Consider the following 60,948-nt stretch of genomic DNA (forward strand, 5'->3'; position numbering starts at 1 on the left):
GTGGCTGTGTCTCAGAGCCAACCTTCAGCTGTCACATCAATACCTTTCTCTGCCAGTAGCAACACTTGATTGTACCCAAGCAAGTTCTCTAAGCACATAACGTGAACCACTGCAAGCATGCTATGCTGTTGGCATTTGCAGCTCAGCTCGCTGCTGGCTTCAACATAAACTCTGTGTGCAAAGCAAAAACGCCGGTCTAGGATTTGCTAAGTTGTTCGTGCTTAATTCTCATGCAGAAGCACAGTCCCAGCTGGGAAATGTCCTCTGTGATCAGGTGTTAAGTCCTTTTGTTTCCAGCGAGGTGGACCTTGCCCAGAACTGAGTTGAGGTGATGTGTGTCCTTCTGGAGCCTGGTAACGGGATTTGAAGGAGCCACGTGAGAGCCTGCAGGATGTAAATGGTGCTTGTGGAGCTGGCTGGGAGCGCTCTTCAATTTGTTAGTGGTTCTTTAGGTATCCTGCTGCATTAGCATGCCAGACATGAATATGGCTGTCTTATTAGCCTTTGAAAGTGACAAAGTTAGAGAAGCTGTCCGTTAGATTTGCCTTCATTTGAAAATCGTTTTTAAAAGCTCTTTTTTCCTCTTAAAAACAGGCTGTACATGTTTGAGGATGTCCTTACAAGTGAGGGAAACGCTGAAAATCAATCAAGTGCAGGGTTTTATCTTTAATAATGCCCATAGGTATGCACGAAGGGAAGAGAAACAGCTCTCAAAGCAGATCCTGGTGCTTCTCACTTACAGCTCTCGTTAGATTCTTAATTTGTGACACTCATTAGAGCTTTGTTAAACACTTCATTCCGTCCCCTGAAACGTAAGTGAATTTGGGGGCTGTGGCCAGCTTTTAAGATGCCTAAAGCTGCTCAGGCTTCCAAAGAATGGCTCCTTTGAAGGTGCTGCAGTGGTGCTTTGGAAGTGCAGTTACTCGTTGTTTTGTAGGTGGAGCACTGTAGTTGTACAGTACAGGTGGTGGAGATGGTGGCTTAGTGAACCTTGATGCGCTGAGGTCTCATTGTTTGAGTCAAAACCTCACAGTGAAATCTGATGGAGCTGTAGGTGTCCCTGTTCACTACAGGCAGTTGGGCTGGGTGGCCTTCAGAGGTCCCATCCAACTGGAAAACAACTCTATGACTCCTCTGCGAAGTGTATCCCAGTGAGGCATCATCTCCTGTTCTACGATCACCTGAAATGTGCTCCTTTCTGCTAGCCTGCTGTGCCACATTATCACTGTGAGAGAAGGCACGGTGACGGCACGATTTGTTTTCTGAAGGCGTTAGCTGGGTGGAATGCTTCCCTTATTACAGAAACGCATTAACCAAACCCGCACGCGTATTTTGAGCATCAATATTATGTTTTCATATCCTGCAGTAGATTAAAACGTCAATCACGCTATCCATATTTCATAGCCCTCCGAAGCCTCGGGGAAGGTGCACATGTCTGGTGCTGCTCGTGCCCCACCAATAGAACAGCTCTCAAGAAGGAGATCTGCGCTGGCCATATAGCAAGATGTCAAATTAATTGTGCCAAAATAATGAGTTAGCACCAAATGCTAATTAAATATTGATGGAAGTCATACTTTCAATTATGTTCATTATGGTGCAGTGTGTTATGTAGACACAAAGTGCTTGGGATGTGGGCATATTTTCTAATTAGTCTTGTCACATAAAAGCACTTGGAGTTATTTCTCTTCTGTAAAATCCATTTTTAATGCTCTGGAGGAATGTGTGTGCTATCCCGTTGTTATAGAGGAACTCCTTTCAGTTCTTCCGATGCTCCAAGGAGGTAGAGATTGACCTCACCTTCCTGACAGGGGATTTTAGAGCTGTAGAGCGGCAGAGCAGAAAGAAATCCCAAAGCAGGAGCATGGCAGCAGAGAGGAACTGGTCAGCGTGTCGTCAGCCAGAAGCGTAGGATTGCATAGGGGATGGGGTGCTGGGGGTGGGAGGGAAGCTCAGAGCTGGGAGCAGGAACGCTCTGAAAGCATAGGAGAAGAGGCAGGTGGGCAGGGTACAATTAGAAAGGAGCGTGTGGAGCTTTTTCTTCTCAAAGGAGCAGCCTTAGTGGCACTATCCCAGAGTAAATTGTTCCTAAGAAGGAACTCTGTTATTATTCACTGCGGAATATACATGAGCCCAGTGAGAGGCATGTGAAAATTGCCAGCATTGGAGAGCAAAAGGAGTGAGTAGTTCAGCTGAAGAATGGATAACGCCCAGTGGAGCAGAACTGTGGCACCAGCTGCTGAGAGGGTAATTCGCTGCTCACAGTGATTTCCAGCTTCACCCTAGAACTATCACTTGGGAAGTATTCCTCATCTGAAGTACAAAACTTCCCCAGACCATCAGAATAGAATCTTTCTGTGTCCCGAACGTGTGAAATTAATGACTGAATATTATGCTGAGAGCCATTTAATTAAAAGGGCTTCCATTAATAATGCGGTTGGAGAGTGTATGTGTGTTATGTAATTAAAGATGGAACATCAGTAAATGATACTATGCAAAACCAATTCAAAAAATTCAAATGAGGCAGCGTTAACGTAAGGAACTTAAATCAAGTGGGAATAGAAGTCAGTGTGAAATAAGCTCTGTTTTCCCTGGGAGCTGCAATTAATTTGCTTCTGGCAACACCACTCAACACTGGTGTTTTAAGGAGGGGGCTCTGCTTGTTTTCAAGGTAACTGGTGTGATGCATCCAAATACCTTCCTCTCTCCATTCCTTTGGCCAAATAATAAGACAGTTGCTACACAGGTCTGGGCACAGAGCCTGAACTGCACTGTGTGCAGTCAGGTGATGCTAGGTCTGCTGTTTGCACCTATGTGAAAGCCATGGGCAGGAGGTGGAAGAGGGAAGGCAGTCAGCAGAGCTCAGGTGAGTGTTGTTTCCTTTGCTTCCCCGGAGTGCTTGGACTAATCCAAATCTTCAGTGATGGGAGTCAGAAACGCCACAGTTAAATACATCTGACATAAGACTACTTAATTTCAACCCACCTCTCAAGTATGGTCTGATACTAAATAGGTTCGCTAATCATCCTAAATGTGGCATCTTGAAATAATTTTTAATCCCTTGGTTTCCCTCCTTGGAAATCTGTGTTAAATATCCCACACCAAGATGCGAGCATAAGCCTGCTCGGCATCACCTGGTGCTGTGCTTTAGGAACACCATTTGTACTGTTAACAGATGTATAGTTAACAGAATGAGCAGTTCAAATGGTACGGTAGTCAGGATGTATAATGAGAAATAAGGGAATAATCAAAAAGGGCTGGAATGCACACTGGTGTCCCAGGCTTGCAGTGTAAACTCCAAAGGAGAGATCTCTGGAAAGAGAGCTTTCCCCAGTGGTGGTCAGCCCCTAAATGGGGATTAGGAGAGGTGGTGGAGCCAGACTCCACCCGTTCAGGTCACACAGGTGCCTTGCCTTCACCTGTGCTCCCGTGGCTGACTCAGTGCCCACCTCAGGTGATCCATCAGTGGTTCAGGCTGTGATTCAGCATTTGAGCTAAAATCAGCCTGATGTGTTTTGAAAACCTGAACTGATCTTTTAAAGAGCAAACTAAAGGAAAATAGCATGAATTGTTATGTGGTGACTGCAGTAACAGTGCTGCTGTATGGCAGCATCACTGTTACCTATAGGATCCCTGCACTAAAAAGATCCCAAGTCTTGGGTCTTGGGAAGTGGTGTTGGCTGTAGAGGATGATACAAATCTGACAGTACTAGGAGATAACTGGTAACTTTGGTTTTTTTCCCCCATTTTTACCTTAAGGGCTAATGCAAATAACCACTGCTTTGCATTTCGCCGTTCCCTTTCTTGCCAATTTGGACCCAATTATAACGTATCACCTTTCAGGAAGCTCACCCGCTTATTTGGAGCTGTTATGATAAGGTAGCCAGAACTTAATTGGCTGCATAATGACAGAAGGGCCACATAGAGTCTGGGAATGAGACAGAACAGTGAAGCTGGATTTGCATTTGAGGTGGCTAAAATGTACAGCAGCCAAGGGCAGGCATACAGAGTGATAGCTGAGACGTAAGGTGATGATCTGCGATCAGTGGTAACAGAACCGTGCTGCTTCCCAGTGAGAGCAAAGCGAGAGCTGCAAGGGGAGCAGTGGGACACAGCAAGTTTTTGAGAAGCAGGTTTTGGATAGCTGAAAAGGTGAGCATGGCACTCTGACTCCCGTATGGCTTTCATAAGTCAGATTTGGCTGTTGGTGTGGCCTGATGTCGAGCTGAAGCTCCGGCGTGATGACCGCCTGAAGGATCCACTGCACTGCCCCCGTGTCCCAGCACCCCGCTGGGTTTCTGCTGAGTTGCATCTTAGGAAAAGCATTCCTTGTGAATTTTTGCCTACTGAATTCAAGAAGGAAACTGTTTCTGGTGGATCTGTGTTCACAAAGCACAGATGGGTATGGCAGGACGTAGCTTTTTCAGGTGAGACAGCCCTACAGCTGAAAGTGTACTTGAGTGACGTGCGTTTCATTGAGCTGCTTCGTTTGCGACTTGTTATTGTCGTTTCCACTGTGCATATTTGAATAGGAACAGTGATAATGACAAATCATTATTATACTATAAATAAAACATTATCCAGATTGCGCTGGTCAACAGAGCATAAAACAAACAGCACATTCTAATGTCCTTGAATTACACGTGATTGACGGGGGAGAAAGGGCGGCACGGGATGCTGATTTGCACCCAACACCTTTGCCTCGTTGCTGTGAGTGTGTTTCCAGCTGCATCAGGATTGCTCAGGGGTTTCCACGTTCGTTGAAATGATTAGAAATGAAATACCGACTGCCCGTGGTTCCTGCATTTATGTACGATGTACTGCCTGAAGGAAAGAGCTGCCTGATACCGGTGCGCATCATCTCTTGCCTTTCGCTGCTCGCTTTATCCATGTATATCCAAGTGATGGGGAGAACACGAACAGGCCTTCTTAGTAAGGACTCTATATCGATGCAAATAAGGATTTAAATACATGCAAATCTACGCTGGGTTCATCGGCGCACGTTGTACTGAACCTGCTAGGTTGGAGCAGTTTCTTTTTCCCCTGGTTTTGACTGCAATCAGATCTCAAGTCTTTTCTTGCAGTCAGACTCAGAATTGATCTGGAAAAGTGTACCGTGATGCTTTTAAGCTGATTTTTAAAGCATCGACTGGAGAAAAAAAAGTAAAAATGCGGTGGTTCACAATGAGTTTTCTGGCGTAGCTGTCAGGCTGTCATCTTGCCCCAAAGCTTGGGGGGGAGGTGGTCAGAGCATCATGCACGCCACCTGGAAAGCACTGAGATGCTGCTGCTGAGGGCCAGAGCTCCGTGTGGGGCAGTCTCCTCCTCAGGAGATGCTTGGGCTGCTGTAATGCAGGCCCTGAGGCTGGAGCCCAGCCCTTCTACGTTCAGTGGCCTGCTTTGGGGTGCTCGTATTAAACGGTTCGTGACTGTGTTCTTTCCTTGACCCTCATGAATGCTACTGACCCTATTCTGCCCATTGCAGTGCAGATTTAAATATCTCACAGAAAGACAAATAGCACTTAGTAAAAATACTCAGTGCTTTGTCGCTTATTTTTGCCCCATAAAGGCACCAAGTAAAGCTGGAGGGGAAAAAAAAACCACCAAAAACAAAAACAACCAAATATGCTGCCAGTGAGTGACAGATATAGCAAACTTTCTTTATTTACATACAAATACATGTACACATATATTCTGTATATGTACACATATTCAAGTGTATATACATACATGGTTTCCACATACTCTGCAATGACTAGCATGTAGGGTTTCCTTTTAATTGCCTACAGTGCTGAGTAAAAATACATGGCAATAAAATCATGGCTTACAGCTAAGTTACAAAAGCACCAGACACTGAACTCATAGCAATAAATCCAAGCTTATATACAGCGAGAACAAGGACACGCTATACAGAATACAAAGTAGAACACCTTGTAGGAGTCAACAGTAGAAGACAAACCGAAAAGCATTATTTAGAGCAGGAGAGACTGTGTCTGAAAAGAAGGAAAGCAGTTAGATTCTTGGCAAAACGAAACCACGCGTTTGAATGGGTCACCTGAAAAAGAAACAACTCAATCGTTACGTTTGTGTTTTAACAGTAAAGTTTTTTTCTATGACATTTTACCATGGAAATCAGAATTGAGCTCATGAGTGAGTCCTTCTGAGCTGTTGGGGTGCAAGCACCACTCAAACTTAACAGTGCTTCCTTTAAGCCATGCGTAACTTCTTGGTCCCTGCGTGTTAGTTTGATTACAGGTAATAGAAGTGCTCCCTCAGCTGGCTTTTTGCACAGGACCTGTGATATCAAACTGTGATAGCAGTGGTAAATCAATACCTAAAGAAAGGGCAAGAAGTCTGTGCTTGAAGATGCACTGCTGGAGCTCACTGTTATACCAGAGCAAAACCACAGCCAGACCCTCTGCTCCCACACCTGACTGTGATGGAGCAATGCTGTTCTGTACGGGTGCCAGTCCCGATGACTACTTTGTACCCACAGCGAGTGTTTGAAATCTGCTCTAGGTGAAGGTGCATAGATCTGTGTTGTCCTCTTTGTTTTTTGTTGCTTAATGTATTGATCTTAAAAATGCAGTGCTAAGGAAGACAGCTGGGTGCCATTAAGCAGAAAACTCGTGAGTCCTCCTTCTGATGGATTCTCCTTGCCACAACATGGTGCTGGGGCCTGGGAAGCAAGACAGCCACTTCCCCCCAGTGGAAGCTGGTACCGTTTTTGGGCTTAAATGGAGATGATCTTTTTCTGGGGTACGTGTGCTCTCAGTTACTGTGAAACTGGTAGTGGTGCACATGTGAATGCTTGAGAATGATCAAAACCACCGGTGACGATGGAAGGAAGGAATATACACCAAACCTGTGCACCTGGTGGGTCTAACAAGCTAAAGCTCATCGATATCTAATTACATTGTTGCATATTCATGGGCAAGAAGTCTGAAGGAAGAACTACTGTCTTCACTTCAGTGAATACATACAACTACTGCAGCACGTAGAAATGTACTTTCCTTCTTTTTTTTTTCTCCTCTTAGAAATAATGCTTAATATTTATATTTGGACTTGATTCTCTATGAAATTAGTGGGAGATTGGTTCGTTTGGATTTTGTATGGAAGCAGCTGAGAGTCATCTTTGTAACTTGCCCTTTTTTTTGTGGTCATCTCCTAAGGTTCCCAATGAGAAAGAGGATCATTTCCTGCTAAGCGTTGTCCAGTTCAAGTGAAAAATAACCTCACTGCTTTGGTGTGTGCTTTAAAGAACTGATTTTCAAGATCGATGCTTGTTACAGACATAATTTGCTTTGATTTATTTATTTTATTTAATCACATCTGCCTGGTGGTTCCCTTGTGAACGAGGAGAATACTCAAACGCAATGGTCTCAAACAAAAATGATCATTACGGAAACAGTTGGATTAGTTACAGTACAGCACAAACACAGTTACAGTTTTTAAAGACTTTTGAACCTGATAGGAAAAACATACTCCTCTCCAGAAGGTCAATGGAGGTGCTTATTTTCATGACTGATGCTGGATCTCTTACAGTTAGTCACGACTTTGTCAGCCAGAGGACAAGTACGGAGTCTCACTGTGGTAGTTATAATCGGGACAGACCTTTTGCACCAGTTTGTAATCTACGCTGTAAAAAGCGATGTAAATGCAGATCACTTTGAATGGTTTTGAGCACAACCAGGAGACATGGCTTTGGGTCTGCTCTTGGTAGCAGATCTTTGAGGGGTCGAAGTTGCACAAGGCAGTTTTTTTAGCGCGATCTGTTTTTTCGTACTCGATGCGGCAGTTGAAGGACTTGGATTCCTTGGTCTCCAGAGTTGACTGTGGAGATGACTCAAATTCAACCACCTTGGAGGGCGGCACCAGGCTCACAGAAACATTTCCGAGACCTGTGGAGTTATGTCGGAAATAAACACTGAAGGTGCCGTTGCCGTGATCGACGATTTTCCCTGTGATCAGGAGATTCAGTTTAACAGTTTTGATGTTAGAGTGGAAGTCGCCCCATCCAAACATCTTCTTGAATTTCCCAGTTTTTACTATAGGTCTGCGTTTAGTTCGTGCGAGAGATTCCTGAACCTCCGTGATGTTGGACAACCAATCCCAAAAGTTTTCTATGCTGTCTGAGTAGGACATCTGGCCATGTTTCAGTACTGGGGATGGCTTAACAAACAGGCGTAGTGGGTTGATGATCCTGGAGTGGACCACATTGTCCACCAAAGTCTCTGCAGCGTCCTTGTCTTCCCAGTCCAGCACATCTGTAGCTTGTACGACTTGATTACCTTCACAAAATACCTGTTCCAAAACAGAAAAAGAACTGTATGAAGTGTGAAAAGAAAAATGTCAAGCTACAAAAGGAGCCATTAATTTTTACTTTTGTACCACTCCAGTGCACTGTAGTAATGAGTAACTTCTGCAGCCCCGTGAAATCTCAAAGATTTTATTCAGTAGCTTGCAGGAGATGCAAAAAGCTCACTAGGAGCCATCTGATGGAACAAATGCATAAATCTCTGGACAGGTTGAGGGCCATCATGCAACAAGCAAGGCAAGCATGTTTTTCTCACAGTTGTGTTAGATAAAAACGTGCCTAAGGACACAAGAAATCCGCAAACAGTCAAGTTGCACCTCTGTTAAAAGACAGAGTGAAAGAGAAAAGCAGAACTTTTCCATTCTGCTTTGTTATTCTCCTTACTTAACGTAACAAATGCTTTAGGCTTAGAACTCTGTTATCTGTGTGTACTAAAATTGCTTACTATACGTTTGTATTTTTGTTCTTGCCCAAGTTTATGTCAGGCTCTGAAAGTAATCATGGTTTTTGGTGTGTTGGAGGCAAGAGCTAAGCTTCCTGAATATGGCAAGGCCAGGTCTTAAGGAGGGCTGAGCAATTCTCCTTGAAGAGCACATCTTACCTTTTCTCGGAAACGTGACTAGGCCAAGCTAAGTCTATTGCAAAAGAGTTTGCAATCAGAAAGCATGTTACAACATCCAGTGTCAACAGAAAGATGTTAGCTTACAAAAAGGTGTGTCTTAGTAAGTACCAGATGCCCAATTTAATGCACAGGCATATTGCCTGTGTACAGTCTTCCTGTTCTCTCTTGAGTGTGGAGCTCTGTGGAAAATACAGAACTCGAGCATGTGCTGAAGAAGTCAGAAGTAGGATCCGTGTTTCTACAGCCTGGAAATGAACATCTACCTTTCTTCTACCATCCTTGAAGTCTTCAACGCGAGTTTTGTAACGTGTGTTTGTATGTTATTTCTGATCGTTCCCTTTAAGCTTATACCAGAATCTTCACATACAAAGAAAAGATTTTCAGCTGCTTTATTCATGGTTAACCAGCACGTTACCACAGGCACGAGTAACAGGGAAAGATTTAACAGGGAAAGAGCAGTGTTGTACCAGCTGCAGCCCCCCCAGTGAAATACTCCCTCCTCTTCCTCCTGGCAAAATGCTGCTGGGATTACACCTCTGATCCTGCAGGGCCAGGGTCTTCATGGTGGACTCCAATAATGCTAGTAGATGAAGTTTTCACTAATCAGTAGGCAACCACAGTGCTAATTCTGAGATGGAATGTTGCTTAGAGTAGCCAAAACAGGGAGTAAATGCCATCCCACGCTATCACTGAATAAATCTGTGGCTGGATCCATACTTTGGGGTCAGGTATGGCTCACGTAAGTAAATTACTTTCCTCTTCTGATAAGAGAGGGAGAAAAAAGGCACCAATGATCACTCTCAGCCTGAGACCTTGTATGTCAAGTTTCTGCCACCTCACAATGTTTTTTATGGCTGAGCTATGAACTCGGGAAAATAGGAGATCCTAATGGAAGCAATGACAGATGCTTATCTGCACCAGCACAAATAGCTGTCATAACGATGCCGAGGGAAGCTGTCACGGTGATGGAAAGTTCTCAGTGAAGCAATGTCATGTTTATGCATGGCTCTTCAGCCACTTCTAAGCCAGTCCACATGCTCAGAATCAGCTGGGTGAAGCTGCAGCAGCCGGCCAGGGAGTGCTCCCAGCTGCAGCCAGGGCTGGGTTCAGATGAGGCACACGCTCACCCGTCCTTCACCCCGACCCAACCAGAGGCGTCTCAGAGCTCCAAGAGAAGCAGTGCTGCTGCACATCCAGATTCCAGTGGAGACAGAGCCCTGGTAGTGCTGAAATACCCAAAATGTTCTTCAGTGTCTGCATGAGTAAACGGGTTCTGCATGAAATGCTCAAGGCCACGTGAAGATGCGGGCTCCTGTAGTTGGTATCACTGCTAGTAGCTGAGTTGGGAGCAGCAGGAGCTGTTCAGCACACAGGAGGTTCTAACTTTGCTCGTGTCTGCACTGCTCGTGCCTGTCCTTTGGCAAGGGCACAGGAACTTGTCCTTCTGGGCTACTTTTTGTAGTGCTTACTGAAAGCCACGCTATGGCTCCTTGGCTTTTCTCTCCTTCCTTTTACAAAGAGCCCTACAGGGCACTGAGTGATGTGCTACTGGCAATGCTCAATGTATGTCTCTTCTGGGGGCTCTCACTCCAAATGAGATAGCAGAGCATTGCTTTCTCAAGTGCTTTTTGCAGCAGGCTCTGATATAAAAAGAAGAAAAATGTAGTATGAGGTTCTGAGCGGCTGCAGGATGGGAAGCCAGTGGAGCACGCTCAGACAAGTTGTGTTTGTCACATCAGTGAGGTACTGGTGGAAATTACTTCAAATGGTGGGACTGCAGAGTGGTATCATGCTAAACCACTGCCACCGCTTTTAATTACGTGTGTGTTACAGTGAACGAGCAGCTGGCATGCTCACAGCAAACAAGCTGCTTCAGCTGAGGTGACATGGTGGCAATTAAACAGCTTTACAACACACGATCGATGCGATATTTAAGGCACCAATAGCACCGAATCAGCACGGCTACAATTTGTGTCTTACTCATTTTTCCTCCTTTCTCCAACAGATCGCAGAATGTAGGACTCCAGTCTTGTGCAGCCTTCCCTCTCGACTCTGCCCTGCTGCTGCCTTGTTTCACTTGCTGGGTTGTAGGAACGGGGCTGAGTTGTCAGCACAATCAGTAGCAGGAAAGGTGGACTTTGCAAGCCCTGAACAGCAAATGTGTGCTTTTGCAAATGTTCAGCAAGCTAACAAAGAAGAGCCTGCTTCTGCTCAGTGCCTAACGCTGGAGCAGGAACGCATTGTTCAGAAATGTGCATGATATTTTCTGAACGTAAAACCTTTTTTTTTTTTCTGTTCTGTGTGCGTGCAGGACTTTTTCTATTTTAAATAAAGCTTCCTGCAATGAGAGAATTGAACGCTTAACACATCATTTTCTTCTACGCATCGCAAAGGCCCTCCACTCGCTGACAGCTTTTTGCTGTTAGCAAGGTTGGGCCAATGCCCACTTTATTCACTTTGGTTAGCAATTTCCGGGAAATAAAAAAAATCTGTATTAAAAGAATGCAGCGCATGCTGGAAAAAATGGCTTCCTCAGCATCTTCCCATTTCACAATAATGCTTCTCTATAGTGGAAAATATTGCTAGTAGGGTATTTGAAAAAAAATACTAGCTTAGGGAAGTGAGTATATACATTTAAATAGATGGCTGTTGCTGTAGTTCTCTTCTGCTGCACCTGCACTTTCCCTTTCCCACCAAACCATCAATTTCCAAGCAGAGGAAATAATCTAATCTATTTTCAGTATTATGGAGGCTGTAAAATGTCACCAAGCTACCCCCAAATTTCTGTCAGATGATGGATATTTTCCAGTGAGGGCTTTATCTTGGACCCAAGGAGATGTACGGACACACCTTGCTCTTACATTTTGGTACATTAAACACAAGAACAGTTCAAGCCAAAGCACAACATGGTGAGTATCTGTGTGTTTTCAAACTTCAAACCACTGGGTCTTTCTGTGTACTTCGTGACTGCTCTTCAAAAACCTTGCTTGTCCAAGAATGATTCCGATCATGGTAGAGAGGCACAGGATTTAATAAGGTTCCCCGTGAGCCATTTCTATGAAACCAGCCTGTGTTGATGCGATGCTGGTGTTAGCAAAGGCTGGGTTTTTGTGTTTGCACAGTTAAACTCATGCTCCTTCATCTGGAATTTGCTCCCATGCCTTTCTCTGTGGGCAAGACGCTAAATGAAAACATGAGTAGCCATGCAAGAGTTAATGGTTTCGATGCCTTGGGGATTTTTTCCAGGTTAGTCATCAGTCACCAGAAATCATTAATATGGCTTCACCCCTGCCAGGGATCATTTAAAAACTGTCAGCAATTAGCTGAAATAAATAAGTTTGTTGAGATAAAGCAGAGCTGAAGTCCCTGCTCGGCCACTGGCTGGTGATGCAGTGAGTGTTTATCCTGCAGAGGAAGAGGAAGGGGTGGTAGGAGGGAGCTGGAACACACCGATCTTCACCTGCCCGCGTTTTTGCCAGTGAGGAAAACTCATCCTGGGGAGCTTCCAGCAGACAGTGACTCTCTGCTGACTCTGCACTGCAAGAGTTCCTACTCACGCCACTGCCGTAGCTGCATAGGATGCTGACCACTTTGGCTTCCCCCTGCTAATTTCTGCATCTTGCTGCAACAGTAACACAGAATCACCGAGCAGCTTCACAAAAACCTCACTTGGAATGGGGGGGAGAGAAGGAAGAGAAATAGCTCTGCTTTATCTGTTTGAAAATTCAATGATTTCAACACATTTATCATATTTTAAATAATTTATGTCTTGACAGGCCTTATCAATTTTGCAAAGCACGCACATTAACCAGATACAATGATCTCATATTAGCTTTTTCAGCATCTTACACCAGAGCCCAGAAAGATTAATAAAAACTCAGACTGTCATCAATTAAATGGAAAAAAAACATAAAATTGTGTTCCATTATGGCCTTTTTTTTTTTTTTTTTTGCAAGAAAATGATGACGGGTTCTAATAATTCATCACAACAAGCTGAGTTTGAACTTTACTGATTATTAAACACGTTTTTCCCAAAGGCAGAGGCCGTGATGGGTTTTATGGCAGCAGATGTGACTACTGTCAGGAATGCTTCAAGGAATTTAGGAATTAAGCAGTGTCTCCTTTTTGCAGGACTACATGAAAGAGACGTGTTTGTTCTGTCTCATCACAGCCTTATTTTGCAGGATGTTGTAAGCATATGCACTGCAACTGTGGTTTGACTCTTTTACCGCTGCAGCTTCTGCTAGGAATGAAAGCTTTGACTTGACATCCTGGCTTGTCACACAGAAAAATCCCTCAGGATAACCAGATCTTCAGCAGCCCAAACTCATACTCAGGTTTTTGCTTGGAAAACCTTGATCATTTATCCCTTTTCTCCAAAAAAATCTGTGGGGAAATTTAATATTTCCCTTGAGAATACAAGAGATGGTGCAGGTCAGCCTGTGCTGGGAAACAAGGAGTTGCTTGCACTGAATTGAAGTCACTTTGCTTCTGGTCAGGTGTAAGATTTTGCTCTGATTTCTCCTTGTCCCAAATTTGCACTAGGGCCTGACAGCAGGAGATGTGGCTCCCGTACTGGGAAAATAAAGCTCCAAAGAAATGCAACTGCCTTCTGTATTTTACTTTGGTTGTAAGGAAAGCACAAGAACAACTTCATTCGAGATGAAGGAAAGCTAACACAAAGCCCCATATCTGGCTGCACCTGGGGTTTCTTCACCAAATTCTGCACCTGGGAAAGGGCAGCCCTTGGCTGTATGTACAGAGTAGGACATGAAACTATTAGAGAGTGTCCAGAGGGGGGCTGAGAAGATGGGGACTAGAGGGGAAGGTGTGTGTGGACCAATGCAGCACTGTGCCAGTGTGATGCGATGTGATGTCCCCAAAGCCATACCTCGAGTGCCTTGGGATAAGTGTCAGAGAGAAAGGAGGAATGGGAGAATCAAACCATATATCCATGTTTTAATTGAGAATATTTGCATTTTCTGGCATATCGTTATCTGGAAGTCAACTGATGCCAATAAATACTTAAACACCTGCAGGCAACACAGCAGTAATGGTAAGCCTGATGCTTTCCTTAACTTCTTAGCTATTTGCCTTTCAGGAGGCTGTCACAGAAGGTAAGGCAGGAAATAGACGCTGGAAACATAAAAGCAAATGTGCAGACTCAGTGCTACCTCTCCCCAAGTAGCAGCAAGTTCCTCTTTCATTCTAGCTGCAGAAATACAGGGATTGAATGAAGCAGGTTCACTGAGCACTACCCAAAAGTGCTTTGCTGTTTTTCTTCCTGAGATCCGAGAGAGAAAATCTCTGTCTACATCCATGTACACCTGAAGGCTGGAGAAGTTATCAGGTAGGTTAGCAAAGCGCAAAATAATATTTCACTTAAAACAGCACTTCGGTAAGGAAACAAATTTACAAGGAGGAAGAAGCAGAAGCAAAGACAGAAAATTTGAAGCCCACAGTTTGAAGCCTACAATTAATTCCTTTTCCTAAAAGTGATTCGGGGAAAGTATTTGCCATTTTTCCCTCAAAAGCCCTATTAGTAGTTCTAGCTTAAGTGTTAGGGCGTGGAACACCTCCCTTATGAGGAAAGGCTGAGACACCTGGGTCCATTCAGCCTTGGAAAAAGAAGACTCAGAGGGGATCTGATCCACGTCTGTAAATATTTAAGGAGTGGGAGGCAAAGGAACAACGCTGGACTCTTCTCAGCAGTGTGTGGTGATAGGACAAGGGGAAATGGCCACAAACTGCAGCATAGGAAGTTCTGCACCCATGCGAGTAGGAACTTCTTCACAGTGCAGTGATGGAGCACTGGCACAGGCTGCGCAGAGAGGTGGTGGAGTCTCCTTCTCTGGAGATGTTCAAGACCTGCCTGGACGCCTACCTGTGCAACCTGGGCTGGGAGCTGCTTTGGCAGAGAGTTGGACTCGATGATCTCTAGAGGTCCCTTCCAACCTACAATTCTGTGATTCTGCGTTCCCTCCAGCCTCAATTGGACAAATGGCACAGGTGGCTTTTAAATGATGTGTGTGCCTCACATTGATCTACCTTTCTGCTGAACCAATGGAAAACTTGCTCTGAGAATTGCTTCTTTTCAAAACTACGAGCACAAATTCTGCTGCTGAAGACTTCACATTGTTCTATTTGGGTTTTTTTTCTTCCTAAGTTTAAAATAGAGATTTTTGAGATAAAAAATAGTTACCTTGTTTGTCTGCAGAAGAAAAAAGCTCATCATTGTGACTGATGTTGATTAGATACAGATATTGGTATTTCTATGTAGTTTTTGCTGTTTGAGAGGCATCCAGCTCTTTTTGAAGAGTGAGGAACCAATAGAACATTAAATGAACCATCCGAAAAGCGGTGTTGTACCACAGTACATAATCCAGTTTCAGTAAGATACAGAAATCTGAGTTGAGAGATATGCATACGTAGGGAGGTGAAACGGTTAAGAAGAACATGTAGCTGATCCCAGGACAGAAAAGGAAATGTTGTGGTGTGGCTCTGAGCCATACCTGACCTACTTGGCAGTGGCTTCAACTGTGTTAGACATGAACTGTCCTTCAGCAAAAGAAGCAAAAAGGTCATCAAGTCTCTGAAATACTAATGGGATAATCTATCCAGATGGGGCTTCTGAGGAACTTCTGAAGTTAGGTGGCTAAAAGCTGAAAATTTGAGTTTAAAAATCAAAGAGAGCTTTTTTCAAGAACAGTCTCTAATCCCGGTGAGGGGAAGGGAGAAGATGAAAGGTGACCTGGGCCTGCAGGTTTCATCTTCAGCAGCTGTGTTCTGGCCATTCCCACGTGTGCCAGGGATGTTTCTTCAGGCAGGCATTTTCCAGCAGCTGTTGCCAGCCTCTTGCCCCTACACAGCCTGCTCTCTGAACTGGCTTGGCCATGTGCCTGATGCAAACTGTACTAAGGGACCAGGCCAGCGTTAAGAAGAGAACACCATTAGTGCTGGAGAGGACCAGTTGCTTAAAATCCCAGCTGTACTCTTGCAATCTATTCTGCACTGAGCTTCTCTGGTGCTATGGATACATGTATCAGCTTAGGGGACCAAAACTTGTGCTTTAGGATGAATCTAGCATCCCAGACAATATGGAGTTGTTTTTAGAAGATATCTCCTCCACCTGGTGAGCCTGTGAGGTGTCCCAGGTGCTTCCAGTCTCCACCACCACACCTGCAGGTACTGCTCGACAGCTCATAGGACTAAAACCCACAAAGCTTTCTCTTACACTGAATTAAAACAGGAATGCTCCAGCAGTTCCTTTGCCAAGGCAGCACCTGCTGACTGTTCATCTGTTGAACTTCACAGTTAATAATTCTTCCTCCTGCTGATTTCTTCAGTGCCTGGGAGATTTCTCTTTACCTTTGTTGAGACTGGATCATTAAGATACTGATTTCAAACTGTAATTATCTGTTGGCGAGCACTGCTTGTTGAACCAGCAGTAGTGCTGGCATGCTCTTGGCTGCAGGATAGCCCACGGATGCTCCAGTCCCTTGAAGCAGGAGGCACCGAGGCACCTGGATAGAGGTGGGTGTGTAAGGATGTCTGGGGGGAGGTGTTTCAAGAGTCATAGTCACCCATTAAGACTATTTTATGTGGCAGGGAAAGTGCATAAATGGAAAAGTGCTGTGCCTGTTAGAAAGCAACCTGATTTTACTCGAGTTGTCATCTAGGTTTTGTATGCCTTATAAATTTTGAATTAAAAATCAATTACAGAACAGCCCTTAATCTCCTCTTTGGAGTTGATTTATTTTTGGATGAGAACTCTGAAACCCGATTGACCTCCTCCGTGCTGAGCATGACACAGAAAACAGTGATTTTCTATCTCACCGCTCACGTGCCAGATTTGAATTTTTTACTGCGTTGTGAGGAAGAGTTTTAATAATCCAGACAGATTAAAGGAATAAAAGGATGCTCCCGACAACTTCGAAACAGGGGGAAGCTGATTTCTACCAGATCTCAAACTCTGTATTATAACAGCATGTGAGAGATGATTAACAAAGAAAAATATTACAGTTATCTACTCCCTTTGAGAGCCTAACTAATGAACCTCCAACAGCTGCTGTTGAAAAATCAGTAACACTATCACTATCAATTTCAAGACAAAGCGCAGCTGACAGATGTTTGAAGTGATAAATCAGGCTGCACAAGGATTAAAATAACAAGCCCCAAATGGCCTTTAAAAGACAAAGGTGCTGCAGCAAACTATTTTCAACCACTGTGGATACTGTCAAAAGTTAGATCGCTGATACAATTATCTCACAAAACAGTAATGGCCAAAGTAATACGTTATGAAAAACCTAACAATGGCAATACCAGAGCCAAGTTTTTGAAAAGAACAGGTTTTATATTCATTTGCGCTTTTAATGGCAGGGCTGAGAACGCTGTGCTGCCATGAATATTACTTCTGGGAATGAGTTATGAAAAGCGTGTGCTAGGCTGAAGCATAAAATGTAACTGAATTGCATTCTTGTACATTTTAATTAATCCTATTTTAAAGCAAGAAGTTACATTTTAATGGGCAATGAACACCATTATTTAAATAAGGCATACAATTTTTCTGTTGCTTCACTGCGGGCTGGATTTCCTAACAAGCTGTCACTGAAGTGATGGAGATAATGAAAAAGGTCCATCACAGAATAGCTTGGGTTGGAAGGGACCTTAAAGATGATTTGTTTTCACCCCATCCCGTGGGCTTGCTGCCCCCACCAGCTCAGGCTGCCCAAAGCCCATCCAACCTGGCCTTGAGCACCTCCAGGGATGGGGCACCACAAAGCTCTAGGCAGCAGTGCCGGGGCCTCACCGCCCTCTGAGTAAAGAATTCTTCCTAACACCTAACCTAAATCTCTTGTCTTTTTGTTTGAAGTAATTCGCCCTTGTCCCGTTGCTATCAGTGTACTAAGTTGGTCCTTCTCCTGCTTGTAAGCTCCATCAAGGTATCGTCTGCTTGCAAACTTTTCTGCCTTTCATGGAGACAACTATAGCGAGGGGAAAGCTCCAAAATCAGTTTCTGAACTTGATTTCAGCTTTCACTGCTGTGTGCCTCTTGTAACTCTCTGACAAGTAATGGAGGAAATATCCTGTCCAGAAGATGCAAGCTAGATGTCTTCCTGATGCTAGGCTCTGACTTTCCACAGCAAGATGGGGCTGCCTGGATGCCACGAGGCTCCAAGCTGTGCTGGGCAGCAGATCCTCCGCTGTCCTCGGGCTGCAGGGTCCCCTGGTCAGAGCTCCTGGCTGTGGGCACAGCCCCAGTGTGTGAGAGACCACAGGGGTTCTGTAAATTAAATTAAAATCTTTTTTCCCTTTTGAAACCACTTAGCATGAGGTAGCACACAGAGGCACTTCCAGATGTTTTATTGCTGCCTACACACAGGCATGCATGCTGCTTTCCTAAATGAGTTACTCCCTTAAAGATGAGGAAATCATGGACTGACGCCGCCTCTTTTATTAAGTTTGAAGGTGGAACAACGTTGCCCTTTGGCCACCAGCAGTCAGCCCTGCCTGCAGCCACTGTGCTCAGCGCAGTGGGACAGAAGCATTGACTTACACTGTAAGGTCCCATTTAAACCCAACGTTAACCCCTTTTCATTTAGTCAACCATCTTTTGTGCCCCTAAGAAAAGGAAAAACAGAATTCCTTTCAGCCTGAAATTATTTGTCCTTTGAAGATTTGGGAAACAGTTGGGGATTAGTTGATCAAATCCTTTCTAAATGGAAGTGATTTTTAGTAGGGTTTAATTAGAAGTGCTTTTGTCATCTGACCTGTGCCCAGAGGTAACCAATTCATGACGTGCTCAAAGAACAGAAAAGGGCTGAGTTTGATACCTGGGTTGACTGGAAGAATGTCTCAGTGCGTGCCTGGCTTGCTCCTGCTCACTGATTTACAGAGGAGCTTAACGTCTAGGATCTCTGTGCAGAACAGAAAAAGGATCTGAAGAAAGAACGGCTTCCATCAGTCACAATGTTAGTTCTACTACAATAGGCCTTAATACAAATTGCTGCAATTTGCATATAAAAATACCATTTCAAGCCTAGTTACTCCACGTATATCTGTATCAAACAGAAAGGGAATACGTTCAGGGCATCTTCACAGCTTTCAACCTTTCTTTTACCATAAATTACCATGCACATAACCCCAAATATTAATTTAGCCTCATCACAGGATGAAATCGAAGTATTTCAATTAGCATACACAGAATAACATTTCCAGGTTGAATAAAAGAACAACGCTGGCAGGGTGCTTGCAGTTGGTGAAACAAGTAGTAAAGGCAGATGAATCCCCCACTGGCAGTCTAGGACTGGCAGAGATAGGTCTCTAGCACTGTGCTTTCAAGGCACACACATCTAAAATGTATAGCCTAGAAAATGTACAAGCCAGCAGGAAGCATTCTGTTCATATGCATACTAAAGGTGTTTTGAGGAAAGGCTATAAAAACGCATAACCTTAAAAAGTTTTCCCTGTGTTACCATGAATAATGCAAATAAGAATGCATATTTCAGTGGATATCTGTGTTCTAAAAGTCAATGTTTCTATATGCGCTGTTTCCCAAACCTTTGACTGCAGAACCTCAGCAGGGCTGAATATGAATTCAGTTTGGATAAACATTCAATGAGCAATTTCGGCTTTGTTGACTTTGTTGACTTCACTCAGCAGAATTTTGTTTCCAAAAAGTTGAGATGATGTCTGCATTATCCACAATTCTCAGTTGAAACTCCTGCCCTTCTCTTCACCGATCCTGGTTTTGACCACGCGCAGTACTGAAGTGCCTCTTCTGTAGATCGGTGTTTATTTAAATTTCTTTGGTGATTTTTTTTTTTCAGTTGGTCGTAGTCTTGATCTCTTGGGCAGGGAATGAATTTGCTTCCAATCTGCAGTCCAGAATCCATAATAATAAACAAGCCTTACAGGTCACTGCTTATTTCAGGTCCTGTGTAAAAGGGTTTATCGTGAAATAAAGCCTTTCTCATTAAGTACCACATTCTGAATCTGTATAGAAAGCCTTACCAAAATTTATGAATGGGTTTGGGACCGAGGTTATTCACGCTGCTTGTTAACACTCAAAAACTGAATAAACCAGGGCTGAGAAGCACAGAGGATGTGAGATGTGATCTGATGAGCATGAGATACAAGAGCTGACAATGTGTAAGAAGTCAGGCTTACAAAGGCACGTGTTCCTTCTTGTTTTTAATGCATCTTTTCATACAGATTATGGAGATCAAAGAAGGAAAGGAATCTAACTCTAACTGCTGCCTAGACTAAGGCTGGTAACAAGCGTAAGACAGCCAAAAAAGCAACTCTTTAAATGTTTTAAACAGCCTCCACTGCATAGAAAAGGTGGTTCTACAGGGACTGCAAGTAATCCCTTGTATTAAAATTGAATGCGCTGCCTTAGTTGATCAATTACAAAGATTTTTTAAAGTCTATAAATATGTATGTGCATGACTGAACCAGTAATAAAAACGTGACTTTACAAATCTCCAAGTCTCTGCGCTCAGGTCAATAAACTGTGCCACATCAAATAACATTACAAGTCCTGATCTCTGTGAAGTGTCGGCTGGCGGTGATGAACCCTTTCAGGAATGCCTGCAGAGGGAAGGACAAATGGGCTTTGGATCAGAGATTTGTAAATTAATCTGTTTTTGCCGTTCCTCTTGGTTGAGGTGGAGGCAGAGAACCTCCCAGCTGTCCTGTACTGAGAGAATGTGACCGCTGGATCACAGGTTGCTGTCACTTGCGTTCAGGGAACAAGTGCTCAAATACATTGATTTTTCACTGAACTGAAACTTCTTATTTCCAAACTGTGCTCCAGAAAAGAAAATCTTGGCAGATGGCCTTCCAGACAGCAACGGGCTGTACCCATAAGTGTAGATAAGGACATTGGCTGAATTTCAGCCAAAATTCTGGTAGCTGAATTTGGACAGAAATATCTGAACAATTTGGATATGCACTTCATCGATGCCCAATACTTGGAAGGGGATGTTTTCCCTGAGGTGCCAATGTCATGCTTGACTTTGTTGCTTTATCTTCTCTTTTCCTCATGCCTACTACACATGGCAAACCCAGTCCAGATGGGAGGCAGGAGGAGAGCTCACCAATGTTCTCTCTAGATGAGGCCACAGCTTTCCTGGCCATTCCTGGAGGGGTTCATCACTGCCAGGCAGCACTTCACAGACTTGTAATGTTATTTGACGTAGCACAGTTTATTGACTTGAGCGTGGAGACTTGGAGATTTGTAAAGTCGTGTTTTTAATACAGGAATTCCCTCACTGCACATAGTGAAAAGGGTGTTCAGCCATGTACACACAACACAGAGAAAGTGATTAGTTTGGAAGAACGCAGGCACTGAAGAGTTAAAGTTTGAAGTTCTACATTTAGAGATGTATTTGATTTCTTGTATGTTAAAGCCCAAATCTAAATGTACTACGGCTGGGTCACTTCTGTACTAATGATCTTGCATTTTAAGGCTGCATGAGGAAAACATTCCTTCTAAGATGCCAAGACCGATACAGCCAATGAAAATATTCAGCCAGGAGCATCTCAAAAGCACGTGGTGAGTACACATGAGTGCAGATCTGAGTTGTCATGTCTGGTAGCCACAGGACTCATGCAAACAACTGACAGGTGTGATCATTTCAAGAGCAAACTATAACATCAGGTAGCACTGAGATATTCTGTTGCAGAATGCCAAGAATGCCTTTGCTTTTAATTATTTATATTTTTTTACATTATATGATAAATAACCGAACAAGAAATATGTGCTTTTTTTTGCTACACACATGGCTTCAACTGAACAGCTCTTAATTTTTATTTTTATTTTTTACTGTATGGCTGATATTGTAATTAAACCTTGGTGTACACTTTGGGAATTTTTAAAAAGTCTTCTGAGCTGTGCTGCGCAAAATACTTCGTACAGAACCATTCCTTTTCTCATTCCCTTCATGTGTACATTATTCATATGGCAGACAGGGGGAATCAAATCGCACAGCCTACAAAAAGAGTGAAAAACAGAGCCTTGCTTGCTCCCAGTAGAAAAGAAATGTAGCGTCAAGACTTGAAACTCATTTCCAATTTGCTGTCTTCGTAACACATTCTCTAAACAGCGCATTATCTCACACACCAGATGTGCAGCAGTATCTAGGTACAACGGGGCGCGATAAATGTGGAATTTCAGCCTTATTTCTTCTTTTATGCTTCAAGTCAAATCCTTGCTCTGATTGTAATTTAGGTTTCTGTCTTGTTTTAGTGTGGGGTTTTTTTTGTTTTTTTTTTTTGGGGGGGGGGTGGGAGAGCAATGGGGAATTTGGCATTCAATTACAGAAATGGAAAAAGAAGAATCACTGGGGACTGAGAGTATCTTAAGTTAAAAACACAAGAGAAATCCACATCCAAACGTCTAATTTTATTTAAATTGGTGTAAAACTAGGGCTTAGAAACAACTTACGCTGATGTGATTAATTCCACTTAAGGGGAATTTGGCCTCAAGACAACAGTCTCTTGGCTGACACGACAAACTGCATTTGGAACTAAAATAGAGCGGAGGATCCCGAAAGTTACTTGAATCGCTGTCAAATGATATTCTGCAAGTACTGTTTGGATATTAAGTAATTGGAACATAAATAACTCATTCATTTTTGTGTTACTAAGAGGTGCATCGATAACAAAAACAATTACTGCTCTCGCAGCTGAGCCGTGGTAACCTCATAAAGCAATCATAGGGTGTTGTGAGAGCATGTTTCTCATGTGTGAGTAGTCACCCTCACAAGAGAGGAAATGAAACTTAGCACCGGGCTGAATATAAAAGCTTAGATGCTGCATGCTAATTTTCTGGTATGTTAATAGCATTTGGGAGTTGGAAAGTGGGAGTTTCAGCTCAAGGGAAAAGAGAGACCACAGTGGGGGAAAGCCAGCTTTATTCTTCAAGGCACATTTTGTCCTGCTGTTTCTCCAGGAAGGTTCCTTTATCTGCACGAAGTCATCGAGTGCTTTCTGAGTTCAAAGGAAACTTCTTGCTGGTTTCTGTGGGCTTTGACAGGGGCTCAGAATCTGAACATCAGTGTGGTGCTGAGCAGCCCCGTAAAACACGAAGGAGGCTTCTGTGAGTGTTAAAAAGGTTCAGCTCCTTGCAGGATCAAATGACTGCACACCTTTAAAGAAGCTGAGCATGCTATGCAGTGCTTCCAGTCATCCACAGATGAATGAGCTAATTATTATTATTATTATTTTTTGCCCTAGTACACTGTATAGGCCAATTAAGTTGCTATGCCAATCACACTGAAATGAATCAACCATATTGTTACATAATCCTCTTTAATAAACAGAGATATCATTATATGAAGTAGGTTCTAAGGGTGCCAGATGTTCCTGAACAGGGAGTCTAATTTATATCATTGACTTCAAGAAGCAGCCCATTCATGTGTGATAGCTGTTATCTCTGTTTAAAGTATCTCATACATAAATGAGAACACAGATGAGCTAAATATGGACCTTATTTAATTCTCCATCACACAATCACACAGAACTGATGTCCAAAACACCGAATAAATGGCTTTGCTGAGATTGCTGTCTTTAAGGCAATTAATAGGATTGCAACAGAAAAGAGGGGCAAAAATGCCCTCTCAGAATTATAGTACCCGAAGTGAAGAAAAAAATACTTGACTTTCAGAAAGAATTGCTTTGCTGAAGAAAAGATATGCTGGAAGGTTACCCTTCTGCAATGGGAAGGGGATGAGCTGGGTTCACTGCCTCGCTCCCAGCCTGACGTGCTCCCAGGGCTGAGCACTCTGGGGGCTTAGTGGCAGAGCAGGAAAGTAAAACAAGATGATGTGCTTTAGTTTTGATTAAGGTTTCGAGGATATTACTAGAGGAGATGGGTAGTGGAGATGATCCCTTCAAATACTGTCAGTGACGTAGGTTCCCTCTAACCCTAAAAGATGAACACCAGCAGAACAACGTTTGGAGGAAAGAAATGGTGGTTTTTGCTGTTCCCATGCCTACCACCAAAGTTTGTTCCTGATTATTCTGGACCTCAACAAAACAGCTTTAGCTGTATATGTTTACTTGAGCAGGGATGATTGAGAGCTACTTCTCCGGAAAAAAAGCTGAAGGAAAAACCCCTGTGGTTTCCATTTGGACATTAGAGTGTTGATGTGTTTTGCTGTCACATTCTATTTTTAAATGCATGACACTGCACAGGTGTTCAGATTCCAAATCCTTCGCTAAATCTGTCATCTCTCAGCAGCCTGTCACTGTATCAGCTAACAAACTAAGGGAAGAATGAAGTTCCCGTATGGTAGAAAACTTCACAGTGGTTAACCATAATTTCTTTCCATCAGCGTCACTACACTTGATCAATTTTCAGGTGTTATAATTGCTTTGAGGTTCATTTGTCTATCTAGAATGGCTCAATTTAATAATTTATCTACAAGCCCTTAATATGTAGGACACTAACGTGATTAAAAATGCAAATCATTTTTGCCGGAGCAGAAGTTGTTAGTCTGACTCAAAGCATCAGCTGGCAATTTTACCTCTGAGCTTGCTATCCATAACACACCAGCTGATTTCTGAAAGACAAGATTTATGGAGAACCACAAATCATCTTCCAGTGTCTACTTTAAGCAGACATATCTACACATGCGGGTATAGTTACAAGTAATATAGCTAAAAATATAATAATCAGTGCTTTAGGCAAGGTGGTCATAAGTTTCTACTCCAAAAGGTGTCTAACCTACATGAATGTTTTTCAATTTTTTATTGCACTATTGTTGATGAAGACTTTAGGGAAAGATACATCATGTTAAAACTATTCAGGGACAGAGGAAAAAAAAAATGGAGGACTGAAGCAGTTCTTATAGGATTGGTGCTCCAGAGTCATCAAGAGTGCTGTTCCTCCCTGGAACATCCTCCTCCTAAAGTAGTATTTCCAATGCTCAGAAGTACATCTGCTTCTAACTCTGCATGCCTATCCACTGCTGCAACATTGGAAGGCTGAATTTGCGTCCTGGAAGTCTTAGGTCTCCCTAGAGAAACTTGAAGCGGCATCATCATGTTCTTCTAGCTCAACTGGAGAAAAGAAATATGAACACCAACTATTCCTTTGCAGCAGATTCTTTAAATTTTGGCTCAATGGTCATTTAGTATCCACCACTAAGCAAGAACAGTGCTGCCAGTTCCAATGATAAATAATGAATATAGAGTGATATAGTGTAGACTGAAGTAGATTAATTCGAATCTTGAATTACTTGCACTTAGATTTACAGGTCTCCCGAAACGCTGACTCTATTCCCTACACAATTGTTACTATCAGTAGAAGAGAACAGAGCTAGAGATCCCCTAAGCAATCTCAACATGCATAGTCTGTGAGGTTGGATGGCTGAGCTCATGCTGAGCAAGCTGGCTGATGTTCCTACAAGGCTGTTCTCTATCAAGTTTGAAAGGTTTTGGAGACTGAGAGAGGTCCCCTGACGCAGAGAAAAGCAAATGTAGTTACTGCTTTCAAAAAAGGCTAAGGGCAATATGGGGGATTACCAGCTGCTAAGACTCCACTCAGCCCCTGGAGAAATCAGGGAGCAAATCCTCTCTAAAGTCATATCTGGGCACATGAAGGGGAAGATGATGACTGGGAATAGCCAGTTAGATTTACCATGGATTTACTAAATTTACTATGGTTGACTAAACTGATTGTCAAACGCTTATCGGAAGACTAGATCTGTGGGTGTGGGGGGAGCAGAAGAGTGCCCTCTACTTTGAGTAGCAAGGGATATCACAGCTTAGGGGAGCAGACTGCCCCTTGGATGAAAGAGTGTCAGTACTTGGGCTCAGAAGTAGTGACTAGTAGGTCTTACTTGCCCTGGCAGTCAGCAACAAATGAAGTCCCAGTCTCCTGTAAGACTGGGCACAGTATTCACAGAGGGATTTTGTAGGTTTAAGCTTTCCAAGTTGTTACTGATACGGAAAAGTTTTGAGATAGTTTCTCATAAAGCACAATATAAACAAAAAAATCAGAATTACCGAATAAGATAAACAGTGTTGTTTGCTTCAACTTTCTTTATGAAGTTATTCTCAAACTACAGTGATTGAAGTTGCTGTCAAAATTGAATAATCTGAAGGAGGGATTTATTATTTATTCTATAGTCATGAAAGTTTAACTTGAAGTCTGACAGACACTGATGGATGCTGAGTATGTATGTTAACCTCTCCCTCTTCATACTGATAGTGTCCACATCCATGCCAGTGACACAATAAAATTGGAAGGGTGGGCTTCCTTCAGCAGGTTAGGCGTGGCCAACAGAAGAGGTACTGTCACCTTTTTCTCCCACTCAGACTTCATGAGAGAAATGCTTGTGCCAGAATGCTGGATACAGCCCAGTGAAAAAACACATTTTCCTAGCAGCTTTATTTTTTAAACGTGGTGACTCACAGTTGATTTTCTCAGTTATAGGCTTAGAATGGCAGTATATAAATGAATTTACATATCCTTTGAAACAAATAACGATAAGGACTATGTGATAGACTTAAAGGATAGTTTTCATCTGCTGACATCCAAGGACACTGCCTCGGACAAGGACACTTGTGTACACACGCACACATGCACACTTTGTGCCATAGGATGAGATGTTTGTCCTTGCTCCATAATATAACTAGGCACAGACTGTTCCATATTTAAGTCGTCTGGAAGGAAATGCACTTCTTGAATATATGGCTAAGGCCAGTGCGCAAAAGCATTTTGAAGAGAACAAAGGTTTTTGGTTTTTCCTTTTCTTTTTTGGTCAGATGGATTTCAAAATCTCCCAGTACAGACATGATCAACATCATGTGAGAGAAGAATTTGTCTTAAAAGCTAACTTTCGAGAACTGCATTTATATTTCACTAGGCTGGAAAAGGATTCATTTTGATCTACCATCTTCATCTATCATCCTGCCCAGCAGTGCAGCACTGCAGACCCCATCCCTTCCAGCACTGTGACATGCTGCAAAGACTACCCAACCAGTTGGTCCTAAGGTTGGGATCACAATCAGATTGGAAGAATAGAAACATGTATGTGCTTCACAGACTCACATCAATGAGTTGCACTAATTTATACTGCTTTAAAGAACAGTAGCAAGTGCCTGAATTTTAATATATATTTATAGTAGCGTAATTTAGCTACTATACAATACAGCTAAAAGCTGTAGTGCATTAACTACTAAGCCTTCTCTGAGAGGAAAGAGACTTAAAATACTAAAATGCCTTGCAGACACTGCTTAAAATTGACAAAGTGTAGCCTAGAAAGGTTATTCTGTGTCTTATCCTCCAGGGTCAATAATTCTATACTTGGAGCCTTCTCTGAACTGATTTGTGTTTCCATACAGTCTATATTTCAGATAGGCATGCACCTTGATGTTCTAACAAAATTGATGAATTTCTCCCACGCATTTATTGTTCTTATTTCTGACTACTGCAAGAAAAAATAGCACCTTGTCTAGCTCCTAATAGAAAGTTTATCTATTAAAGATGATCCCTTGTATGAGAAACAGATTGCAGAGTCGGGTAAGAGAGCTATTTTACAGATGCATTTCTTTCAGGAAGAGGAAATCTGAAGTATTATCAGGTGTATATCAACAAAACACCTGATGAATTTTTGCAGCATCTTTCAGGAGAGGCTTTTTTTATGTATTGACAGCTATGAGAATTGGCACTGCTTGCAAAGAAACGTGTCCCGTAGGAGCTGGTGGCATATTTCTTTAACCAGAAATTAAGAGACTGAGCAAAATATTTAGGTATGCAATCTGTTGATGTATAATTCCTGCTGTTACTCTTCTTTTCAGCCACCACAGTATTTTCTCTGAGCACTGATGTGTGTTCAATCTCGTCCATGAAGCAGAAGGCACTCCTGAAGAGCTTGTGATGGAAGTAACGTTAGGGAGATTCTGGCTGGAAACGAGAACATTCTCTCTGAGCTCTAAGCTGATCAAAGTGACTGTACTCATCTTGCCTTTTGCTACTGTGCTGTTCACTTGCACACAGTGCTAACACAGTCATGTAGCTCACATCTCCAGAACAGACACACACTGTACAGTGTCCCATTCTTACAGGCTCATTGCTGATGTCCGCAGTAATACGGCCTAGACGCAGTGTCTGGAGATGGATGAGAATATGTGGAAGTGAAAGCATCACTGTCTGAAGCAGAAAAAATATATATATTCTATCAGTAGAACAGGAAAGATGACAGTGGGATAAAAGCATGAGTTATTTAATTTCACCATTTTCAGACTGTTTTTATTCAAAAGAAAAGTTGGTCAAGAGAAGTCAGAAAATGTCTTCCTCCTGAATCTGAGTTTGCAGAATTGCCAGATTCTCTAACGACTCCTCGCGCTTAGATGGCATCTTTTAACACCAACAAGCTGCCTTAACACAGACTGGGTCAGCACGGCAGATATCTGTACATTAAGACGTCCTGTGAAAGCCAACAGAGAAGAAGGAAGGAAAAAAAAAATAAAGACATAATTCACTTCAAACCTGCATGATTGGTAAACAAAAGATCAACAGGGAGGGAAAACTTGGTGTGACTCACAGTGTAGATCTTTGAGGAAAAGATCCCTAGGAACAGGCAAATAACACAGCCTAAAGCAAAATACGTCAGTAGTGATAGAAAACAGCTAAGCAGAATAGGAAAGAATTAAGAAAACTTTGTGCATAACGTTAGGAAAAACTTACTAAACAATACAGTGCCATCAGCTGTGAAGATTTCTAGGGACTGTTACAAGACCTTTTAACACAAATGGAGGAAGAATACTAGGAAGCATATCACAGAAGCAATCCTGCATCACAGGAAGATATGGGGATACCTTCTGTCTGTCTTCCAAAGTAAATGGGAGAGCTTGAGGCAGCAAAAAAAGTTTTTCAAAGGTCCATAACAGATGCCTAAGTCCTAAACCTGTCACTTTTAAAATCACCCTGGAAGAGCAAGGACTCACTGGAGGATCCAGTCCACACTGTGGTTTTCACACACCTTTGACTAAGATCAAAGAAGGGGAAAAAACAACTCTTGCAATGATTCTGCTACCACATTGTGCCCTGTACAGCTCCTGATAGGTGTGAGAATCACCTGTTTATTCACTGGTCCTTACAAGCTGTTGCTTGTGAAGCTGAGCAACTTAGTGTAACAAGGCTGCTGGACTAGAGTGAAATGAAACATTCCTTGAAGCCTAAAGGAGGGCTTCCAAGCTTCTAATAGGGGCACCCCCTTCTTGGGGTGTTTCATCAGGTGTGATACTGCCTTCTGAAATCCCATCTCAGGCACCATATTCAAACTGCAGGTGCTTAACTCAAAGCTGAGATACAGATAATCTCTGTGCTATCTTTATGCTACCTGGAATTTTCCAGAAGTGTAGAAAAATGCCTGATCACTTAGTTAATTCTCAAATGAGAAAGTGAGCAAAAAATCCTTTATTTGTTTAGGCTTTCTTGCCCCACTAAAATTGATTACTTCTTTTGCAGTGGAGCATTTTGAAGAGGAACCTGAACCAGATGAATTATGCAGTAGCCCATGTTTTCATCAAAGCTGAGGAAAGATTAAAATGTCTTGTAGCCTCCACAGTAACAACCAAAACTCCAAAGTGCAGCTAACCCACAAAGTCCAAAGCAGGTTCGCTTTGGCTTTTAGGCTCATTTCTGTTTTGAATGTTATTTTAGCCCATTTCCTATGGAAATCAAGCTTCCTGTGATGCTGTTGCCTGTCAGCTATATGTCAGTCTCTCTCTAATAACTGCTCATCCATTCTGTGCACTTCAGCTGGATCTAAAACACTTGCTGACCTCAAAGATAATTAGATTTCTATTTAATAGCTGTAGTGGATAAGACAAATCTGGACATAGCACACATTCTTTGTAGAGGAGGTTTATTAATACCTGCTCACAGACCAGTTTATCTCAACACTAACATCCTTCAGGGCATTTAGGGAGTATCACTGGTACAAGACAAGCCAGTTTAAGTGACTCCTGGTTTGTATTTTCAGGACTACAGTTCTACTACTTAAATAGAACAGAGCTAAATTTCCTTTGCATTTATCAGCTTACTGGCATCAGTGAGAAAATTCTAGTTGCTTGGAACTGGACTAGACAATCCAGCCCATCAAAACCAAAGATACAAGAACTGTTATATAGATTTTGCCATGTTAATCTTGCTATTCAACCAGAAAAAGAATTTGTTGTTTAGAACCAGAAGGCAGATTTCTGCAGAAAGGTATTCCTGGTCACCATAAATATATACAAATATAATCCAGGATTCAAACTGATAATGACTTTGGATTGTCTTCTGCCCGAGAGTTTGGACTGCTCTCAGCAAGGTGTGAACTAATGGGCCCCCTAATAGATCCTGGAAAGGTGTCTGTATCTACTTAATTTCCTGTTTTCTGTACAAATAAGGTATGTTTTACTTTAAAATAATAAAAACGAAGTGCACCTGGGTGGTAGAAAGCAAGGCAGGTTTCTACCTAGTCCTGCTGCTGTATTTTGGATCGGATGGGCATCTCCAGGAGAAAAAGAGAGCCCAGCTGGACTGTATGATCTTGAAGGTCTTTTCTAACCTAAATGATCCTACGATTTTTACACAGGAGACAGAAGTGTAAGAAGTGTGGTTCAAAACTTAATCAAAAATTGATGTTTCCAGGAATGGAATATGACTACTGTAAGCTACAGAAGGGTTCAGCAGTGGGATGAACCAGGGTCTCGCATGCAACTCCAGAGGTACCACAGCATCTATCTCAGCCCAACAAGTGTATCATCAGTCTTTATTATGCTTTGAGCGGTCATAATATTGGGAGTAGCCAATGGCAAAAAATCCATCAGTTTAAAAGAAAGTAAGATGCAGTTTAATTAGTGATTACTGTATATAACAGTTTCGATCATCTAAATTAAAGAGGACCTGCCTAACGCACCAGATAACACTTCAGTGGCTACAAAGGTAACATTATCTACTATGAATCTACCCACAAAGCTGATTAGCATTTTGTTAGCTTAATGAGTGGAAAACAACACAGGCTTTAGTCTTCTCCCTGGCACACAGTTTGCTCAAGAAACCAAAGAACTGGGTTTTGCTCCTCCCTTGCTTCACATCATATCCCCCACAGATGTCCCCATCAGCTTGTATGGGAATTGTTGAATCATGACCTGAACCACTGATTGATCACCTGAGGCAAGTACTGATTCAGCCACAGGAGCACAGGTGAAGGCAATGTACCTGTGTGATTGGAAGGGGTGGAGTCTGGCTCCACCTCTCCCAGACCCCATTTAAGGGCTGACCACCACCAGGGAAGGATCTTTTCTTGGAGATCCCTCCTGTGTGGTGCCAACGGTGAGCCTCAACCATCATAAAAGGTGAGCCACTCTCTTCTTGCTAGTTGTCTCTATACTATCTACATAAGCCTACCAAAAATATACCATCTTCTGTATTATTTTTCTTGAGTGCCATTCTTGGGGTTATTTGCCCTACACCATCTCTAGCCAATCAAGTCAGATCCAGCAGCTCTTTTTTAGCTGCTATGCTACTTTCTCCTTTAAAAATAAACAAAAGGAAAGAGAAACAAAAAGAAAAAGACAGCTTTTTCTTGCACGCAGAACTAACTTTCTGATATAGGAGAAAAGCCAGAACAGGTCTACGTGGCCTACAACCAGGAGTTACATGCTTTTTTTCTCCTGAGATTCTGTCTGTAAGCTGCTTTGACATATTTATGCACAAACCACAGTGAACTTCTCTCTCAGCAAGACACCATAGCAGTGGTTTCTGCCTTGTGTGGTTAAGGCTGGTAGTGGTGGATCAACGCACTCAGTAGTAACAGCAACAACTGGAGGCTTGAGGGACATCATTGGCTTTAGAAAAACAGAAGCATTCAGTAGATGCTTGCAAGCAGGAAAGAAGCCAAGCAATCAGGTTTTGGAGGAAAAAAAAATGCAGGGTCCCATATTTTTTGCTAAGCTTTGTGGTTCCCATTCTTTTTTCAGGAGATAAAAGCAGTGACAGCACACACCGCTGCTGGTGGAAAACAGCGGGTTCTCACAGGTATGCAGTCAAAGACACATACCAAGGCAGACAGCTCAAGCCTTCCTTTCCTGCTTGCCCCCTGCTGAAGGGCTGCTGGCAGCAACCCACTTCCACAGCTTCTCCAGTGGAAGAACAGTAGCAGAATCGCAGTATCACCACTTTCACTGCACAGAGTTTTGTGCCTGTCTCTCCCTCATATCCTGCAGTAATTGCTCCTGTTGTCTTCCTCTCTCATATTCATCTCCACAGCTAAGTCCCAGTGCTCCTTTTCTCCAGAACAGCCAGCTCTTTTGCAATCAAATCCATAAAAAGTCCTCACAGCTCTGCAATAATAACACAAATACAGCAGGATTTCTACGCGTTGTTTTATTTTCTTAGACTCTGGCTACAAAAGGATGAAATTGAGTATAAACTGGTGATTCGTGGTTTTGAAAATACCTGGTCATCACCAAAAAAAAAAGTATTGAAAAGCCAGGAAATTCTCAGATGATTGTCACAAACTTAAACTATTAACATGCTACATCTGGAGAAGCACAATTAGAGCGCTCTAAATAACCTTACCTCTGCATTATAATGTCACAATAACCATAATCAGTCCCAATATACTTGCTTTTAGAGACATGAGATTTTCAGTTTTATTATTACTTCTCCCTGTCCTTACCTTTTCACTTTCCTGCTATTAGTAACTTGTATTATATCAGTCATTTGTAACAAAGAGAAAGCCTCGAGAATTACAGCTTGTAAAGCTCTTTAAAAATGACTAAAATGTAGAGTAGAATTAAGTTATGCAAATTCTGTATTTACAGTAAGTTTTGCCATGCAGGTGAGAAGAGAGTTCTGTACCAGCACTGAAACCTCTACCACACAGACAAAACCTCCTTGTCTTAACTACGGATCCACGTTCACAGCTCTTTATTTCCTCTTCCAGTGCTTACTTGCTCCCTTGCCCTTCCACTTTCTGAAGTATGAACAACAGATGAACTTAAAGAGTACCAGAGAAAAGCTATATGAGAAATATTAACTTGTGGAAAAGGGCTTCTAATAGGGTGAAATGTATCCTTCGTGGGTTTACTCAGCACTAGTGATGCTCTGCTGGAAGCAGAACATCACATATTTAAGGTTTGAGGCAAAGGCTGTTCTGGTGAAAGGGCCAAAAGAGGATGTTTGGAGATCAAGGTCAGGATGGATGCACAGTAATCACGTAAACGGGAACTTTCCTTGTGGTCTAGTGAAAAATTCAAGGCCAGCATTTCTGCTTTGTATATCGAAGCAGTGAATTAGGAACAGGCAGGCAAAAGCCAGAACTAGAGACAATAAGAGAGCAAATACACTGCCCTGTGAAGTACACTTGCTTTCAGATAGTCACTTATCACAGCATTTCTGTGATAAAGGCAACAGACCCTTCCTCTCTCCTTGCTGCATTTGGTTTTGCATGCGGCTATCTGCCCCGAGCACCAGAGCAGCTTGCTCGGTTTCTGCCAAAGCAGAAATCAAATAGCACAGATCCTTTCCTTATCACAACTATTTCCCTGAAGTGCCCAAGAATGACCACATCTCATTCAGCACTTCTCCAGCTGTCTCCAGCTCCAAACTTAGATTCTTCCACTCCCTTCCTTACATTTTTCTATTGCCTAGTTACAGAAGAATAAGATGCAGGTGTGCAGCGCCTTCAGCACCGAGGGAAACACCAAAATGCACCAAAGGAAACATGGGGCCAAATGGATTTCTGGACATTAAGAGGGATGGAATTCCATCTGTGTGCTTTAAGATGACAAGAGGGAAGCATTCAGCTTTCTGAAACTGAGTTTGGACTTTTATGCAGTGGCTATTTCTGATTTTCACTGCAAGGGTACGTAATACGCAGCCAGTTCACAAGGCGATGGGGGCAAAAATTAAGTAGCCAGGAGGAAGACACCTCTGTTCCTACACTGCACATCACAGATGTATTTTAGATGGAGATGCTGATTTATCTCACTTTCCAAGCTATTTCTGCTTGTGAAGCATCGTTCGATACTACAGCACAGTACAAATGTTCTCTTCTACTAAGTTGTTGAGGGCTTTTAACTGCTAAATACTCCATAAAATGTTTGGCTTTCTTGTGAAACAAAATGATTTTCATCATATGTAAAAATTTCATCCTTTTCAAAGTCCAAAGCTTCGTTAAATTTCACATAAAGTTGAAGCTGCACTTCATTCTCGAGTGGAGAAGAATCTTAAAATGATCTACTTTTGTTGTTGTCATCAACACAAACACAGCGTTTGTAAAATAACTACCTTCCTAGGTTTATAATGTGGGGACAGCTCTGCTCACTGACAGACACAAGAGGGTACTTGCTCAGACTGCTGATACACCTTCAGCAGTAGGCACTGGAACACACTGCTGTAATGCTTTGTTACTTTGAGGCTGCACAGCTGCAGGAATAAATAATCAGTGGGGGTGTCTGATTACCCCAGAGAAGCACAGCTCCTGATGTGCTTGTGCCTTACGGAGACAGCTATCTGGAGGTGCAGCAGACTGGATGCCAAACCTGCATACAGCCCCTCTTATGTCCACCCCTACACACACCTTTCTCTCTTTCTTGAAGGGAGAAGTCTCATGCATCTTAAAGACCCCATATAAACTGTGTTATGAAACATGATCCTATGAGTGTGAAAATTAATCAAACAGGAAGGAAATAACCAAGCACTAACAGCCTATTCTTAAGAACTCTTTAAAATGAATTACCTAATACCTCAGTCTTTTCAAGTATGTAGGACTCCTTCATTTATACAGAGATAATTAACAGAGCGTTGAGCAATTATGGCCAAATGAAAAGTTTGATGACAATTAATGACAAAGTACCTACTGGTGACAATACAATATAACAGTCTTTCATCTTCTTATCAATAATGCATGCACTGACTGAGCACTTCAAATTATTGTCAGCCAGCACAAGGTAAACCTAAGTTAAACTGAATGCATTTGTACAGTTGGCACCTCCAACTGACACCACAACGTGCACCCCCACTTCTTAATGTACCCCAGTATGAAAAGTAGCTAGAATACATATACATGTGTGTTATATATGTGTTCATATGTGTACTGACACACCATCTATTAGTGAAAAAGCGACTCAGAAAAGCATTACGAAAACATACCCATCCTCTGTTAAGAGTACCAAATGTCAACTTGTGCTTGAATGATACTGGTTACTGTGTGTATGCAGACACACAACTCTGCGCTCTGAGTCACAGTGAGATTAACTGACATCACCTATAGCATCTCCTCGACTCTGTGGAGTTGTATTCCAGAGCTGTGCATCTTTAGAATACGTAGATAATGCCCTTTCGTGTTTGAAAGCCAAGCAAGTGTGAAGTTCAATTAAAAAAAATAAAACAAAGTGCTTCTGGCATCATTAATACGTAGAGTATGGGCACAAAAATATTTTGCATTGTAGTATCCCTGCATTTAAAGAAAAAGACTGTGAATCAGTGAGTGACGGCAGCAGTTCTAGGTTACTGTAGTGCTGCTGTCTTACAACATGGAAAGCCGTGTTTGTTTTCTCCATTGGCTGTTACACGGGTCTTTTTTGCATTGTTATTAATATTAAGCATGTTCTCAGGTTAAAAACCAGTGTCAGGGATGAGCATCACCAGTGCCTGCCTGCTGCATGTGCTGAACAGCCCCCTGGAGCCACCAGCACCCCGAGTGCTGTGCAGAGAACAAAGAGCAGCACTGAGACCCGTGTTCTGTGCATCACACTCGCACCAAGGTTTGCCCTCAGTTTATAAGGAGCTATGTCTTTAACCAGATGCTCATCTATAAGGAGCTGTAGCTTTAACCAGAGGTTGCCCAGATGTTCTGGTAACAGTGTGCTGCAATGTATTCCCACCAGTTTTTAATAGCCGATGACCATTAAAAAGCAGACCTCAAACACCTCGCAAAAGCAGAACGAGGATGAGATCCTGATATTTCAGCCACGCAGGCAGCAAAAACTAACTGCCTCGGAAACTTTGCAGCTGAGGAATGCAGAGAAGGAACGCTCGGTGCCACATCCACCTGGAGCTGCCTGCGTGCCATCTCTGTTGAGACAGCAACTTCTGCACCGCGCTCATCCTTCACTTCTCGACACCGCGGCGATACCGCCGCTACGGGTTGTCATGAATCCCTCGGATAGACGGTTAAGAAACAGAAAGCGGTGTGCGGGAGCTCGCCGTGTCCGAGTCCCCGCTGTGCTCAGCCCCTCCGCGCTGCGCTCGCAGCTCCGTCCCGCCGCACCGAACCGGAGCTGCGCTTCAAAGCGGCTCCTCCGGATCCGAGCCCCGGGGCCGTCCAGGAGGGAGTTTAATCCATCCCTTCGGGGTCGATTAACACGCGGCCACAAAACTTTGCGAGCTCCTGAAAATAAACGACTCCGAAACGACGTTACGCCTTCTGCAAAGACCGCCGGCTCTCGCCAACACGACCATTCCGTTCGTGACCTCGAGAACGGCTCCGAGCAGCTCCTTCTCCCCCCCGCCCCGCATCCCACACGGCGCCGTTGAGCCTAAAACACACCGAACCCCTCCGGTGCGCACCGACACACGGCCACAGCCGCTCCCATCCCCCCCTCCATCCCCCAAAAGTTGGGCTCGGGGCACTTACGATCCGCAGGACGCCCTGGAGCACGACGAGCGGCAGCGGCTGCAGGTGCACCATGCTGGCTGCCGTCTACCGGGCGAATCCCTTCGCGCCGGCCTCGCGCATCTCCGCTCCGGGGAGAAGGAGGGGGAGGAGGGAAAGGGGGGGGGGGGGGGAGGACGGAGCCGCGGGGACGCGCTGTCCCCTCACAGGGCGCGGGGAGAGCCCCCGGCACTGCCCCGCCGCTCCACACCGCTCCGATCCGCTCCGCGGGCGGCCATGGCGGGCGGGGAAGGGGGGAGGGAGGAGGCGGGAAGGAGGCGGCCGCACCGCTGATACCGCGGGGGTCCCCTCAGCCCCCGGGCAGCTGGCTGGGGTCGGGCGCTGCGGTGGCCCCGCGGCCCTTTTCGCCGGCAAGTTTGATGCCGGTGGTGGAGAGGCACTGGGAGCCGGGGGAGAGGTTTCAGCTTTCAAAGCCCTCTGTGTCCCACCGGTTCCTGCCCTGGAACTGCTGCTGGGTGTCTCGTGAAACACGGCACGCGAATGGGCCACAAGACTGAGTTCCTAAAAGCGTAGAAACGCAGAATCGTGAAGGCTGGAAAGGACCTCTCAGATCCCCAGGTCCAACCCCAGCCCACCCCACCGTGCCCGCTCAGTGCCACACCTCCTCCCTGAACCCCTCGAGGGACAGTGACTCCCCCATCTGCCTGGGCAGCCTGCGCCAGTGCATCTCCATTCCTTCTGAGTTGATTTTTTTTTCCTAATTCCTCTATTTAACTTGAGAAAATATGCTCAGTTGCAGCAAAGGAACCTACATCTCAACTGCACGGCTATGAAATGGAAACTAAATTTGAACAGAAGCACTCAAACACACATTAATGCACACCAGGCTTAGGGGATTCAGAGAAATACCCAAACCGGTGATGCTCACCGAGTCAATGCATGAAACTAATGCCTCCTATTTTATAATGTTGTCCCATGAGGCAGATGGTGGGGGTACCACAGTAGATGATGAACTTTCTCACCAATATTCCATGATATTTTCTTGCTGTGTCACAGATGGCAGCACAGAGGGGCAGTCAGACGGAATGGTGTCTGACATGGAAGTGTGTATGGAGCAGAAGTGTGTCACTGTCTTCTTCCCAGTGCAGTGACAGAGCACTGGCACAGGCTGCGCAGTAAGGTGGTGGAGTCTCTTTCTCCGGAGAAGGTCAAGACCCACATGGACTCCTACCTGCGCAACCTGGGCTAGGGAGCTGCTTTAGCAGGGGGTTGGACTCGATGACACCCCTAGAGGTCCCTTCCAGCCCCTACAATTCTGTGATTCTGTGATCCTCATATCTTCCACGTGGAAAAATCGAACCCACTGACATTCAACTAACACTCACTGAATGCTTATGGAGACCAAACAGTGGGTGTGTGTACGGTGAGGTGTGGGCAGTGTGTTTCAGCAATAGCAACAGTGGCAGTGGGTCACCTCCACTGGAGCAAGTTGTTAGGAGCGTGGCATGCAGGCTCTCGTTCATCTCTGGCAAAAGTGCATAGGGGTGACTATGTTGCAAAGCAGTGTTCTGTAGCTGCAAATTTGCTCTATGAAATAGTGTTATTGTGCTCTTTGCGTCTGGAGTAGATGGAAATAAATCAGGAGGCCCTATTTGGGAGCAACTTGCACGCTACAACGTAACCCACACGGTTCCTTTTCTAACATAGAATAATCGGCAGAAGCTACGTTAGGATTTACACCTCAGATGCTAAGCCCCAAACTCGCTTCCTACCGGGCCTGAAGAAGTGATGTTCCCTATGGCACCCCGTGTGAGTGGAAGGATCCCAGGCAGCACGCTCAGCTCGCCCTGCATCCTGCGCCCGTCCTCGGCTGCCCGCAGCCCATGCAAACTCCTCGGGCGCTCTCTGCTGCTCGCAGTGCCTCACTGCCCGCAGAGCCGCTGCGAGGGCTTCGTTTCCTCGTGACGAATTGCATTATGCAGCGGGGTGAAAAGAGTGTTATGCAATTAGATAGACTTACGGAGACTGAAGTCGGATGAAGTATTTAGATAGATTCTTTTTTTAAATGAAAAGCCGGGCTCTATAAATTCGAGGAAAGCTGAATTTCTGTAATTGGCTTTTAATGGAACAATAGCGTTTAAACTAAAGTACTGTAGTTCTATCCTATTAAGTACAAACAGACTCGATTTAAATGACATTAACTTTGTCACACAAGCTATCAGAAGCTGGCTCTAAATCATACTTCTTCCAGATTAACCCGCTGCAAATGTTTGTATAGCTCTTTGAAGATGAAAAGTACCATGCGCAGTAAGTGATAAGTAGTACTGTTATTTGTACTACTTCCCAGAAAAGTCACAGCAGTGTTGGTTAAGAAGAGGATGTAAGGCTGAGCTCTGCATTCCCTGCCTGGCTTTGGCTTCAAACATCATTTGAATTGGGGAAGTGAAAATTTTCTGGTCTAATTTTAAGGCACAGTAACAAAATAGTTGCTTAATCTCAAGAAATAATAGTTGCAGGAAGTAATCCTGCTCTTCCATAAATGAACTGATGATACAGCTGGAAAAAGTGAAGGAGGAGCCTGTGGTCTGTTTTGAGACAGTGAAAAATACTCGCTTAACACACATCCTCTAGCTCAAAGTCAATAGTGATTTTTGTTCCTTTGTCAAGCCGTTTATAAGCACAAACAAGTTCAACCTGTAGTTAACATTGGACTCATCTGTCATTCAACCCTAACTCAATTCCCATGTCCTCCTCGCTGATTTAAAGCACCGGCTTTGACCATTGCTCCTGGTTCTCAACTATATAAGGTATGTGCTGACTATGTCATTTATTTGACTGTAGTGCATCTCCTTTGCTTTGCTGTAAAGAGTAACTTCAACTTTCCACTAGAATTCTTCTTGTGGTCCCTGGTGTGTGTGACTAGGTATGCTGTGGGATTCTCTCTTCTTCCTTTCTTCTGTTTCAATTGCTCCAATAATGTTGTTCAGATCCTCCACGCTGCTGACAGTTCTGTGTCACCAACACGTTTCAGTGGCTGGTTTTTAGTTTTATCCTGATGAACTTTATTAGTTATTTGCACCAAAAATAAATAAATAAATAAATAAATAAATCCACAACCCAACACATTTATCCCATTTGCTATTCACCTACATTTTCAGGCCTTTCTTTTTTTTTTTTTTTTTTTTTTGCTCCTTCCAGCTTCCATTTCTGAAGCTCATGTTTGCTGATACTGTGTTTCTCATCCTGGGGGAGAAGAACTGAATTTTCTCCTACATATACACCATTCCTGACTGTAAAGATCTATTACAAATCTTTCCTGCCTGACTTGCAGTTTTCCATGTTGGTTATTTCTGAACTCTGGGCAGAAGGTGTGACTGCTTCTGTGTTTACACTTCTCTGAACACAACTTCCATTTCCATTTTCCTTTTTTTTTTCCCCTGCCCTTTGTATGATCTGGATTTGCATAATATCCAGAATCTTCATATATATATATAAAACTGATGTGGAAGACTTATTTTAGGGCACAACTCAGTTCTTTCTTCATCCTAAAGAAATAGTGCCTAGCATTTTTTTTTCTTTCCATATACTCCTTTATGAGGCTGAAGAACGTTGGCTACTTTTCCATTTGAATTTTTATGATTCTCACTTTATTACACTTCCTGACCTCTAATAAACACATTGGCTTTCATTATCAATCCTTTTTGTCATTTTTGTGGCCTGTGCTTATCTTTTATTTTTTATCTGGCTAGGCCTAGAACTCCTGACACTGTGACATTAAGAACCCCAGTTGCCAGCCTCTCTTTTTATGTTTCTATTCATTGAATTTGGTCAATATAAAGTTCTTGCTTTATTTTTAAAATCATTGTGAGTTGTTTAAATGTCTTAGCTATGCAGTAAGAAAATCAGCCTGTGTAAAATCATTTTTTTTCTGTATGCAGTGTATATGTAGTGTCCTTCATACGGTTTCTAAATCTTAATTTCACCACTTTTTCTCTATAGCTGCATTAACAGCAGCATTTCCTCTTCCTTTTCCATCCATCCGTTTACCTCCTGATTTTTCTTCATTTGTGGTTCCCTCATTTATCTGAGGTGCTCAGCTGTCTTTACGTAGAGCTGTAAGCTTTGCTTGAAACAGAGATTGCCTTTCCACTGGAATTTTGTATCCCATCAGTTAACTCCTTTTCTCACTGCAACTAGCGGACTAGGTCTCTCTGTCACAAGCAGTCTAAATAGAGAATAATAGTCTGCTACTGCTATTTACTGCTGCTGCTCTAACTCAGTTAATGGATCCGTGCAGAACCACTGACAAATTCTAGTTCAGCAGCTCAAAGGAGTTTATTACACATTTAGATTTAAAGCTTGGTTTCAGAGGGCTCCAAGTGATCACAGTATTGAGCTGTTGTTCCTCTGTACACTCTGATTTTTGATCTTGAAAGTGTCATCAGTACCCACTGACTCCTTCTGAACTCCTATAGTATCCACATAGCCAAAGAAGTTTAAAAATGAAGCCAGTATCACACAGCTCACCAATGAACACATCTGTGTGCAAATGAAAAAGCACACCAGGTCAAATTCTATGGACCAATGGCATCTTTTCAGTAGACATGCTAGTAGTACTAAGGAAGAAAACGAGTGAGAGCAGATCGCCAATTAAAACCAATTAAAGAGAGGCAGGTGGTAATGCAAATCAGTACATTGCAAACCTTTTTATGAACGTGCATGAAAAAAAAAAAAGGAAATCTGGGAAATTAGCAATAGTTGATTAAAATATGATGACAGACAAAATAGTTGAGCAAATATTAAAGGAATTGATACAAAGGGATCTAGAAGACAAATCGGTAGAAGAGTTAAGTTTCCACAATTTATACACTATGGCTTGACACAAAAGCAGATCACAGAAAATATTTTATGAGATGTAATAATGAGAAAAAGTCCCGCTGAACATTTTGTTTTAGGGGCAAGTGACTTGTCTGCTACTGGTTCAAAAGAGCTACTCAATAAAACTGGCTTTAGAAGTTGTATTAGCTAGAGTTATTGAAATGCTAAACGTACGCATAGAGCAACCAAAGCATTTGAGGGCATGGTGTCCCTGCATTAATACTCTCAGACTTCTTTTCACCTTCAATCTCGTTAATGTGATCATCAGGAATGAATATATTCTTTCACTGGTTAAGTTTCTTGCAAAGGAATATTTTGTAATTTAGAAAGGACCCTCATGTGAGATTCATTTATGTTGCAGCTGTCCAACTTTGGTTAGTTCTAAAATTTCTTTATGTGTGAAGGTTTCCTCGGGAGAGTTTTATTTTTTTTAACTATTTATTTCCCCCAGAGAATATGAATAAATAGCATTGTCACAACCGTACCAACTTGCTTATGCTTGAACCATGAGGCAAAATATGCATACCTGCATTATGACAAAAATACACACAGTGTAATTCTGCTAAAAAAACTCCTGCTTAACATTATGAAAAAACCTCAGAGAGTCTTGCTAAAATGAGGACTGTGACTGGAGATTAGAATTTGCTATTGCATTCATCTGGCATTGAAAATATAATGTGATCTTTGGTTCAGTGAACGCTTCCAAATCCACTTCACTTTCACCTTTATTACAGTTCTAAGTCATAATCTCTTATATAAAAAGAAGCAATTTTTTTTCACTGTCAACTTTCATATGGGGAGCGATTATAGCAATCTGCATGGGACACGTGTGATTGCTAAGGATCAAGGTGAACTCTGGGTAGTTCTGTAAAACAACTCCAATATTTAAACGTTTTTAGAGTTTTTGCTAGTCAGAAATACAGGAATACGATAACATGCCCAAGCAAACTTTTTCAACGGTAGAGTAAAACATATGTTTTTAATATATTTATAAAGATTTAATATAGTTAACATATTTATATGCATACACAAATATATTTATATTTAATATATTTATAAAGATTTATAAAACATATGTTTTCTTCACTGTTTTCCACAGTGCTGAAGCAATTATTCACTAGCTGGCTGTTTATACCTGAAGGAAACCTGGAATCTGTCATGCTTTCCCGGTGTCAGTGCCAACTGCTGATGGCAGTACCCTGTGGCAGGGTTTATGCCTCCCAGTCCCTGGCTCTAAGCTTGTCATTACACGGCCCAAATGAAGAGTGAACACAATACACACTACTGATTTCCTATCGTCAGTGCCACAGAGATGAGATCAAAGAATTGGAGCCTGTAATGCACGCCCTGCTGCTGTACAATTTCTTCTAGGTGGTGCAGAACGTTGCAGCTTCAAGTTAGTTACTCATTCATCTGTCAGCTGAAACTTCTAAATGTGCTGTTTTTTCTGCTTCAGAACTCCAAATTTCCTTTTTTTTTTTTTTTTGACATGCAACATAATATATTGAAGTTTAAATGATGAGGAAAACTAAAATGAAACAAAATGAAAAGTCCACCAGCATTCAACATCCCTAGCTTTTAACAAGGACATAATTTTTCAGTGTAAAGGTGATTGTACTCTTTGGCATTTTGATTTAGGCAATGATGACTGCCTCTCCCTTTGTCTTCCTCCCTACTAATCTTTCACTCTCTCATGGTCCCTTTCCCACGTTTTACATATCAATTCCTTTTTTTTTTCTCTCTTCTCTCTCAGTTTTGTGGTTGTTGGCCCTTTCACCAGGTGCACCTGGTGCAAACATCAGCCTGCTGCAATCACTTAAATTGTGACCCAGGTGGATGAGGGAGGGACGAGTTATTTCACCAAAGTGGTTGAGGATGGTGGAAGTCAGTGCAAATTTGTTATTTTTGTTTAGAATCCAGACCTGAAGTACTGAAGAGATTAAGGTGGAGCTGCACTTTGGTTCTCCAGGGATACAGCTTTGCTCTGTGGATGTTGAGAGGCAGACTTTGGCTTCTGGGACAGCGATCTGTGAGCTCTGGTGCACCCTGCTGTGAGGCTGCTTGATTTATCCTGAATAGGAAGAGCTGTGGAATAGTGGATCAAGAGGGCCCTCCTGAAACAAGGTAGGCAGTGTTTCTTTTTATCTCTTAATTTTGTTGTTGTTGGGATCTGGTTTTGTTCTTTCTCATTTCGCGTTTGCTGGGGCTTTGTTTGAGAAATCTGTGAGCTCTGGAGACCTGGTGCTTGGAATTTGAGCAAACGTGGGAGTGAAGGAACCTGGAAAAGGGAAATTGTGTGTTGCTTTAAAAAGAAGCCTGATGGGTTTGTAAATAAGTTTGTAAATGCGTTTGCCGCGTATTGCAGTCAGTGCTGTTCAGCTTTGCCCTCTGCTGTGGGAAAGTTGTCTCAACAAGGGCAAGCTGCCTAGCGATGTGTTGAGACATTTGTTATGTGAGTTTGTACTGCAGGTTCTTTTGTGTTTAGCTCATCTTTTACTCCACTATAAAGCCTGGGGGTGTAAAAGTGTGTACAACGATTGAAATTAAGCAATGATGCCGCGCCTCTTGGAGAGTTCTGGAACAGACTGAGGTTCCCATGTTTTAGGAAGTATGGTGGCAATTAGTCTTCAATGGCTTCAAGGTTACAGGAGTTGAGCATTGTTCTGGGTCCGATACTGCTGGCCTGCCTGGGAGACAAAGCCATAAACCTGAGGTGACTGGGTGCTTAGGAAGAGAGTGTTCTGGCTGGCATCTCTGAAGAGGTTTTCTTCCCCTTATGGTGGAAAGAGGCATATATATGTCTTGTTGCGTTCATTTTGATATACCAAGTCTTTGCAAAATCTGTCACAGTCATTTTTTCTTGCTTGCAGAGTTCTGTCAGTTTCTGTATTTGTAAGTCTAAGCTTGAAAGACCCAAGGAAGCCTCTTCCATCTTTAAAACACTAGGAATTAGAGAAGGAAAGAATTGACAGATTTATAAACTATTATTTTTCATTCTGAGGGTGCAATTGAGAGAGAGGTAGAAAAACAAGGGTTTGCCCGTGTGGATTAGGAAAGTTTGGAGGAGTATCTACTGATTCAAGAAGCCTAAGTGTTATATAAAATTAAAATAAAGAAGACTTCTTTGATCTGATGATTAGTGGAAGCAAGTACTACTGTAACTTTTCAATCAGCAAATATCATCAATAAAGTAATGAACCAGGGGACGTATGCTTTGTAGGATTAAATAAATCATAAAAGACAGCCTGGGATTTTGTGCAGTCACGCAGTTCTGTCCTCATTAATCAGATCACAGAAGGCACATTGCAGCCTGGCTGTGTGTGGAAGTGTTGCAAGTAGAAACCTTCCTCAGAGAAACAGAAGTGCTCAATGATTGAAGACCTACACGTCAAAATTCATTTTAGTGGTCAAAACCTTTGCTGTGAGTAGATAGTGCTCCACGTTCTGCCATCAGTAGTGACCCTTCCAGCCGCTGCAAAGCAACAGTAGACATAAATAATAAGTAATAATTAACAAAAAAATGAGAAACGTGATGTAGATGGACTCCCTCAAAGCTGCCTTATAAAACAGACCAGAAAATTTTGTTCAGTATTTGCAGTTTCCGCAGTTCTACAACACCTGTAATAATTTTCTAGAGATATCGCTATTAATTTTCTAGGGCAGCTGATATTCAAGATGAAATCTGTTGACACTAGTGCTTAACATAAACGTATGTGGCAACGTAACTCCTGCAAGGAGTGGAAAGATGTTAGGATGTTCGGAGTAGAAAAAAGCACTGTAGTGAGGTGGCTTATTTTTGTGTGCCTTTTCCTCTTAACAGCAGTTGGAAGGACTTTGGGGGGGAAAAAAAACACCTGTGGCTTTTGACCTGTTGCTTATGTCAGTTTTAGTGATTCTTTAAGGGAAATACTGGGGAGGAAAAAAACCAACCACATACTAATTCCTGTGCAGATGCATTCCCGGAGCATGCAGGCTCTTATCCACGAGGGCTGATGGTTTATCCTGCAATTACTCCTCGGGGCAGAGGCAGTTACTTACCGTCTCTTTTGCTTCCATTCATGGCTGCTTAATGAGACTCGAAATATGATCAGTCACTCTGTAGCATGCATTTAGTCTCAAAAGAAAATCGCTGACTGTGGACAGGAGAGGTCATTCAGGATTGCCACTAACAGTTTCTGATGTTCCTGCGTTAAAACCCGAACCAAACCTTACAGGCATTGAACCATCTGCGGGCATAAGTAGGCTTATTGTTGCTTAACTTCTTAGCACAAAAGAAGTTACGTACTGCTATCTGCTTTTGTGTGATCGGTGCTCCTAAACAATGAGTTGTCTGCTTCTGTCACTGTGTCAGAGTTGAATAAGGCGCAAAGAGGTCCTTTTATTCCATTAAGTGTGTGTTGTTGCTCACTGCTTCCTCCCAGCAGCAGGATTTGACAGTAACTGAGATAGCTCTTCATGAGGTCATGTCAATAGTTGTGGTTTTTTTTCCAGAACAGCCTGTCATACCTGTAAGCCTTTTCCTGGGGGCTCAGCGTCTGTGATCCAAGCCCCAGCTCGCACACAGCATGTCCGTGTAAACGCAGCTTAGACTTCTGAGAAACCTGTGTTTGTGCTGCTGATAGAAAGCACTGTACACAAGTACAGGGGATATAGCCTGCCAAATGGGAAAGGTGAAACTACGGAGATAAGGCTTTCGAGAACTATGTAGACAGCAGCTCAAGGACTCCAAAGGAAAACAAACATGAACTGTTACACAATTTTAAGAGCGTCAGAGGATGGCAGCACTGTAGTGTTGAGGATGTGCTTATCTCAATGACAATGGAGGAAAACCATCCTCACGTGATGTCCGCTTGGCAAACGTTGGTTGGATGTCATCTCTGGAGCAGTATTTCTCAACAATTGGATGGGTAGCTTATTAATCCCAGAAATCATCTCTGTATTGGGTGATAACTGTTTTGTTTTACTTGTGTGCCTCCAACTTCCCGAGCTACTTTATCCATGATTGAAGCTGGCTCAGGTGATTCAGAGAGGGGGAGTCAAGTGGACCCAAGAATGCCTGCTGAGAAGGGGTCACACTAAATCAGTGATATCCTCAGGTGATCATATGCTTACATCTGGCTTCCTTCTTTCCCTTTTCTCCTTCAGGGCAAGGGCAGGTTATTAGAAACATCATCACATTTTGTCTACCAGCACCATCATGAAGGGTTAAAAAGATGATTGAGATTTTCTTCTTAACGTGGAGAGCTTCTAAATTTTTAGCTTTGGTGATGTTAATGGTCTGCACGGTGTGTGGAATGCATTCTTGTCTCTGGTAGCTTGCTATGTAAACCAGACTTGCAATAATTTTCCAAAGGTGTGAGGGTTGCTTGAGGTTTTGGTTTTTTTTGTGCCAGACTTTACCAGAACATTGCTTGCTATTGAATATAACTACATTGCTGAGCTCAAGCCTGCTTCAAAGCCATGATCTTTCACTGATGGTGTTTGGCACAGGAGTGGAAGTTTGCTGAAGGAGTGGTAAACTGTAGATGGTATTAACCCATAAATATAACAACGGTGGGACTAAAATTTTATTGTAAGCAAGCAATTGCATCATCTCTCTTGGGTGAAAAATCCCTAACAGAATGACAGCTTGTCAAAGAAGAATTTCAGAGTACTGTTCTGCAATGTGAAATTGCTTTTGCTGAAGGTCTGCAACAAAACAGGCCCAGCGGACACCCAGAGACTATTTGGATACTCAAGACTAAATACTTTTCAGGTACAGAATCAATCAAGATTCCTTGTGTCTGCATACTTAAGAATTCATTCTCATCTGTAGACACTATTTTTGCTCCCTTATAGGGGGGACAGAGGGCAAGAAGTTGACTTCTTGATGGATTTTGATCTGTTTATTTTCTAACTCAATTTAGGTGCCATTTAAACTAAGCATTTGAAACTATCCAGGTATTATTAGGGGCAACTTAATGGCTTTTCTATTTGCCAGAGGCAGTACAATTATTTTCTTGCCTTTGCTAACCTGTGGCTTAATTTCTGGCACATTTCTATTTTCAAAGCTATTTCCCACACATGACTCAAAGTTTTTTTTCTTGTAATCATAGTTTCTGTGTATAAAATAAGCCATTATTCTCTATCTATATGTATATAAAATTAGCTTTGAAGGACCTTCTCTTGTTATACAAACGAACCCACTCTGCTTTAACAAACACCATCGAGCTTCTGCTCTTATTTATCTGTAACATTGCACGTAATCTTCATATTTCTGAAGGTAGAACAGCACGTACTTCTAAAGCAGATGAATTAGAACTCCAATTCTAATTGAGGAGATTCCATTGTTTGTCCTAAGATATGTTACAGGAGAGGTTAAACTGGGCTATGATGTGAGGAGATGGAAAGCTGGCTTGTACTATGGGGAGCAGCTGGTGGATTCTGGCACGCTTGCTCATGCAATATTATCACCATTTAAATATATATTGACATTAGATCTTGTTGCCCCCTTTTCAACCTTGCCTTTGTTAAATATTACTTCAGAGAAAATTCCTTCTTCCTCCCCAATACTCTGATACATCGAGCTTACTGCAATACAAAGAAGTTCATTTACTCCATTAATACTGCTTAGCAATATGATGCATTTTTGTGCCTTTTCAGTTCATCATTTTCAACCCAAAGCACACTGAATTTCAAAGGCAGGTTGAAATGTGGACTTCTGAGATAGTGATAACTGCCTGGTCATGCTCTCCATGAACGAGCAGCTGGTTTCAACTTCTGCTCCTTGACAGACAGACTTCTAGAGACTAAATAGTCTGAGGAGCTGCAAGGAGAAGCAAATTGCCCTTACAAGTGGAAGCAAAATGATTTTGCTACTTTTAAATATATATATATATAGTTTCATGTGTAGGAAGGTCCTCCTGAGGCTTTGCTTTATTATGATGTGTGTGTGTGTAGTATGTTGTAATATAAAAGCACTATATTGTTGACAGAAGTGCTGTCTTTCGCTGCAGCGCTGAAGCAGCTGCTGCTTGCTATATGGAAAATGAGTTTTTGGTCACTTCAGATTGGGTGGGTAGGGGACACACAAAACATTAAGCATCCAAAAGAGATTCTTTGTTCCTTAATGTAGATTTTGAAAAGGCCAAATTGTTCTGGCTGTAGAAGTACCATGGCACAGGGGATGTGTGAGCTGGTCACTTGACTCTCTGCAGTTTGATATCAGTTGCACGTACTTTTCAGCAGAAAGTGAAAGGGATGCATCTAGTGCTCCTTAATAGGGTGTGAGGATGTGAGAGAAGGCTGCCTGTTCACTGTGGAAACTTGATTATAGATACAACTTGAACTACCAATCCTGGAATAACCACACAATATAAATTGAAATCAGCCTTGCATACAACGGAGAGAAAAATGCACTCTTGTTCTGTTCACTACAGCACTTAATAACAATAGGTGAATAACTTACAGGAGAAAGCTGCATTTATAAGAGCGAGTCACAAAGATCATTCTTTCGATTATTTTTGGTTTTGAAAATGCAAACATTAGGAGTTTATAGTGACTGGTATTACAAATTACCTTTAAAATGATCAAATGGGAAATATTTAACAGCAGTAAAATTCTGGAGCCTACTATTTAAAGGAAAAAAAATCAGGTATATACTGGGATACATCAGTGGAAAAGGGGAAATTGGTATATGTGTTTGTATATTGTTTGAGAGCACCATCTTTCATAGTCTTTACTTCTGAAGAGGTAGGGATAAAGTAAAGAGCTGTTTTTGTTGCAAGAAATGATGTCTGGAACTGCAGAAACAGGGCTGGAATTTCAAATGTAAAAACCTTTCTGAACATCTGCACCGAGAGGCTGCCCAGCTTATCTCTGCTTTCCAGAAATCTTCTAATTTCTGAGATGGTCGTTTTTAAAAAGAATAGGAAAAAAAAAAGAGGAGGCCAACTTCACTTTTTGCTTCAGCTCTAGGAGGGGTTGCAAGGAGCGTGTGCTTTGCTGTGGGAGAATAGATAGGGATGTGGAATAATATAGGGATGTGGATTAAGAAATGCACAAAAACTCAACGAGCAACACGTCACAGCTCCCGTGGGGAAGTTTCTCCTGCAGGCTTTTTGCAGAGCGCTCTCCAAGTGCGCAGCAGCATGCTGCCATCTCCTGGCGTAACGTGTGCTAGGCACTCGCATAGCGGCAAACGTTATCAGATGAAATTCCCGACGTTTGATTTAAACGCGAGCTGTGGAAAAGTGCATGATTTGAGGGGAAAGAAAGAAAAGTGAAGACCGAGGCATGTTTGATCGGGGTAAAAAATTCCTATGAAGATGAGTGAAGCAAGTGCTGTAAATCACAGCAGTGCACAAGTCAATGCATGATATGCAAAACGCAGTTTTTACGTTAGAGGGGAAATGCAGGGGAAAATCCTAATGAATAAGCTTCATCTCTTTGCTGGCATGCTGAGGACGGGAGAAAGATGGGGAATTTCCTGCATGGGAGATACTTGAAAGTGACCAATGCAGTGGCTGAAGGCAAATGCAGTATGAATGTGTGCAGTGAGCAGTGCTTAGTGTGAAAGGAATTCAGTGGAAAAATGATGTTTGTAATCCCCTCTGAACCTGTTGAACTTCACATGCTTGAATGAGTAATATCTCTTCTGACTCTCTTGAGCTCTTAAGGCAAGGTCTGTTAGGGATGGGAGCTTATATATATGCAGCCAATACATCAGCTGGGGAGAATGTATAAGCAAAAATGCATTTCTCAGTGCTTTTAACAAATCACTTTGAGACCACTTTTTAAATGCGTGATCTGATTTCCCAGATTGCTGTGAGGAAGGAGAAAAAGTTGTATTTCTGTGAAAGCTGCATGCTAAATTTTGTGAAGTACTTCTTATATGAAGAAACATATAGAGTTCTTCATTCACACACAAAAGAAGGAAGGTGGTACATGTTCCTTTATATGGCTGAATACTGACCAGATGCTTATGGCTCGCTTGGCAATCATCTGCCATTATAGACCTGGTGCATTTGTTTGTGGAAGAGGTATCCATCTTAAAACTGCAGATATATCTAAAAGCTACTTAGCTCGTAGACCTAAGGATTGGCTCTCAAGAAGTTAAATGGCAATGAAGCTCCTCGTGTGAGCCTTCATTTCCACTCTGGGATCACACTTGGAATCGTACAGAGTACGCGCAAAAGAACAGAAAGAGGAGTGGGATTTAACATTTTCCCAGGATACGTATCAGTCCTCAGTGTTTGTGACTCACTGTGAGTGAGCCTGAGTGGGCTAACTTCCCTGCCTGTAATAACTGTGGATTTCTTCCTATAGATGTCCTTTTGAAGGTTCAAGAACTTGGCTCAGTTCTATCTAAACAGTCGCTACCTGGTATAGGTGCTTAAACTTCTGCAGCAGAAATAGACAGAGTAGCTGACAATTGCTTCTCCTTGTCAGGCTAACACTTTGGCTCTTGATTTTTCATCCCCATCAAATGCATCGACTGCTGGCATGCACTGCATGAAGCTCATCTCTTTATTTGGTCCCTCAGGGTAGGGATGAGGGTATGTGAGTGTCTATCCCCACGGTTTTTGTTTTGTGTGAAGGCCAGAACTGGAAAGCACCTGTTTTCTGGATCTGGATGGGCGGCAGTCCAAGCTGATGGAAATGTCACGAACAGCTGATCTTGAGGCGAGGACTGTCAAGATGCTTGTGGTTTACAAGCCTTAATCCCATTCTTAGCACAAAACAAATAATAATGTTCTGGTACACTGAGCAGCTGAAAACCTGTTTTCTTTCTGTCGCTCACTACTGAAGTTTTGTTGAAACCTTATCAAATACTGCTGCTTTCAGATTCCAAATTTGTTTGTTCTGGTACAAGCATAAAATCAAGCCTAGACTCTTAGCCTTCCCTACCATCAAATCAAGATCTGTCAGCCTCTTGAGATCACCTGTACTGAATAAAAATGATAGGAGAAGGTACTAAATCATGTGTTTTTCACATCCTAAATTAACCTTTGCCTAAAGAATATTCAGCAAGAGGTTTAACTCAAAACCTTGTAAGGATGCAAAATCTACAAGTGTCAGCCAGCTACAGAAACACATGGTTTTCATGTCATCCCCAGTTCTAAGTAATTTCGACGCTGCTTTTTCCTGGTTAGAACCTCTGCTCTCTCTCATGTTAAATGCTCCTGGTTTTTTTTTTTTTTTTGTATATGCCCTCTCAGGAAAACAAAGAAGATGCAATGATGGTGGGAACTTCTTATAAAAATGCCCATATCCTGACTGATTTTTTTATAAGTGGTCTTTTTGGATACTGGGTTGGGAGAATCTATCTGATAACAAAACAAGTTCCTCCTAGGTTTTAATAAGCAGGTTTTAAGCTGAGGGTTTGGTTGAATTATGTGGCATAGAATGTTATTGATAGAAAAGCTTGCCAGACCTCTTTGGCAATGCTCTCTTTTCACTTACAGACCTTGGTGTAAATCTTCTTAATGGTTTAGCTACAACAAAAATTCAAAGAATCTCTCCCCATTTCTTACCACTGCACTATCATCTGTGTAAATCATCTTGCTTACTCATTCTCTTAGCTACTTTAGATTGTTAGTCTTAATGACAGCGTTGCTGTAAAAGTGGGGAAAAGAAAGTATTTTAAACTGTCGTTAGTCCATAAAACTTTGATCATTTATAGTAAGTGGAAATTCATCTTGGATTTTTAAGAGAAGGGAGAGGTCAGTGAGGCCATCCCTACTTATTTGTGAACCCAAATGATAAAGCACACCTCAGGAGCAAAATGGGAGGTGGACATGTAAGCTTTGTGCTCTAAAACTTTGATACAGTTAGTCTTCAAGCATGAAATATGATTAACAGGTACCCAGGATTTTTTCATTACACCTTTCTTGTGCTTTATTCCAAAACACACAACACTCTGGAGTGATTTTAATGGCACGAAGTTTGATTGCAGCCAGCTTGGTTACATCATTGCCAACACTCAGCAGTTCTTGGAGTGCGAATGCCATGCTAAATGTAGTACTGAAAAATAACCTTTCAATGTCATGTTTATTGACAAAGAATGGAAATACTGGAGATATAATGTATAGGAAGCTCTTCCAGGGCCAGTGTGGGCACAGAGAAACCTTGCAGAAGCACTAGTGTTTTTCCAGTTTAAATCTTTAACACAGCTTCTAGTGAACTAAAAAGTTGTCTTTGGAATCTAGTGCTGTATTAATATGAATTTCAAGATCACTCTGTTTGCCAAGCTTAGTTAATATTGACACCCTGGCATTGCCAGATCTTAAATACACTAAAACCAGGCTTTTGCTAATTTAAGATATATCATTCAACAGATTGAGCTGGCTGCTTGAAATGCCAATGCTTTGTCTTAATGCTCTTGGAACTTAAAGGTGAATTTGAAGGTACTGCTCAGGTCTCCAGGTGTCATTCAGAGCAATTTTCTTCTATAACTTCAGAAGATTCAAAACACTGGACAGCTATATAGGGACGTAGCTCATATGATAAGGGCATGCTATCATCATCAATAAATACAAGTTGTTTTATGCATCTGAGTATTGGACTAGCGATGCATGTGCATTTTTTAATAAATGTATATGGGTATATGCAATTATAGATGATCTGAAGGTTAATTCCTGCCATTCTCTCAAGTGGCACCTCATTTCACTTGGTGGCTTTTCCCACCCACACCTCCCTGTGTTTACAAACTTAAACAAAATCACTTCAGACTGTTTAACTGTGTGTAGTTTCAATGGAAACTACATAATGGAAGGGTCATAATTGTGATGGGAGTCTGACTATTCTTTTTCATTGATTAGAATATGGGAAATGCACTGTGTGAAGCCTGCAATACGTTGACTTTTAGAATGCTCTTGCACCTTGCTCAGTTGCTGATGTTTGTGGAGTGGAACAGCATGCTACTTTCTTGATGTGAACTTTCCCTTTCGGTTTGCTGTTTCTCTTACTTCTGTTAAAGTCTGTTGATTTTTATGTAACCATCTATGCAAACAGAGCAGAACATGTGAACTACATTGTTTAAAAATGCATGTGTCAATTTGGTTGAATGCAAAAACTGTTGTGCAGAAGCTATGTGGTGTGAGCTATGCTGAGGAGGCTTGCTATGTTTTCTCTTTCCCCACTAACTCAGGTTCATAAAACAAGAGGTAAACTCTGGGTAAATGTCTTTATTGAATTTGAACCTAGGTTATGAGCAATCATTTTTGAGGTCTTTGAACCTAGAAAACAATATGTGTTTCAAAATACATTATCCCTAGCTTGCTTTATTTAGCATTCTTGTGAATATTTTTTTTATTATTGATTTTTTGTTGTTGTTTTCCTACAAGATTTACCAGTTGTACTAGAGGTGTCCTTTGTGCAATTGCGTTTTCTCTCACTGGTTCCCTTAGGGCATTGTTATCCTCTGCTTACTTAAAGAAAACTGTGTTTTTCCTTCTCTTATTTGGTTTTCTTCAGTGCTCCATTTCCATTTGAACAGCAATGTTGGTTGGGGAATTCAGAATTAAAACTGTTTCACATCCTCTTCCTTGCCTGTTACAGCTAATGCTGTTCTTAGGAGTTTCATAAAATGAAATGGGAATGGATCCTGACAAAACAGAAGGCCATGGGTAGGGGGGATGCAATCTGTAAGACCATGAATTACGTGAAATGATTCCTAAAATGAAAGGAACTGATACAAAGACAGTTGCAGTCCTTGTTAGTCCATGAGGAGAAAGTATATGTCAAAATTAGAATATGGAATCAATGAAGTAGGAGAAAAGTCTTTTGAGTTTATCTTCTTGTGGGTTCCTACTCTATTTGCTCCTGTCTCTGCAGTCTGACACCTCCTTCCTGCTTATTAACAAAACTCCTCTAAAATGAAATTATCATCCAGAGGTGTAAACTATTTCTCTTCAGTGACTGCAAAGAGAACAAAGAGTCTTATCCCAGGTTGGTTAACTCAGAGGGAGAGGTTGTTTCTGCTACAGTTTCAGGAAAAAGATGTACTTAAATTTTCTACTGGCCATGAGATTTCAAGGAATGAAAAACAAAACAAACAAACAAAAGCCCCAAACTAAAGAGAAGGAGAGAGTAAAAATTGTCCAATTAAAAAGCTGAAGAATTTTTCATCTTCAACTCATTTGTTCTTTAATGCTTTCACTGCTGGAAAGGAGGAAAAAGCCTGAATTTCCTTTTGGAGGAGGAATAGAAGTGGTAAGCATTAAAAAAAAAAAAAAAAAAAAGCAAAATGAAAAATCTCCAAAGCAAACTGAAAGGCATCTTCTTCCTACAGAATGTGAGGGATAAGTTCTGCCATAATTACAAGGATTCAAAACCTCAGGAAAAGGCAGTGCTGCTTGAAATTGAGGCATCACATAAAAGCAGTCAGACTTTCTTTTATGTGGTTTAAATTTCATTGTTTTTTTTTTTTAATGTAAACAAGATTGAGACTTGACTGTATGCTGCTAGTCCATGAATGCACCGCTCTGTTGGAAGCACCACGGAGAGGTTTAAGTGAGAAATACTTTCAGTAAAACCAGTGCTGTTGCTCTGCTTTTGTGTCATGTCAAAGCCCTAATGTTTATTGCTTTATTATGCATTTGTGTTTGTATGAGCAGCTTAGTTAGGCTCCATCTGCTCAGTTCTGGTAGAGTCCAGGAGCTTGTTTAGGATTCGGTCACAGGGCTAGATAAGTAGTGGATAGCTCTAGTACTGTGGCCAATGCTCCCTTCTCTCTCTTCGTAGCTCTGCAGATTAACTGGCATTAATGCAAGCATTCACAGCTGCACGTGGAATATCACAGAAAACATGATGGCTCCATGTTTGCCTTGCATATGCTCATTTGCCTACAAACAGATGCAGAGTCTTTTTTTGGTTCTGTCTTCCTCCTGTCTCCCTTACTTGAGAAAGTATACAAGCATGACAAAATCTGTTTTGCTGCATAGGGCCGTTAGTTTTGTTTCCATTTACTTGGAATAAATAGATTCCTTCAAAGTGTGTTCTGAAGGCTTGTTATTAGATGGGGTCACACAAATGAATTTGTAGCTTCCAAGTTATTCTGTCCAACCTTCTAAGAGGCAAACAGTGCGTTGTCTTTTTCCAAGCCTTAATTTGATATAACGATCTGTCAGAAAACAAATAAAAACCTAACGAAGTCATCAGACTTTCTCTATTCAGAAAAGGTGATTATTGGATCGACTCAATGGACATCCCATCTGCCTTGGGAGTTTGAGGGTGGTCATCTTGGTGAGCAACCACAGGGACTGACTGGCACGTCTCAATCTAAGAGGTTAACTCCAAATCGTAAAGGCAGGAGCAAAGAGATTCCCTTTCAAGTTATGTAGAGTAAACATCTGAAACCACATATTATAATATCACCTTTGCCAATTTTAGTCGTGGTCAGATCAGCTTTAATTCATACTTAACTGCAGTTTATGGCACTGCTGCTCCCAGTTTCCTTGTTCTCATGCATACCATAAAGAATATTTCAGTTCTATATTTTGCTGCAGATTCCCATTCTGTGTGGTTTTTGATAGTTTTCACCTTTTCCTCTTGAATCTGGAGGTTGCATTTGATACTGAATAGAAAAGGAAGCAGTTCTTTGCTGAACAGTCTCTTTTTGCAGTTGTTGTTTTTATTCCCTGTAGCCTCTGCATATTTATAACACCATCCTGGTGTGGGTTTAGCTCAGTGTGAAACTTTCTTACTAGCTTTTCATCATCACTTGGAACTTAAGCACCAAGTATGTTTTGAATGCAAAGACCTTCTAAACTGAAAAGATGTCTTAGCTGCAGTAGTGGATTGTACTTTCAAAGGATTAAGCTGCATGGAAAATGTGTCAAGGTGCATTTATGAAATTAGTGATGATTCAGATCTATTTCAACATATTTTTATATGTATGTTTTAAATAAGCAAATAATGGCATTTTAAATCAGTCTTTGGCATCCCTGACAGGCACAGCTGACAGGAGGCTGCTGAGCCCAGGTTTGGTTCATGACTCTGAAACCTTTGCAGAAATGTCATGGTTGGATATGGGATTTGGTTGTATTTACACTGACGTTAAAATTTCATAGACCCCTTTTCCCACTGAAAATGAAGCCAATTTTACTACTCGAGACCAGATCCCGACTGTGATGTCTGTGCAAAGCCTGAAACAATTACTTTTTTTTCCCTGATGCTTCAACTTGTTTCAGGCAGCAACCACTGCCCTGTGTTCCTCATCCATATGGAGCTGTAGGCACGTTAATGCCTGCTCTAGGGGAGAATCAGCAATACAAGCACCAGTTACCTGATTTTGCCCCCTGGGTGTCGTGGCTTTGCCTGATAACGCAGGGAAAGCCAGTGAAGTGTAGCTTTGCAGCACTTTGGGATGCAATCTAATTTTGGATGGGTTCTGTGTACTGCTGCAGGGAGCTACTGAGTTGTGCTATCACAAGCGGTATTACTGTGCTTGAGGATGTGCTCAGATCCTGTTTAAACAATAATTAAACTTCATTTGTAAGGGATGGCTTAACGTGTGGGAAGACAGATAACGTAATCAAGGACACAATAATTCACAAAATCAATAGAAGTACCAATAATCTCATAAAGTACCATTTCATTTCTTTCATAAAGCTGCTGGGTTTTTCATATTTTCTTCTTGTACAGGTCAGTTTAATTTTAGGTAATAAATACACTTGTACTGTAGCCTTCTGTGGCCAATACATCACCTATTTATATAAACTACATTTGCACAGTCTATTTATAACGTTCCATACTTCAACAAATTGCTTGGCTATTGACGTCTGCTGGGTCTCTTCCTGCGTGCATTACTGACTAATAGCCAATTTGTTGCTCTAACCTGCTCGGTGTTCTGCATTTTTGATTGGGCCTACAACCCCAATAAGCCAAGCTTATTTTATTTAAAGATATAGAAGTATGCTTACTGGAGGATAGATAGGTTTGTGTTGAGAAATGACAAATTATTGCAGTGATTCTCAAGTGCCTAATGTAAGACTAAATATTACTGTTCTAACCTCTTGGGCCTTTTATAACAGTTAAATTTACTTCAGACTTGTAGAACTTCTGCCTAAAGGAGAGTCTAATCCAGAAAAGCTCTTAAAAATATTAAGCCCCTATAATTTCAGCACAATCGAACAGCTTAAAATTTATCTTTGTGTGTGCTAATGTCACCCAGTTATCAATACCTGTTGAAACCATGTTTAATCACTGAAAAGGAATGTCTGAATGGATTATGTGTAATACAGAAATACTTTCAGGTCATCTGTGAATACATTTCTTTCCATATACTTGTTAGATGGAAAAAGGCACAAAAATAAAAATACAATATTTCTGCATTTTAATTATGCACCCCTTTATTAAACACAGCAGTAAACAAGGATGAACATTTATGAAAATACATGAGTTATTAAGCACCCAATTATTTACTGAAATGTGTGGGTATGAAGATGAGCAGAACACGCAGTCCAACTGAGAGCACAGAATGTAGCACTGCTGTTACTGTCAGTCACAAGTTTAAAATACTCCAGATCATAAGCCTTTCTGTCAGCAACCTCGCATTAAATTCAGCAAAGCTCCTAATTAACAAAGAAATGTACATGTAGCTGGAGATTTGTTATTGTACGAAGGGTGTCAGCTAAATCTTGCATTAATTTCATTTAGAGTTGAACACAAAAAGCTGCAACTTAGTGTTAATAATACAAATATTCTAAAATTATTTATTTTCTCAGTGTTTTATGTGAGAGTTCGACCTTCTTTTAAATCAAAAAGACAAAAAACAAACAACAGAGCTGGAGGTATTTTCTTTTGGCTAGATTAATAGCAAGTATTCAAAACCCATCTGCAGGGGGCTCAGACACCTCAGAATATTGAATTGTTCAATTTCCTCTCAGTTACTGCATTACAGTGCTCAAGGCCGCTTCTGTGCTTATTTGTCATGCTTGTAAGCACCTGAAGTTTGATTTTTTTTGTTTTTCCTTACTTGCTGTGCAGCATATGCAAACACCACTTTGAAAAGTTCCACAATGGGATTCTAAAGCTTAGTGCACACAGTACTTAATCAGTGCCATGAGAATTGTTTTAGCTATACCTTAATATATGATCAGAACTAGAGCTGCTGTTTTAATTTTCCAAGGTGATGTGGAGTTACTGGGTATTGAAACCTACCCGTAAACGAGGAGGCAAATTGAGCCACTGAGCTGCTGCTTAAAGTAGGAACACAGGGCAAACCAACTCCAAAAGAAATAGGACTTGGATGCTTTCTGATGTAATACTCCAATTCTGCATAGCAGGCTGGCTTGTCAGGGATTTGTTTCTTTGCATGTGTTCTTTTTTTTTTTTTTGCCTTAGTTTGATCCCTTTCTCAGTTTGGAGTATGCAAAATGGCCTCTTGTGCTCATGTTCATTTCAGCACTGGTGAAGTTCAGGTAACTGCAGGTCAAAAATTGCACAAGGGAATGCAATAGGGTGTATGCAGATACTGAATGTTTCTATTTGTTGTCATTTTTAACCAGTGTCTGGATACTGGCACTTTTCTTATCTTCAGAGACATAGACTGTGTTGAAATTCAAATGGATCTGGGTTGTGACAAGCGAGTTCTGGTTTTAGTTGTTGACTCAATTCTAAGCTTGTAGCAGAGATTAGTAAGTGGTAGCAGAGCTGGCAAAAGTAATTGGATCCTTACCACCACAACTTGCAGTCTGAAACTGCTATCGATCTTGTATAAGATAGTGTACCGCTCCAGAAACAGTGGTATCTCCCAGATTTATCTCATTCTGATGGCACAATGGGAACTTCCAGCAATTGGAGTTAGTGGGCAACGATCTCTAAATCACTGTTGCGGAAATAGGCCAATCTTATATTTCAGCAGCCTTATGAAAGAGCACAGGGTGACAAAGTGAAATTATTAGTCTTTCGGAATGAGATGGTAATTAAACCAGGGGACGAGATCGCTAACTGTAAATAACACCACTGACAAAATAATGCTGGTGATTCTTATTTACAGCATGGCTGCTTTTGGACCCCTCTGTGCTCTTAGAGGCTGTAAGGCTTTCGAGGTCCACGATGGAAATGGGAACGTGCCTTTTTAAGTAGTTTTAATTAATTAAACACCTTAACCAGCTTTATTAAACCACTGTAGAGGTGGCAGTGTTTTCCTAGCAGTATTGACTTAGGTTATTTCTGCTCCTTATTTCCCATGCTGGGGAAAGCTGTGCAACATGAGTACATGCAAGTACACTGAGATGGCAGAGAGAAATGGAGTTTCTGCACAGAAGAGGATCTACTCATCTGTAATATGCTAGTGACAGCTGAAATGTGCCAATCAATAGATTGCCTCATGTAATTAAGTACATTGCAGTGGTACAGCATTTGCAGGAATGTGAAGGCACACCATAATATGCATTTTTATTTCTGCTTTATCCTGTTGCAGATGCTAAAATAAGTGGTAACATGTTTAATGTAACAGAAAAGCAGTCTTTTTTTTTTTTTTTGCACGAATTTAGCTGTATCCAGCTGTATTTTGCACAGCACAAGAGTGTTGTGGTTGCTTTTGTTGTTTCTCTTTGGGTCTCTTACTGGTAGAGCTAGAGACTGCCTCTCTCATCAGCCAGAAACTGTTGCTTACCATTTCCTTTCACCATACCTTTCATAAAGGGCTGTCTCAGATTTTCTTTCAGCAGTATGGCAAATTATTGCAGTGGTAGCAGTGCAGCACGCACTGGGATCTTACTGCCCTGCAGCCTGGCTCCTGTTTCCCATGTACACACCTTGAATCAGATTGTTACGTCCCTTACCATGATTTACCAGTTTGTGATATGCAACACCTAAAAATAACTTTGATTGCTACCCTTCATCATTTATTTGTGCATTTTATTACTTATACAATATTTATTATTACTCCTGGTTGTGTTGTACTGCATATGTTTCCCCATAGATTTGTACTCTTAAAAAAACATTTATTCTTTTCTTTTTCGTTTTATCTTAAATTCGAAACCTACCCCCAAATTTCTTACCTGTAAATCTAAATCTTACCCCATCTTAACTCAAACAATTAAGACCTTTTAAGCCCAGAATGGATCTGAGAGGACCTAATTGTAGAATCAGAGCCCTATGTACTCTAGGTAGTATTTTAGATGCATTTTCCTCCATTTTCCAAGGATCTCATTTGCTGTCCCGCTGACACAGGTGCCTAGAAGCTCCTAGTCTTCATCAGACCCTGAAGCACGAGAGAAGTCATTCTTCCCAGAAGCATGAGAGAGATTTTTTTTTCCCTGAGAAGTCATTGCACGTATTAAGTTTTTCTCATTATTCTGGTCTATAGCTCTCTTGTTCAGAGAACCACAAACTCGTTATGTCATACAATCATACAAAAACTTACATTAAAGGAACCTCTTGAGTTTTTCAGTCCATCTTTTGCGTTCAAAGAAAGGCTGATTTTAAAGTCAGACTGAGCTGCTTAGGCCCCTGCTCTGCCGTGAGCTGAAATCCTCATGGTGAGGCTGCAGCAGCCTCCATGGCATGCCTCT

At 42.0% G+C, this 60,948-nt stretch overlaps 1 protein-coding gene across 1 annotated transcript; it reads right to left on the reverse strand.

Annotated features, from left to right (window-relative positions):
- Positions 1-7,154: 7,154 nt before the first annotated feature.
- NXPH2 (neurexophilin 2) lies at positions 7,155-36,661 on the reverse strand. Its single transcript, XM_065750372.1, has 2 exons — positions 36,587-36,661; positions 7,155-8,301 (listed from the first exon to the last, which is right to left on the reverse strand). The coding sequence occupies exons 1-2, from the start codon at positions 36,638-36,640 to the stop codon at positions 7,558-7,560; spliced, it is 798 nt and encodes a 265-aa protein (XP_065606444.1). The 5' UTR covers positions 36,641-36,661; the 3' UTR covers positions 7,155-7,557.
- Between the last annotated feature and the right edge of the window lie 24,287 nt (positions 36,662-60,948).

This window comes from Cyrtonyx montezumae, unplaced genomic scaffold (assembly GCF_038088225.1).
Source record: "Cyrtonyx montezumae isolate F1298 unplaced genomic scaffold, pur_monq_1.0 scaffold_7, whole genome shotgun sequence".
Lineage (NCBI taxonomy): Eukaryota > Metazoa > Chordata > Aves > Galliformes > Odontophoridae > Cyrtonyx > Cyrtonyx montezumae.

Bases quoted from the DNA above. Each gene is read 5' to 3' on its own strand.
- NXPH2 (XM_065750372.1), bottom strand. From the start codon at position 36,640: ATGGTGCACCTGCAGCCGCTGCCGCTCGTCGTGCTCCAGGGCGTCCTG. The intron at 8,302-36,586 runs GTAAGTGCCCCG...GTTTTGGAACAG, and splicing joins TCCAGGGCGTCCTGCGGATC to GTATTTTGTGAAGGTAATCA.